Genomic DNA, 72,089 nt, shown 5'->3' with positions numbered 1-72,089 from the left:
ATGGATACTGTAACAAATAATGGCAAATCTGATGTCTTAAAACAATGGAAACTTATTTTCTCACAATTCTTAAGGTCAAAAGTCTGAAATCAAAGTGGGGCATTCTCTCTCCAGATGCTCTAAGGAAAAATCCCGCTTTGCTTTTTTCAGCTTCAGATGATTCTAGTTGGTCCTACATTTGTGGCTGCCTCACTCTGTGTTTATGTTACCTCCTTCTCTTCTCTGAATGTCTCTATTCCGTGTGTCTCTAATAAGGGCATTTGTCATTGCATTCAGAGTCCACCTAATAATATTGGATGACCTCCTCATCTTGAGACTCCTAACAATTATGTTTATAAAGTTACTGTTGTTTAGTCACCAAGTTGTTTTGTCCAACTCTTTTGTGATACCAAGTTCCTCTGTTCATGAGATTTCAAGCAAGAATATGGAAGTTGGTTGCCGTTTCCTTCTCCAGGGGATCTTCCTGACTTAAGGATTGAACCTGTGTTACTTGTATTGGCAGGTGGATTCTTTACCACTGAGCTACCAGGGAAGCCGATATTTATAAAGCCCCCCCCCTTTTTTTCCCCAATAAGATACTATTCACAGGTTCTGGGAATTAGAGTGTGGAATTTACTTTTTATGGAGCGGCTACAATTTTGTTTGTTATACCTTAATTGATTAGGAAGGCTAAAAATATATTGACTTAACCCCTTTATAAATTGAAAAGTTGTGATTCCAACTTTCTTTACAACTCACTTATGCACTAAGGTATCATACCATGTGATTCTCACTCCCTTATAGAGAAGATATTTTTCTACCATTACACAAATATCCCTAGATGAGAACTTCTACCTTCCAGAAATTTTCCAAAGAAACTTATATTTAAGGTCTTAAAGAATCAACATGCTGGATGAAATTAAGGAGGCAATTACAAAAATTAAGAAGGGAGTGATGAAGCCATTGTTGTTTCATTTTCATACAAAACATTTTATTCAACAGTCTTTGGACAGCACTTGGTGTCCATTCACAGTCAAACACGGACACTGCAAAAGTTCAGAAGTAGAAAGTATAGTTAAACACTCCCTTCTCTTTTTAAAAACACCTGACTATATAATAACAAAAAACAGCTAATCAGATATTTATCTGGAATTTCAAGTACACCCTAACATTTTCATCAATTCTGCTCTGAAAGTCAATTTCAGTTTTTTCCCTCATACTGGACAGTGTACCTGATGAAGCTTGAGACTAATGTTCTTTAAGCATTATGCATGAGTATGCATTGTAAATATCTCTTTGCCCACAAAAATAGAAAAAAAAAATTCCTATTATACCAAATGGCACTGTATCATATCAATTTCATCTCTTGATTGTGGAGTGGAGTTCATTAATTAAAATAATCATAGTTTATCACACATTCTTCCCTTCATTTCATTCAAATATATTTTGAAAGAATCCATCTCTGGACATTTTGTGCTCAGGAAGTAGACTCTAAGCTAAGAAACCCATTTCAATTATCAAATCAATATCTCATGGGCAACTCATTTGGGCTCTGTTTTTAGAGCTGAAGGAAGAGAAATTATATAGAATTAACACATTATCTGACAAAGACTGTACTAATCATTACACAAGACTGTACTAAGCATTACACATTGTACATTCATTACAATGAAACATTGTATCATTTCTTACTTGACATACTCCTAAAAGTTGGAGATAATGATGCCCATTTTACTGATGAGGAAATGGTAAAATGACCTTGCCTTAAAATAATCAGCTGTGAGTATAAATTCTACAATTGTAAAGCTAAAGCCATACAGAGTAGCTGAGAAATACTGAGAGTGAAGTGAAAGTGTCAGTTGCTCAAAGAGGAAGACTTAAAGTTGATTTGAAGAATAAGGAACAGGTAGACTTTCCCAGAAAAAAGGCAGGAAATGAAAGAACTAAGCTACCGAAGTGGCCAATGAGTGGAATATAGCATGAGTTAAGATTATACCAGATCATTTATGTCCAGCTGAGTGGTTTAGACTGAGTTGCACAAGACCGGAGCTCTGTATTGGTTCTTGTAGGTCAACCACTTTTACTGTGATTCTCAGTGGAACTTTGCTATCCTGCATTTGATAGAGTAACGTGTGCTTGGCATGGCTAAAGGACTCCTCTCACTCCAGGATTTTACTGCTGTTAATTTTCACTTTTATATTCTGGGTGATGTGGATAATTACATTCGGCTTCCTGCAACCATGTTGCTGCTGTTTTCCTGCAGACCTGTGACTCTTCATGTTTTCTTGCTAGTAGAGTTCCATCCTGAGCTGTGAAATGTATCCAGCTGTCCAGTCCCTGGCAGAAGGCTGTTCATCATCTACCTCTCTGCTCTGGATCTAGATGGTTTAATTACACTTCCTTTCCAGGGAGAGATTTATCTTCCAGTCACTTTACATAGCAATCATAGAAAATATGAAAACTCACTTGTGCTCTACAATGGACAAAACTAGTAAAATTGCCCTCGTTTGGAGCATGAAGAAAATGGAATATTGTGAAAAACAAAATATGAGAGTGAAGCTGAGGAACTCAGATCAAGAAAAAAGGTTTTACCAGCATTTGTTAACAGCCAACTCAATGCACAATAAAAAAAAGTGAGACAGGGACACTATGAGGTGGGCTCAAAAGCAAATAAGTCAGTATATTTGTTTTAAGCTTTGGAGCACAACAAAAGATAGTGGAAATGGTGGTAACATCCTGAAACATACCCTCTTAAACACACACATATGTCTTGGTTCAAAAAACTCAGTATAAAGAGACCAACTCCATGGTTCATGCTTATTCTTTTGGTCATTCAAGAATTTATATTTACGCTAGGTGTTTATAGGTTATTTTATTGAATACCTATTTTGGACAATATCATTAAGGAAGATGAACACCACAAGGTACAGAAAAAGATGTTATAGGCATTTGGAGGAAAGCAACGTCACTTCCAGATGAAAGGCTACAACCACAGGACTACATGGATAAAACAACTTCTAAGGCTGGGCATTCATTTTTCTCATGTTAAGGAGAGAGACTCTGAGTTATTTTGAAGGAGCTCTAGGAAACAGGGTATGAATAGAGACTGGTTATGGTGTCAAAGCACAGTAGGAGTCAGCCCAATTCAGCATCCTGACCATCTGACAGAATAAGCAGGGCACAGTCAGCTCATTTGTAGGAGGGCAAGGGTCAGGAATGATAGAAAATGCAGAGAGAAATAAATAGCATCAATTAAGATTTGACTATTTGCTCAGCCAGGTGCTATAATATACATTTTAATATAAGAGGTGTCTAATGGAAGTGTTTGGGGATGATGTCTTGGAGCATGACTGTTTCCACAGGGAGGCATTTGAATGATGTTACCTGCGCATAGAGACTGGAGAACAAGGTGGCAAGCAGAAGAATGAGAACAAATTGTTTCTGTAGGAGAGAAGATAAAATGCAAAGAGCACATGTGTTGGAGCCAGATAGTCCTGCATTTGAATCCTATTTCCATTACTTTTGAGTTCAGTCAACTGTGAACTATTTGCCTAAATAGCAGAATCCTAGTTTATTTTAAAAGGAGTGAAGAGGGGAAATTGATGAATTTTTGTAAGATTAAGAGATACATTATGAAGTTCATAAACTTTCTAGATGCTTAGCGAATTATAGTTATTATTAGGAGAATCTTCTTTGATGATTTTCTCTTATTGACCCCTGCTGACGCCCTGTCTCTTCATGCTTCATCCTCTTAGACAAGTGCATAAATAGCTTGTCAGGGATTGGGTGATGCTTTTATTCATAGTTCAAAACATCCTAGCCATATTGATGAACCATCAAGAAAATACACAGCTTATCTGGTTTGTTTTACCCTTTCAAGAAGATGAATGAGTAACCTCAACATCTGAAGGTGCTTTGCAGGTAAAAATCTAAAAGAAAGATGAACTGCTAACAAGCTGGGTAAATCCTACAACTGCTCAGCACTTGGATTCTGCTGTAGGCTGTGTAGGGAAGGGGAATGATGATAAAGGGATGTATTAGAGACAGGCAGTTGCAAACAAGTAGGTAATGATAGGAAATGATTACCTATTTGCTGAAGGACCAAAAATCCAAGTAAAGAACTGTCAAGTAATTTGAAGTCATTTGATCTGATAAATATTAGGCTGCTGAAAAAGCTGGGTACTGTTTCCCTTGGAAAACCGGAAACACTTAACCTTGAAAGTTACATGCAGCGTACCCTATTCCTCCATACAGTTATGAAATTGAGGGAATTTCTGAAGAAAACAATACATCTTGGTGGCACTTTTCCAATAATAAAGAATAAAAAGTGCTTGTAACACTACAGAGAAGGAAGACTGAGTAGATTGACTCAAATTTTCCATACTTGGGTGGCTTCAACATGCCTACCCCAGTTCCCACCATGTCCATGTTCATGAGAGATGTTAAGTGCTCTCTATTAGAGTTACCCAAACAAGTCAAATCAGTCAGTATTTACTGAGTGCCCAGACTTAACTATATTCCACGGAGATATTAAAACAAAAGCCAGGTGTTCCTCAAATAAAGCCTTGCTAAATGAGGTCCCAATGTGTGACTACAATAAGAGAGTTTTACCCACATTTTATTTTACCCACTTCCCAATCTCATTGTCTTAAGGCAAAGAATCAACAGATGATTGTTCTTTCCCAGGGATAGAATTAAATCGTGTATAAATACCATAATATTGCTTTGTAGGGAGAGAATTCTCACAGTATTAAAACAGCATATATGAGATGCTGTAATTACCCTTGCCAGATACTATTATCTAGATAATTTAAGGGAAAGATAATGAAAACAATTGCTTAAATTATTTAGATTGAAGCCCTGGGGTTAAAATTTTTGGAACACAGAGTTTGACTTGGTTTTCAGTGAAAAGTATTTACTATGCACCAACTGAGTTGATTAAGGAAGAAAAGAATGAAATAATACTTACCCTTGTCCTTGAGGAGTTTAAAATATATGAGGAGGGGAAATTGAAGAATTTTTGTAAGATTAAGAGATACGTTATGGAGTTCATAAACTTTCTAGCTGTTCAATGAATTTTAGTTATTATTAGGAGAATCTTCTTTGATGATTTAAAAGCACTGCTGCTAAAGGTTGTGATGGAGGTCACCATAAGGGGCAAAGAGAGTAAAAAGGAAGAGCACGTGACTCAGCCCTTTAGGGGAAAAGCTGTAGGGAAGAGTTCAAGAGGCCTGAATTGGGATGCTCAGTCACTTCAGTCATGTCTGACTCTTTGTGACCCCGTGGACTGTAACCTGCCAAGCTTCTCTATCTAGGGGATTTTCCCAGCAAGAATACTGAAGTGGGTTGCCTTTTCCTCCTCCAGGGGACCTTCCAGACCCAGAGATTGAACCCACATCTCCTGCATTTCAGGCAAATTCTTTACCACTGAGCTAGCTGGGAATTAAGAAAGAAGTATCCCAAAAACAAAACACAACAACACAGTAAATAGGGTTCCAGGAGATGAGAACAATAGAAGAAAATCAGAGAAGGGGCATGGTAGCACAGGTAGTTTCATACTACCTATAATTGTGAAATAGGAGATAATAGAAAATGGTAAGATGTTTGAAGAGGGAAGGAAAGCCAAGTTTTAGAGGTGTTTTGTTTTGTTTTGTTTTTTATGTCAATGTATGGAACAATCAGAAAATAGTCATGGAAAATGACTTGGCAACCCAATTTTGACATTGAAAATGAGGAAAAATATTTAAATGTTGACTTTTCAAGTAAAGTCCTGGTGCCTATGATAAATTCCTGGTCCATTAGCACTTGATACGGAGGTGGTAAGTACTCTAGAATTTCAAGTCTTTTGGAATAGAGAAGCCAAGAAAACAAAAGGAAGGTAAGTCAAGCACACTTGGAGAAAGAGAAAACATTATTGGGGAGTAGAGAACAGGCAATCCCCCCAAAAAGACCAATGAAGAACTTTTCTCATTATAATACTTTATAATACACTGTGCTTACCTTGGCCTCTGTCTCAATGTCTTTGCTATTTTGGGTAAAAGCTCTAACAGAATGTTGTCCGTGAAGTTAGGGAGTATGTTTTGATTAAATGGAAGAACTGAGAAAAAGCAGAGCTAAAGTGTAGGTAAAGAAGGCAGGTGTGAGTGATTTGGGAACACATCACCACTCTCCAATCTTCCCTCTGAGTATAAAGACAACAGAGTGAAATTTAAGAATCAATTGTATCACTACAATCGTCACTAAGGGTAAGATTTTCTCACTTATTCTCTGTTTAATGTGTCATTTTTTGGCATTCACAGTTCATGCTTAGATAATTTTAATGTCTATTTAGAGCTTAAGTAATAATCTCCCAAGATGGTGGAGCAGAACGACCTGCTCTCATCGTCTCCTGCAAGAACTCCAAAATTACAACACACTGCTGAACAACCATTGACAGGAGAATGTTGGATCCCACTAAAAAAAGATACCCCACGTCCAAGGGCAAAGGAGAAGCCCCAGCAAGACAGTAGGACGAGCAAAATCACATTTAGAATCAAATCCCATACCCACCAGACATGCTCAGAGGGCTCAAACAAAATCTTATGCACACCAGGAGACCCCACAGAGACTGAGCCAGACTTGCCTTTGAGTGTTTGAGTGTCTCCTGCAGAGGTGGCGGTCAGCAGTGGCCTGCCACAGGGGCAGGGGCTCTGGGTGCAGCAGACCTGGATGTGGCATAAGCTTTCTAGGAGGAGGTCCCCATTAACCCCACCATAGAGCTGCCAGAACTTACACAGGACTGGGAAATAGACTCTTGGAGGGCACAGACAAAACCTTGTGTGCACAGGGACCCAGGAGAAAGGAGCAGGATCTCACAAGAGACTGATTCAGATTTGACTGTGAGTGTCCAGAAGTCTCCGGTGGAGGCGTGGGTTGCAGTGGCCTGCTGCAGGGTCACAAGAAATGAGTAGGGACCTTTTGAAGGAGGTCACCATTATCTTTAGGGTGACCATAAAGATAACGCCTCCACCATAGTTTGGTCTCAGGTCAACAAAAGGAAGGGAACATAGCCCCACCCATCAACAGAAAATTGGATTGAAGATTTACTGAGCATGGCCCCACACATCAGAACAAGACCCAGTTTCCCCACCCAGTCAGTCTCTCTCATCAGGAAGATTTCATAAGCCAATTATCCTTACCTGGCAGAGGGCAGACAGAATGAAAACCACAGTCACAGAAAACTAATCAAACTGATTATACAGACCACAGCCTTGTCTAACTCAATGAAATTAGGAACCATGCTGTATAGGGCCACCCAAGACAGACAGGTCATGGTGGAGAGTTCTGTCCAAACGTGATCCACTGGAGAAGGGAATGGCAAATCACTTCAGTATGCTTGCTTGAGAACCCCATGAACAATATGAAAAGACAAAAAGATAGGATACTGAAAGATGAACTCCCCAGGTTGGCAGGTGCCCAATATGCTACTGGAGATCAGTGGAGAAATAACTCTGGAAATAATGAAGAAACAGAGCCAAAGCATAAACAAAGCCCAGTGGTGGATGAGACTGGTGATGGAAGCAGGGTCCGATTATTGCTCTGAAGAACAATACTGCATAGAAACCTGGAATGTTAAGTCCATGAATCAAGGCAAATTGGAAGTGGCCAAACAGGAGATGGCAAGAGTGAGCATCAACATTTTAGGAATCAGCGAACTAAAACGGACCGGAATGGGTGAATTTAGCTCAGATGACCATTATATCTATGACTGTGGGCAAGAATCCCTTAGAAGAAATGGAGTAGCCCTCATAATCAAAAAAAGAGTCTGAAATATAGTACTTGGATGGGATCTCAAAAACGACAGATGATCTCTGTTTGTTTCCAAGGCAAACCATTCAATATCATGGTAATCCAAGTTTATGCCCCAACCAGTAATGCTGAAGAAGCTGAAAGGTTCTATGAAGACATACAAGACCTTCTAGAACTAACACCCAAAATAGATATCCTTTTCATTATAGGGGACTGGAGCGCAAAAGTAAGAGATACCTGGAGTAACAGGCAAATTTGGCTTTGAAGTACAAAACGAAGCAGGGCAAAGGCTAATAGAATTTTGCCAAGAGAATGCACTGATCATAGCAAACATACTCGTCCAACAACACAAGAGAAGGCCCTACACATGGACATCACCAGACGACCAATACCGAAATCAGATTGATTGTATCCTTTGCAGCCAAAGGTGGAGAAGCTCACCTTTTCCAGTCAGCAAAAATAAGACTGGGAACTGACTGTGGCTCAGATCATGAACTCCTTATTTCCAAATTCAGACTTGAATGGAAGAAAGGGAAAACCACTAGACCATTTAGATATGACCTAAATCAAATCTCTTACGATTATACTGTGGAAGTGACAAATAGATTCAAGGGATTACATCTGAAAGACAGACTGCCTGAAGAACTAAGGACAGAGGTTCGTGATATTTTACAGGAGGCAGTGATCAAGACCACCCCCAAGAAATGAAATGCAAAAAGGCAAAATGGTTGTCTGAGGAGGCCCTACAAATAGCTGAGAAAGAAGAGAAGCTAAAGGCAAAGGAGAAAAGGAAAGATATACCCATTTGAATGTAGAGTTCCAAAGAATAGCAAGGAGAGATAAGAAAGCCTTTCTCAGTGATCAGTGCAAAGAAACAGAGGAAAACAACAGAATGGGAAAGTCTAGAGATCTCTTCAAGAAAATTAGAGATACCAAGGGAACATTTCATGCAAAGATGGGCACAATAAAGGACAGAAATAGTATGGACCTAATAGAAGTAGAAGATATTAAGAAGAGGTGGCAAGAATACACAGAAGAAGTATACAAAAAAGATCTTCATGACCTGGATAACCACAATGGTGTAATCACTCAGCTAGAGCCAGACATCCTGGAATGTGAAGTCAAGTGGGCCTTAGGAAGTATCACTACGGACAAAGCTAGTGGAGGTGATTGAATTCCAGTTGAGCTATTTCAAATCCTGAAAGATGATGCTGTGAAAGTGCTGCACTCAATATGCCAATATATTTGGAAAACTCAGCAGTGGCCACAGGATTGGAAAAGGTCAGTTTTCTCTCCAGTTCCAAAGAAAGGCAATGCCAAAGATGTTCAAACTACCACACAACTGCACTCATCTTACACGCTAGCAAAGTAATGCTAAAAATCCTTCAAGCCAGGCTTGAACAGTACGTGAACCATGAACTTCCAGACGTTCAAATTGGATTTAGAAAAGGCAGAGGAACCAGAGATCAAATTGCCAACATCTTATTACCAACATCTTATTTCATGGATCATTGAAAAAGCAGGAGAGCTCCAGAAGAACACCTATTTCTACTTTATTGACTATGCCAAAGCCTTTGACTGTGTGGGTGACAACAAATTGTAGAAAATTCTTCAAGAGATAGGAATACCATACCACCCTTCCTCCCTCTTGAGAAACCTGTATGCAGGCTAAGAAGCAACAGTTAGAACTGTACATGGAAGAAAAGACTGGTTCCAAATCAGGAAAGGAGTATGACAAGGCTATATATTGCCACCCTGGTTATTTAACTTATATGCAGAGTACATCACACAAAATGCTGGGCTGAATGAAGCACATTCTGGAATCAAGATTGCCGGGAGAAATATCAATACAGTTGACACCACACTTATGGTAGAAAGTGAACTAAAGAGCCTCTTGATGAAAGTGAAAGAGGAGAGTAAAAAAGCTAGCTTAAAACTCAACATTCATAAAACTAAGATCATGGCATCCAGTTCCATCACTTCAAGGCAAATAGATGGGGAACCAATGGAAACAGTGACAGACTTTTTTTTTCGGGGCTCCAAAATAACTGTAGATGGTGACAGCAGCCATGAAATTAAAAGACACTTGCTCCTTGGAGGAAAAGCTATGACCATCCTAGACAGCATATCGGAGAAGGCAATGGCACCCCACTCCAGTACTCTTGCCTGGAAAATCCCATGGACGGAGGAGCCTGGTAGGCTGCAGTCCATGGGGTCGCTGAGGGTCAGACACGACTGAGCGACTTGACTTTCACTTTTCACTTTCATGCATTGGAGAAAGAAATGGCAACCCACTCTAGTGTTCTTGCCTGGAGAATCCCAGGGACGGGGGAGCCTGGTGGGCTGCCGTCTCTGGAGTCACACAGAGTCGGACCCAACTGAAGTGACTTAGCAGTAGCAGACAGCATATTAAAAAGCAAAGACATTTATTTGCCAACCAAGGTCCATCTAGTCCAAGCTATGATTTTTTCCAGTAGTCATGTATGGGTGTGACAGTTGGACTATAAAGAAAGCTGAACACTGAAGAATTGACATTTTTGAACTGTGGTGTTGGAGAAGACTCTTGAGAGTCCCTTGGACTGCAAGGAGATCCAACCAGTCCATCCTAAAGGAAATCAGTCCTGAATATTCATTGGAAGGACTGATGCTGAAGCTGAAATTCCAATACTTTGGCCACCTGATGCAAAGAACTGACTCACTAGAAAAGACCCTGGTGCTGGGGAAGATTGAAGGCAGGAGGAGAAGGGGACGACAGAGGGTGAGATGGTTGAATAGCATCACCGACTCAATGGACATGAGTTTGAGCATACTCCAGGAGTTGGTGATGAACAGGGAAGCCGGGCGTGCTGCAGTCCATGGGGTCACAAAGCGTCAGACGCAACTGAGTGACTGAACTGAACTGAGAGCTTAAGTATGCCAAAAGTAAAGGTGAAACTCCTAGGTATCTCCACAACACTAAAAAAAAGTAGAGGGCTTATTATAACGTTTTTAATGACTTGCTATGAACTAGGAATTGCTAGTAATTTCCTTAATGTTCACAATAAGTCAATGCAATGGCAACACTATTTCACTAAAGCAGGCACTGAAGCAGGGAGAAGTTAAGTAATATACCTAAGATTGCAGGGTTCTGTGGTGTTGGAGAAGACTCTTGAGAGTCCCTTGGACTGCAAGGAGATCCAACCAGTCCATTCTGAAGGAGATCAGCCCTGGGATTTCTTTGGAAGGAATGATGCTAAAGCTGAAACTCCAGTACTTTGGCCACCTCATGCGAAGAGTTGACTCATTGGAAAAGACTCTGATGCTGGGAGGGATTGGGGGCAGGAGGAGAAGGGGACGACAGAGGATGAGATGGCTGGATGGCATCACTGACTCGATGGACGTGAGTCTGAGTGAACTCCGGGAGTTGGTGATGGACAGGGAGACCTGGCGTGCTGCGATTCATGGGGTCGCAAAGAGTCGGACATGACTAAGTGACTGATCTGATCTAATCTGATAAGAGGCAGAGCTGGGACTTAAATTTATTAGAGGAGTTAAAATTTCAACTGACCAACCCAGGGTGGTTATGATTTTCCTCCTCCAACACTAGAAAACATTTTTTCAAGTATGTTTATTCTCACCTCTATTATTTTTCCACTATGTTACTCAACCTCATTTCATCTGTTCTCCTCTAAATGTTTCAGTAGAGGTGTGGAAAGGAAAAGGAAAAAAAAAAAAAAAAAAAACGAACCAGTTTAGATATTTCAAGCAGAGAGAATTTAATACAGAGTATTAGTTACACATGTATTTAAGGAGTTCTGAAGCTAAACAGAGGAAATCAAATCAATTAGCAGCAGCTAGAAATATTGGGAGGGATAACAAGAGAAAGTGGTGTTAGCAAAGTACAAAAATCAGAACCAGGATCAACTATCAGAAACTAGAAAAAAAGCTGGGGCTACCCTGTTGAAATAGAGACCAGCCCTCCTACTGAGAGTTGGAATCACAGAAAACACAGGCACTGCTGCGGCATTGTCCAAGGTAGGGAGTTAAGAGAAATAGCCTTGATTCCCTCCTCTCTCCCCACTGCTGTTTGGTCTTCTGATTCCCCTCTTTAATCCAACCTACGTATAAGTCAGAGGGAAAAGGACATTCAGAAAATATAGTAAAACAGGAGAAGGACTGAAAAGGAATGGGAAACCAAACCAGTACATGGCTGGTTCCCCAAATTGCTAATTAACCAGCTTGCCCCAGTGGCCCATTTTCTCAATCAAACCATAGATATTGCCTACTCAGTAAAAATCGAGCGTCTATTTTTGAAAATATGGTTGGTGACAGAGTACGTATATGTACAAGAAAGAACCAAGTTCATCATTTCCTTCAATAGCCACTAGTAACATTTGGCATGGATATAAGTTAGGAAGATAAAGAGATGATATCTTTATTGGAACTTAATGACCTGAGAAAGTTAGGCCTTACTTTCAATGCCACAGCTTGAAATATTGTGTCATTAACTTTCTTATATATTCCCCCACAAACTTCTAAAGTAGGCTCCCAAAGGGCATTACTATTCACTGTAGAATTGATTTATATTTTGTCATATTGAAACAAAATGGCAACTCATGCACCGTTTCATATGGACAGCTCCAAGTGAAAAAAATATGGTTCATGAACAAGATTTAATAGTATGTGCTATTAAAGGATTGACAGTATACTGAAGCATTTAGACATAGATACCTTTTTGAAGAATTTCTGCAGTTACTAAAGAGACCCCTAAGATGTCTGAAATAAGACTCAGAAGAAGAGTCCATTTATTCTTCCCCTGAAAAATTTAGTATTTGGCTACCTTTACACTTTTGATTACAACTGTGGCTGCTGCTTTCACTAAACATTCTGATTCAAAAACAAGAAAGAAAGAAAGAAAGAAAAAAAAAATCCCCACAGAACAAACCACAAACACTTGATCAAAAAGGATAAAAGAGGTAGGAATAAAGTTACCTAAGGAGGCAAAAGACCTGTACTCTGAAAACGAAGTTGTTGAAATTGAAGATGACATAATTAGAGGAAAGGATATGCCACATTCTTGGATCAGAAGAATCAATATTTTTAAAACAACCATATTACCCAAGGCAGTCTACAAATACAACGCAATCTCTATCAAACTGCCAATGGCAATTTTTCACAGAACTAGAACAAAGTTTTTAAACGTTGTATGGAAACATGAAAGACCTCAAATAGCCAAAGCAATTCTGAGAAAGAAGAAGGAGCTAGAGGAATCAAGTTCCTTGACTTCAAACTGTACTACAAAGCTACAGTAATCTAAATAGCATGGTATGGCACAAAAACAGATACGTAGGTCAATGGAACAGGATAGTAAGCCCAGAAATAAATTATTAATTAATAATTAATCTACTACAAAGGAAGAAAGAAATACAATGCAGAAAAGACAGTCTCTTCAATAAGTGGTGCTGGGAAAACTAGACAGCTACATGTAAATGAATGAACTTAGAACACTAACACCATACACAAAAATAAACTCAAAATGTATGAAAGACCTAAATGTAAGACTGGATACCATTACATTCCCAGAAGAAAACATGGTTGATACCCTTTGGCATAAATTGCAGCACTATTTTTTTGGACCCATCTCCTAGGGTATTGGGCTTCCCTTGTAGCTCAGTCGGTAAAGAATCTGCCTGCTGTGCAGGAGACCCGGGTTCAATCCCTGGGTTGGGAAGATCTCCTGGAGGAGGAAATGGCAACCCACTCCAGTATCCTTGCCTGGAAAATCTCATGGACAGAAAAGCCTTGTGGGTTGCAGTCCATGGGGTCGCAAAGAGTCGGGCACAACTGAGCAACTAACACTTACTTACCTAGGGTATTGGAAATAAAAATTACATAAATTGGACCTAATTAAACTTAAAAACTTTTGCACAGTATGCAAAAAGACAACTTTTCATTGTCTTTGAAACAAAATATTTCCAACTATTATGACTAAGAAGGGATTAATTTCCAAAATAAACATCTCATACAGCTCAATATCAAAACAACCCAATCAAAAAATGGGCAGAAGATATAAATAAACATTTTTTTTTTAAAGAAGACACATAGATGGTCAACAAGCACATGAAAAGTTGTTCAACATCACTAATTATTAGAGAAATACAAGTCAAAACTGGAAGGAGGTATCACCTCGCATCGGCCAGAATGACCAGCATCAAAAAATCCACAAACAATAAATGCTGGAGAGGGTGTGGAGAAAAGGAACCCTTCTACATGGCTGATGTGATTGTAAATTGGTACAACCATTATAGAGAACAATATAAAGGTTCCTTAAACAACTACAAATAGAAATATCATATGACCCAACAGTCCTACTCCTGGGCAGTTGCCCAGAGTAAAACCATAATCCAAAAAGATACATTCACTAGAATGTTCACTGCAGCACTATTTATAATACCCAGGACATGGAAGCAACTTAAGTGTTCATAAACAGAGGAATATATAAATAAGATGTGGTACATATATGCAAGGGATTCCCTGGTGTCTCAGATGGTAAAGAATCCACCTGCAATGCGGGAGACCTGGGTTCGATCCCTGGGTTAGGAAGATCCCTAGAGGAGGGCATGGCAACACACTCCCTATTCTTGTTTGCAGAATGCCCATGGACAGAGGAGCCTGGCAGACTCCGAAGAGTTGGACACGACTGAGCAACTAACCACAGCACAGAATATATATGAAATAGAATATCATTCAGCTATAAAAAAGAATAAAATAATGCCATTTGCAGCAACATGGATGGACCTAGAGATCATACTAGGTGAAGCAGGTCAGAGGGTATACACACACAAACACACATATAACTGAATCACTTTGATATATACCTGAAACTAACACATTGTAAATCAACTGTATTTCAATGAAAATTAAAGTATGTATACACACACACATACACACATGAAGTAGCCCTCCTCCCACACTTCTTCATTAGCATTGCATTACCCAGGTCTATGACATGATGCTAGCCTTTCTAATTTTACTTCCAGGACCTTTTAAGTTGTGTTCATCCAAACTGTTATTGACCACCATGGCTTTAATAGCTCTGAGTTCATTAGAATTGCCTCCAGTCCAGTTGGTCAGAAGCCTCTATGAAGGATCCAACACTTAAGAAAATAGGTTATTTCTAAGGATAACCTGAATACAAACATGAACAGTGATTTGTTTGAGTAAATCCTTATCATATACTTAGTATGGCATTGTTATTTCCCTATTAGTCTAGATTTGTTGAGCAATTGTTGCCTCTCTATACTTCATTTTGCCTAGGCAAACAGCTTGAGTACATTTGAATATGATTGAATAACGGAATGAGAAAAAGCTTGCATAAAAAATGTGCTGAATTTCTGAAATCAGAACCTATTTTCCTGTCCTCCCTCAGTTTTCTCGGTCTGCTTTTGTTTTTATGGAAATCTATAATCTCTGTCACTGTGAAAGTCTTACTTGAAAGAGATACCTTAATACTAATAATACATAGTGAGAATATTTTATAGGTAGTCCTAATAAATGGACACACCCATTCTCAGCCTTACTTTAGAAGCAATCAAACAATAGGAAAGGAACACAATTTAAAAACAAAAGTTATATGATTATGAATAGAACTGTTTGGAGAATGTGATGCGTGCATAGTAATAGTGGACTTCATAAAATTGATTTCCAGAATTAGATAATAACAGAACTCCCAAAAAAGCTTGCTTGCCTCTGTGAAATTAAATACATGAAGGATTGGGTTAGACTAGTTCCAAAACTCAAGGAAGAAGGAAGGGGTTGAGCTTTGCATATGCTCAGCTTCTTTCCATAACTGACTAATCATATTAGTAATTCCTTCTCTCTTGGGAAGTAGCAAGTAGGTAGAAGAAGCCAAGCAATTCACCAAAAAAATAAAGGCAAGAGTAGAGACACATTTTGTCTATTAGTGTCATCCTTTGTTTAATTTACAACTAGATCTATTCTTTTCTCCTTCTTTCCTCTTTTCATTCTTTTTTATTTTCAATTCAATTTCATAAAGTAAATATTAATTGAGCACCTGCTTTGGGCTGGTCTAACACAAGATTGGTCCCATTATTTCATGGTAAATAGATGGGGAAACAATGGAAACAGTGACAGACTTTATTTTGGGGGGCTCCAAAATCCCTGAAGATTGTGACTGCAGCCATGAAATTAAAAGATGCTTGCTCCTTGGAAGAAAAGCTTTGACTAAGCTACACAGCATATTAAAAAACAGAGACATTTCTTTGCCAACCAAGGTCCATCTAGTCAAAGCTATGGTTTTTCCAGTAGTCATGTATGGGTGTGACATTTGGACTATAAAGAAAGCTAAGAACCAAAGAATTGATGCTTTTGAACAGTGGTGTTGGAGAAGACTCTTAAGAGTCCCTTGGACTGCAAGGAGATCCAACCAGTCCATCCTAAAGGAAATCAGTCCTAAATTTTCATTGGAAGGACTGAAGCTGAAGCTGAAACTCCAATACTTTGGCCACCTGATGTGAAGAACTGATTCATTAGAAAAGACCTTGATGCTGGGAAAGATTGAAGGTGAGAGGAGAAGGGGACAACAGAGGATGATAAGGTTGGATGGCATCACCGACTTGATGGACATGGGTTTGGGTGAACTCCAGGAGTTGGTGATGGACAGGGAAGCCTGCTGTGCTATAGTCCATGAGGTTGCAAAGAGTTGGACATGACTGAGCGATTGTACCATTTCTGTCCTTTATTGAGCCCATCTTTGCATGAAATGTTCCTTTGGTATCTCCGATTTTCTTGAAGAGATCTCTAGTCTTTCCCATTCTGTTGTTTTCCTCTATTTCTTTGCATTGATTGCTGAGGAAGGCTTTCTTATCTCTTCTTGCTATTCTTTGGAACTCTGCATTCAGGTGTTTATATCTTTCCTTTCTCCTTTGCTTTTCACTTCTCTCCTTTTCACAGCTATTTGTAAGGCCTCCCCAAACAGCCATTTTGCTTTTTTGCATTTCTTTTCCACAGGAATGGTCTTGATCCCTGTCTCCTGTACAATGTCACAAACCGCATTCCATAGTTCATCAGGCACTCTATCTATCAGATCTAGGCCCTTAAATCTATTTCTCACTTCCACTGTATAATCATAAGGAATTTGATTTAGGTCATACCTGAAAGGTCTAGTGGTTTTCCCTACTTTCTTCAATTTAAGTCTGAATCTGGCAATAAGGAGTTCATGGTCTGAGCCACAGTCAGCTCCTGGTCTTGTTTTTGCTGACTGTATAGAGCTTCTCCATCTTTGGCTGCAAAGAATATAATCAATCTGATTTCGGTGTTGACCATCTGGTGATGTCCTTGTGTAGAGTCTTCTCTTGTGTTGTTGGAAGAGGTTGCTTGTTATGACTAGTGCGTTTTCTTGGCAAAACTCTATTAGTCTTTGCCCTGCTTCATTCTGTATTCCAAGGCCAAATTTGCCTGTTGCTCCAGGTGTTTCTTGCCTTCCTACTTTTGCATTCCAGTCCCCTATAATGAAAAGGACATCTTTTTTGGGTGTTAGTTCTAAAAGGTCTTGTAGGTCTTTCTAGAACCGTTCAACTTCAGCTTCTTCAGCATTACTGGTTGGGGCATAGACTTGGATTACTGTGATATTGAATGGTTTGCCTTGGAAACGAACAGAGATCATTCTGTCATTTTTGAGATTGCATCCAAGTACTGCATTTCAGACTCTTTTGTTGACCATGATGGCTACTCCATTTCTTCTGAGAGATTCCTGCCCGCAGTAGTAGATTGTATGTACCAAAGGAATACTTCATGCAAAGACGGGCTCGATAAAGGACAGAAATGGTATGCACCTAACAGAAGCAGAAGATATTAAGAAGAGATGGCAAGAATACACAGAACTGTACAAAAAAGATCTTCATGACCCAGATAATCACGATGGTGTGGTCACTGGCCTAGAGCCAGACATCTTGGAATGTGAAGTCAAGTGGGCATTAGAGAGCATCACTACAAACAAAGCTAGTGGAGGTGATGGAATTCCAGTTGAGCTATTCCAAATCCTGAAAGATGATGCTGTGAAAGTGCTGCACTCAATATGCCAGCACATTTGGAAAACTCAGCAGTGGCCACGGGACTGGAAAAGGTCAGTTTTCATTCCAATCCCAAAGAAAGGCAATGCCAAAGAATGCTCAAACTACTGCACAATTGCACTCATCTCACACGCTAGTAAAGTAATGCTCAAAATTCTCCAAGCCAGGCTTCAACAATATGTGAACCGTGAATTCCTGATGTTCAAGCTGGTTTTAGAAAAGGCAGAGGAACCAGAGATCAAATTGCCAACATCCGCTGGATCATGGAAAAAGCAAGAGAGTTCCAGAAAAACATCCATTTCTGCTTTATTGACTATGCCAAACCCTTTGACTGTGTGGATCACAATAAACTGTGGAAAATTCTGAAAGAGATGGGAATACCAGACCACTTGATCTGCCTCTTGAGAAATTTGTATGCAGGTCAGGAAGCAACAGTTAGAACTGGACATGGAACAACAGACTGGTTCCAAATAGGAAAAGGAGTACATCAAGGCTGTATATTATCACCCTGCTTATTTAACTTATATGCAGAGTATATCATGAGAATCACTGGAATGGAAGAAGCACAAGCTGGAATCAAGATTGCCGGGAGAAATATCAATAACCTCAGATATGCAGATGACATCACCTTTATGGCAGAAAGTGAAGAGGAACTAAAAAGCCTCTTGATGAAAGTGAAAGTGGAGAGTGAAAAAGTTGGCTTATAGCTCAACATTCAGAAAATGAAGATCATGGCATCCGGTTCCATCACTTCATGGGAAATAGATGGGGAAACAGTGGAAACAGTGTCAGACTGTTTTTCTGGGCTCCAAGATCACTGCAGATGGTGACTGCAGCCATGAAATTAAAAGACGCTTACTCCTTGGAAGGAAAGTTATGACCAACGTAGATAGCATATTCAAAAGCAGAGACATTACTTTGCCAACAAAGGTCCGTCTAGTCAAGGCTATGGTTTTTCCTGTGGTCATGTATGGATGTGAGAGTTGGACTGTGAAGAAGGCTGAGTGCCGAAGAATTGATGCTTTTGAACTGTGGTGTTGGAGAAGACTTTGAGAGTCCCTTGGACTGCAAGGAGATCCAACCAGTCCATTCTGAAGGAGATCAGCCCTGGGATTTCTTTGGAGGGAATGATGCTGAAGCTGAAACTCCAGTACTTTGGCCACCTCATGCGAAGAGTTGACTCATTGGAAAAGACTCTGATGCTGGGAGGGATTGGGGGCAGGAGAAGGGGACGACAGAGGATGAGATGGCTGGATGGCATCACCGACTCGATGGACATGAGTCTGAGTGAACTCCGGGAGTTGGTGATGGACAGGGAGGCCTGGCATGCTGCGATTCATGGGGTCCCAAAGAGTTGGACACGACTGAGTGACTGATCTGATCTGATCTGATCTGAGCAATTGTACTGAACTGAAACTGAACTGATGACAGGATTGTTTTGTTCTCCATTTTTTCCTCCATGCTTACTTGTGTTTTAAGCTTACCTGTTACCTATATGGGCACTGCCAATTCTATTGAAGGGATACAGCAGAGTAAATGATACTTTTATATATGCTTGTCAAGGTCTCTGTTGAGTACTATTTTAAATCCATTCACTTAATCATGCAAAACATTTATTAAGCACTTAGTGTGTGACACTTTTCAAGTATTAGTGATAGAATGGTAAATGAGTCAGAAAGAATTCTTGCCTCAAGGTGTTTATATCATAGTTTGGGAGATAATAAGAAAACAAATAGATACATTATGTAATGTCAGGCAGAGATAAGTGCTTTAAGGAAAATAGCTCAGGATAAAAGAAGTGAGAAATGAAGCCTGTTTTGGAATAGGGTCAGAAGGGAAAGTCTAAGATGAGAATCTCTAAGAATAGGTCTGAAAGTAGTAAGCATAGTTTCTAGCATAGTGGGTGCACGCTCAATCATTTCTGACTCTGCAACCCCATGGACCGTAGCCCTCCAGGCTCCTCTCTCCATGGGATTCTCCAGGCAAGAATACTGGAGTGGGTTGCCATGCCCTCCTCCAGGGGATCTCACTGATCCAGGGATCGAACCTGTGTCTCTTGTGTCTCCTGCATTGGCATGCATATTCTTTACACTTATGCCACTTGGAAAGCCCCTAGTTGACAAAGAAAACATATAAGAAAGAGCCTTCAAAGTGAATGCAACAAGTATAAAACTTGTGGGACAGAAACAACTTGAAGTTTGTTTCAATAAAAGAAGTATATAGAACACTGGATACCTAAACCTCTAACACAAATTCTTTTCAAGCACACACAGTATTTATAAAAATTGGCCATATGCTGGTCCATAACTCAAAAGCTTTTTTTTTTTTTTTTTAATGATTGGCTTTAAGTTTAATTAGGTTCAATTTATTTTTTTTCTTTTAATTTCTTTTAATTGGTATACAAGTGCTTTGCAATTTAGTGTTGCTTTCTATCATACAACAACATGAATCAGTCATAATTGTATGTGTACCTCCCTTCCCTCCTGAGCCTCCCTCCCCTTCATGTTCCCTCCCATGCCACCCCTCTAGGTTATCACAGAGCATCAGAATGGGCTCTGTGTGTTATTTAGCAACTTCTCGATAACTTATTTTATACATGATAGTGTATATATGTCAATGCCACGTCCTCAATTCATCCTGCCCTCACCTTTCCCACTGTGTCCCCAAGGCATTCTCTACTAGGTTCATCAGTAGCATTTTTCTAGATTCCATGTATATGCATTAATAAACCATACTTGTTTTTCTCCTCCTGAATTACTTCACTCTGCATAAGAGACTCTAGGTCCATCCACCTCACCAAAACTGACTCAAACCCATTCCTTTTTATGGTTGAGTAATATTCCATTATATAAATGTACCACAGCTTCTTTATCCATTTAGTTGCTAATGAACATCTAGGTTGCTTCCATATCCTGGCTTTTGTAAATTGTGCTGCAATGAACATTGGGGTACACGTGACTTTTAGAATTGTGGTTTTCTCAAGGTATATGCCCAGTAGTGGGATTGCTGGGTCAAAACTAGATTGATCCCTAGTTTTTTAAAGGCATCTCCATACTGTTTTCCATAAAGGAAGTATCAGTTTACATCCCCACAAACAGTGCAGCAGGGTTCCTTTTCTCCACATCATCTCCAGCATTTATTGTTTGCAGATTTTTTTGATGATGGCCATTCTCACTGGTATATTAAAAAACAGAGACATTACATTGCCAACAAAGGTCCATCTAGTCAAAGCTATGGTTTTTCCAATAGTCATGTATGGATATGAGAGTAGGACTATAAAGGAAGCTCAGTGCCGAAGAATTGATGCTTTTGAATTGCAGTGTTGGAGAAGACTCTTGAGAATCTCTTGGACTGCAATGAGATCCAACCAGTCTATCCTAAAGGAAATCAGTTCTGAATATTCATTGGAAGGATTGATGCTGTAGCTGAAACTCCGATACTTTGGTCACCTGATGGGAAGAACTGATTCATTGGACAAGACCCTGATGCTGGGAAAGATTGAAGGTAGGAGGAGAAGGGGACGGCAGAGGATGAGATGGTTGGATGGCATCACTGAGTTGATGGACATGAGTTTGAGTAGGCTCTGGGAGTTGGTGATGGACAGGGAAGCCTGTTGTGCTGCAGTTGATGGGGTTGCAAGGAGTCGGACATGACTGAGCGACTGAACTGATGAGACCACTAGAAACATCTTTTCTTCTAATGAAGTGATTCTGGATGCACTCCTGTTTGGGAACTGGTCTCCAGAAAGTTTAAGACATGACAAACAGCTTGGAATTTTTAACCCACTCCCCCCTCCCCATATTCCAAGGAGAGGCTTAGAAATGGAGTTAATAATTGATCATGCCTATCTGAGGAAGCATCCACAACATCCCAATAGTATGGGGTTTCAATAGATTTCAGGCTAGTAAATACACCCATGCTGGGAGGTTGACACACCCCACCTCCACCAGGATGGAAGCTCCTGCACCCAGGACTCTCCAGACTTCACCCTATGTATGTTTTCATCTTTATCTGTATTCTTTATCATATCCTTTAATAAAGTGGCAAAAGTAAGTGTTTCCCTGAGTTCTGTGGGCCATCTAACAAATTAACTGAGCTAAGGTAGGGGTCATGGAGACCTCCAAATAGCCAACTGGACAGAAGTTGTGGGTAAACTGGGGACCTACTTGTGATTGGCATCTGAATTGAGTAATAGTCTTGTGGGACTGAGCCCCTAGCCTGTGTGATCTAACACTATCTCCAAGAAGCTAGTGTCAACATGGAGTTAAACTGTAGGACACCTAACTGGTGTCATGGAGAATCACTTGCTGTGGAGGGAAAACCTCCACACATTTGGCAACCAGAACTGTCAGAAGTGTTCTGTGTAAATAATAAAGGACACTTACAGGAGAAGGACTCACAGGAAGAAAAACTGATTTTTTTCCATTACAATCACTCATAACCAATTCCAAGCATGATATGAAAACTGAATTTTAAAATATATGAAAATAATACTTCTTATCCAAGATTAAATACCTCAAGAATGAAAACAGATTTAACTCCAGTGCATAAATTGGTATAATTCATCTTATTTACAGATTAAAGGAGAAAAAAATAATCTCAACAGAGGTAGAAATATTTTACCATATTCTATTCTATTCTAAGATCTATTCTTATTAAAAGATAGTATCAAACTAACAATAAAAGGGAATTTCATTGATCTGACAAAATGTATCTATAAACAAACTACAGCAAACAATATTAAATGATGAAGCACTGAAAGTTTCTTTCTGGAACTGGTCTCAAAGTGATGATGTTCACCATTACATCTACTTAGCTTTATATTTGAGTCTTACCCTCAAACTAGGATGTAAATGATACTAAAACTATAAGAATTAAAAAATTTATCATTTATCATAATTGATATAATTGTATTACTTGAAAATCCAAGCACAAGAATTATTAGAAGAGGCAAATTAAAGACACTGTGGTGAATTATAAATTATTAGACTACATAGTTTAAATTATTATGAGTTATGCAAAATTGTTTTTTACAAATTGATACAAATAAATTTAATACTACTTTCTAGTCACAAACAGGAAAAAACAAACTAAACAAAGTGTGACAGCACCTTCAAAATCTATACAGTATCTGTACTAAGCCTACCAAAAACTGTGGAATTCCTCTAGGTGGAATAATACATTTTACTGAAAAAAATAAACACAAAGTGAGAAAAATACTATTCAAGCATATGAAGAATCAATATTTTAAAGTTATCATTTTTGCCCAAATTTGTATAAGGAGGCAAAAGTATTCCAAAAAGAAAACCCCAAAAAATGTTTTAGTATGTTTGCAAAATGATTCTATGATTTTTTATAAGAAAGATACATCTGAAGAAAATAATAAAGTAAAAGAATTGTTCTGTCAAATGTCATAAATTACCATAAAGAAATAGCAGTTAAGATAGTGTGATACTGGCAAATAAACCAACAGATAAAAATAACAAGCCCAGAAACAGAGCCACCCATATATGGTTTCAAATTTTAACAAAAGTGATAATGCAGAACAATAGAAAAGAGATGACTTTTCAATAAATAGCACTGAAAGAATTGGGTATTAAATGAAAAAAAAATAAAGTTGATTCACTATATCATACACAAAAATTCCAGTTAGATCAAAAATTCGACTATGAACATATGTGACTCTTTTCATAATTTGTGGAGACAAGCTACAAAAAGCACTAACCATAGAGTAGAAATTAATACATTTTTCATTAAAAGTAAAATTATTCTTTATCATAAGATACTATAACAATGTGAAAAGATGAAAGGAGATATTTGCAGCACGTGTAATCACCAAAGGCTATGAATTCAAAATTTATTAAGGCATTTTATAATCCACTAAGAAAAAGATGAATACCCCAAAGAAAATTGAACTTACATAGGGATTTTACCACAGGCTAAAGTCAAGACCAATAGCATGTAAAGGAAAGCTCAGCCTCATTTGTAGCCTGGAAATTGCAAATTAGAGTCACAAGGAATGATAACTATACCCCTACCAAACTGACAAATCTAGACAAATAGCAAGAGATGTTTGCTGCTGTTGCTGCTGCTGCTAAGTCACTTCAGTCATGTCTGATTCTGTACGACCCCACAGACGGCAGCCCACCAGGCTCCCCCGTCCCTGGGATTCTCCAGTCAAGAACACTGGAGTGGGTTGCCATTTCCTTCTCCAGTGCATGAAAGTGAAAAAGTGAAAGGGGAAGTCATTCAGTCATGTCCAACTCTTCACGACCCCATGGACTGCAGCCTACCAGGCTTCTCTGTCCATGGGATTTTCCAGGCAAGAGTACTGGAGTGGGGTGCCATCGCCTTCTCCAAAGAGATGTTTAGGTTTGTGGAAATAATCATACACTCCTGTTCGAAAGCTAAATATTTATAATCATATAAAAATTCATTTGGCATTATTTCTAGAATTACCATCTATATATTCTATGACCCAGGAATTTCAGTCTCAGATGTTTAACCTGGAGAAACTTACATTTATGTGAACCAAGACCTGTGCATATAAGAATGGTCATAGAAGCACAGCTCAAAACACTCCCAAACTGGAAATGCACCATGGATCTAACATTAGTGCAGATTATAAAAAGGGTGGTATATTTGTATAAAGTACGCATACATAAAAATGAATGAGCATAACTGCACACTGAGTTCATCTTAGAAACATAAATTTGATTCCCTCTACATAAAGTTCAAAACTAGAATTATTACATATATCAGTATACTTAATTACATATAATTAAAAATCAAGGTAATATTTCTGTAAAGTGAAGGTGCTTGTAAGCAGGAAGGGTACAGTGGGGAAATGTTAGGAATTCTGATAGTGGTTTCATAGGTATTAATTCTATAATCATTGTCTAAGCTACATATTTATATATTATGATGTCTTTAGTATGCAAGGTTTATTTGAAAGATCATTTATTATCCCTTCAAAAAATGAAGGGATCATAAGCAGCCCTGGAAAAGAAAGCAGCCTTGTCCCTGAAGTAGTTACAGTCTGATAAGGACATAATATAAACACCAGTCACTTGGTTCTAGTTGAGTTTAATAGAGACTGTAAAATAGGACTTCCTTGTTCTGAGATGTCACACAGAAGTGACAAATTAAAACTTAACTCTGTCTGAAGCAGGGGTCTAAGTATTAAATAGCAATTCTTTCTTACGCTACCTAAATAACCAGGTGAAACTCCTTCATGCAACTAGATAGAAGGGCACCCATCATGTAAGAATTGTTAGGGTGGGAAACAGAATAAACATTTCAAATTACTGACTTCCACAATTAAAATCCTTGAACAGGTATAAATCAGGAAGTATTAGAAAGAATACATAATCATTAAAGTGAAAGTGTTGGTTGCTCAGTGGTGTCTGCCTCTTTGTGACCCCATATACTGCCACCCGCCAGGCTTCTCTGTCCATGGGATTCTCCAGGCCAGAATACTGGAGTGGGTTGCCATCCCCTTCTCCAGGGAATCTTCCCGAACCAGGGATCGAACCCTGGTCTCCTGCATTGCAGTAGATTCTTTACCATCTGAGCCACCAGGGAAGCCCTACCTATCAGTAAGACCAGTTTTTGCCCCCTTTCTGCTCCATACAATCTAACCCTGAGATAGATTCCATGAACTAGGGGTAAAGATGCAATTGGTAAGAGGGGAGTGCTGGCTAGTTGTTGGTCTGTCTCTATATTCCAAAGATAGCTCACGAATCAATGCAGTGAATCAGTGCAAAGAGGACCTGTGCCTCCCTGGTCCTGTCTGGCATTATGATAGTCAGAAGCTTTACCAAGGCCCTTTGTGCCACAGTAATGGGAAATGAATACAGCAGAGATGGCTGCTATGGATGGGAGGGGGAGTGTGAATGCTTGCTCTGCTCTGGATCCACCTGCGGTCCTGTCTTGCACTAGTCTCAGCCTATCAACAATCAGTGTTGTGCTTGAACTGGCCCTTGTGATTCTTACTATGATTACAACACGCCCTTCAGCAATCACCATCTGAGAACTTTGGAAAAAACCAAAGGTTTATTACTTACAAGACCTGGAAATTACAGGGCACACCTGGAGCCTCACAGGTTGTGGGGAGAGAAAGGCCTAGAGTTCTACTTTGATTGAGGCCAAGGGTGAGGGTCTAGGGTTTTGTGGGCTCTTTACTGAGTAAGAGTATTTAAAACACAAGAGTGGGAATTTAAATACAGGAAGAGGAAAAAATGGCCCAAATGGTCAGTTCTGAAAATCAACCAAGATCTCTAAAACAAAGGAGCCTCAGTGGGGAGAGGTAGCCTGGCTCTTCATCTAGTTGGAAGGCTGGAAACATGTTTGCTGGAGACCCCGTCTTGGAAGGGAATGCCTCATTGAAATGGAAGCCTTGACCAAGTCAGGCACTTGCATTAAAAACAAACACACAAAAACAAGCGTCAGGAGTCACACTCGAAGTCCCAAAGTGAACGCCAAAAAGCAAATGATTCTTTTCACACATGTGGAAAGAGGCACAGAAGATAGCTACCAGAGGGAGCCTGCAGACCAGAAGGAGAACCTGAAACAACACGGAACTTGACAAGAAGTCACGAACATTGCCCCATCTCTGCGCTTCTGTACCTCCAATTTTGTACACTGCGTGCCTGAGGGAGACATGCTTGAGGCATCTCAAAAGGTGTTCGCACACTGTAACAAGGTTAGAAAAGACGCCTTTCTCCAACATTGGTGTTAGCCTCTTCGGAACTTGTAGTGAGTCCCAGCAGGAGGAAGGGGGAAAAATGGGGCTTGGGAGGAGAGAGTGCCACAGAATTCAAAATGTGAATTGTCTAAGAAAACAGAATTTAGTGAATCTCCTTGACGTTCCTAGTTGACATTTTCTGTATCTAGCAGAATAGAGGCTTAGAATCAGTTAAACTGAGTTATAAAAAACAAAGAAATTATTTCATACACTTGGATCTGGGGCCATTAAATGTTTTACCTGAAATTCATCCAGTGATTCCCATCTCAGTTTCAGAATCATGTACTTGTTCCTTTTCCTTTGTGTACAGGTTCCTGTGTCCGAAGTGCAGCAAGTCAGTTGCCAAGGTGCTGAGGTTTAAAGTGGAGAAAAGGCGTGTTTGCAAGATAGCCAAGACAGGAGAACAAATCTCAGATCTGCTTCCTGGAAGGGGGAGGGCTTGAGATACGTATGGGATAAAGATGAGGTGTGGGGAGTGTGGTGAAAGGTGATTGGAGAGAAGAAAAAGGTGAAGTAATTGTTGTTCAGCCCAGATGCAACTAAGCTACAGGTTTCTTAATTGTATGCGTATTCAGAAAATCATAGTGTGGATATTATGTCAGAGGCTTGGGCCTTCTTTTTTTTTTAAATTTTATTTTATTTTTAAACTTCACAATATTGTATTGGTTTTTGCCAAATATTGAAATGAATCCACCACAGGTATACATGTGTTCCCCATCCTGAACCCTCCTTCCTCCTCCCTCCCCATACCATCCCTCTGGGTCGTCCCAGTGCACCAGCCCCAAGCATCCAGTATCGTGCATCGAACCTGGACTGGCAACTCGTTTCATACATGATATTTTACATGTTTCAATGCCATTCTTCCAAATCTTCCCACCCTCTACCTCTCCCACGAAGTCCATAAGACTGTTCTATACACCAGTGTCTCTTTTGCTGTCTCGTATACAGGGTTATTGTTACCATCTTTCTAAATTCCATATATATGTGTTAGTATACTGTATTGGTGTTTTTCTTTCTGGCTTACTTCACTCTGTATAATAGGTCCCACTGCTGGGTTTGGGTCTTCTGACATAAAAACCTTACAGAGTAGATCCTCATGTATGCCCATTGGGAGGGTTGGTGGTCTTAACCAGCTTGAGTTTGAACTAGACACAGCTGACTTCCTGGGAAAAATAAATAAATAACTTGGGCAAATATCTGATTGTTTAGGCTGTGTGATGCTCGGAGGACATGCAAGTTTTTATAAAAGCAGTTAAAGGGAGCTTGGTAAGTGAAAACAGGTTGTGGGCGTGGTGGAGCTAATTGATAATTATCCTCAGTTTCAACTCAATGGCTGCTCCAGAAGCAATGTCCTACAGGCTGTGATGCATCTCTAACTTCCCATGTAGAGGCTTCCTGTGTAGAGCCAATGCTTACTTGAGCAATCTTATTTGAGAAAAAGCTACGTGAGATGGACTAAGTCATTTGCCATTGTCGACAAAGCCCTTGTCTTCACTGATACATTTACAATGTCTTGTAATGTTCGTTTTTCCGATGGCAAAGGAATTCCCTAGCATTTAGCCATTTAAGTTTAAGAGAAAGGTAATTAAGAAATAATTTTCCTGTGGTGATGTCTGTGGTCTTATCAAATGAATCAGCTTCTAGCACAGCAGTAAAGTTTGCATCCAAACTGAACATGGTTTACAATAATGGAAGCAGATGGTTTACTGAGTTAGGGAATGAGAACTGATTATTGATTTGCTATCCTTGTAACAACATCAGTGAAGAGTGATAATGGACTGTACCACTTGGAACAGAGTAAATAGCCATTTTTATATTACTTGCTTTCTTGCAAATTGGCTACTAGCAGTGAGAGTAAAATATATGGCTGTCTAATATCTCAAAGCACTAAACAAATTGCACTAGAGGAATGCAATGAAGCACAGCGAAGAATTTGCTGATATTTATAACTTGAGCTCAGGCTGAAACGCCACATTAAAAAGTTCACAATTCTCCCTGTTTATTTTCCATAGTCATTTAGGTATTGCTTCGACAATTCTTAGTTCTGCAGATATTTCAGAATAATGCATAATTGTCTTTACCTCACAACACTGAAGTACTCAGGCTCTAATCAATTTGTCATTTCCATGACAAAATATAAGCTATTTTCTTGGCTTGTATTTCATGAAAAAGGAAAAGTATCCATAGCAAAATAATAAAGAAGAGGAATGTAGCTTTACAATGATTCTTGAATAAAGACTTTGCACTGATGTGAAGCGAAATTTGGATGTTTTGCTTTGTGTCTTTTATTTTATCAAGGCATTATTCCCACTGCTTCCTTGCATTCAACTGACATTTTGTCTGGGGAAGCTATCTAGATACAATTAACTTTGAATCACTTTTCCATCATTTGCTTTCTTCCCTTTGGAGGTGCTCTGAGTCTGCATACATTTTGCTATTGATTCTATTTTAAAATGGATGAGTTTGTGTGATACTTGACTATACAATCTATTAACACTTGCACTAAGACAAACAGATGTTTTCATGGTTGGCGTCTGCAGTGCACATATTTAGGAGAGTTATTTTTGAATTTGGGAAAATATTTTAGTCTTTAGCCAGAAGCTACTGCTGCTGCTGGTGCTAAGTCACTTCAGTCGTGTCCAACTCCATGCGACCCCATAGACGGCAGCCCACTAGGCTCCTCCATCTCTGGGATTCTCCAGGCAAGAATACTGGAGTGGGTTGCCATTTCCTTCTCCAATGCATGCATGCACGCTAAGTCGCCTCAGTCGTGTCTGACTCTGTGCGACCCTATGGACAGCAGCCGACCAGGCTCCTCCATCCACAGGATTCTCCAGGCAACAATATTGGAGTGGGCTGCCATTTCCCTCCCCATTAGCCAGAAGAGTGGATTCATATTCAAAAGTCAGTTTATCCCCAGGTGCAGTAGCTGTATCACTGTTCAGAAGAGGGTTCACAAATACCGTCATACCAGTGTGGCAGTCCACTTTGCATCCTCAAACAGAGAACCCTGTTGTTGGAGACAGTACCTGGATGCCCTTTCCCCTTTATTCCTCTTGAAGATCACTGAATTAATTAGTGGAAGTGGAATATGAAAAGTAGGATCTAAAGGCCATATCCCAGGGATAGCAAAGAACTTTTTCACTCTGATCTATTGGTGATAGCATTCTTGATTCTTCTGATGAAAAGGATTCTGAGGAAATATCTAGGCTTAGTGGGAAAGTATGGATGTGAGAGCTGGACCATAAAGAGGGCTGAATGCTGAAGAACTGATAATTTTGAATTGTGGTGCTGGAGAAGACTCTTGAGAGTCCCTTGGACTGTAAGGAGATCCAACCAGTCAAGCCTAAAGGAAATGAACCCTGAATATTCACTGGAAGAACTATAGCTGAAGCTGAAGCTCCAATACTTTGGCCACATGATTCAAAGAGAAGACTCACTGGAAAAGACCCTGATGCTGGGAAAGACTGTGAGCAGGAGGAGAAGGGGATGACGGAGGATGAGATGGCTGGATGGCATCACTCATGTCATATTTAATGGACATGAGTTTGAGCAAAGTCTGGGAGACAGTGAAGCACAAAGAAGCCTGGCGTGCTGCAGTCCACGGGGTCACAAAGAGTTGAACATGACTTAACCACTGAACAACGAAGTGAGAAAATAGTGTCCTATTGAATTGTGATATCTGCCTAGGCATAGAACATAGAGTAAAGTATATCACATGGTTCCCATGCTTATGACACATAAGTATTCCTTGCATTTGCTCTACGTTTCACAGCTTTTGGATCATTTTGATGTGTTACATTTTGAAGAGGAATCACATGTTCTCTTTTTATTCTTATTTATATTTTATTTGTTTTTAACATTTTAATTGATATATAGTTGATTTACAATGCTGTGTTAGTTTCTGGTGTACGGCAAAGTGATTCAGTTTTATAAATGCATATTCTTTTTAACATTCTTTTCCCTTATGATTTATTACAGGATATTGAATGTAGTTCCCTGTACTATATATAATAGGACTTTATTGTTTATCTAATTTATATATAATAGCTTGTATCTACTAATCCCAAACTCCTAACTTATTCTTCACTCATCCCCTTTCCACTTTGGTAACCATAAATTTGTTTTCTATATCTGTGAGTCTCTGTTTTGTAAATAAATTTATTTTTATCATAATTTAGATTTCACATATAAGTGATGTCATATGCTATTTCAACCATACATAGTAACTATTATTGAATTTGCAGCTATATTTTTATAGTAAAATCCAGAATTTTTTATAATAAAAATGTATCTACATAGGTACACTGATTTTATAAAAATTGTTTCTTTATATATTCAGTGATTTTCAACTGGAGGTGATTTTTCCCCTCAGTGAACATTTGGCAATATCTAGAGGCAATTTTTCAGAGAAGGCAATGGCACCCCACTCCAGTACTCTCGCCTGGAAAATCCCATGTGCAGAGGAGCCTGGTAGGCTACAGTCCATGGGGTCACAAAGAGTCGGACACAACTCAACGACTTCACTTTCACTTTTCACTTTCATGCATTGGAGAAGGAAATAGCAACCCACTCCAGTGTTCTTGCCTGTAGAATTCCAGGGACGGGGGAGCCTGATGGGCTGCCGTCTATGGGGTCCTCCAGTGTCGGACACGGCTGAAATGACTTAGCAGCAGCAGAGGCAATTTTGATTATCACAATCGGGACCAGAAAACTGCTTCCAGACACAATGAGTAGAGACAAGGATACTGCTAAATGCACAGGACAGCCACCCAAACAAAGAATTATCTTAGACTGAGAGACATTCTCTAGCTCATAGTATAAAGCACTTATCTCATACGTCACACATAAATATTTTACTGGTCTTCTACTTAACATAATTGAAGAGCACAATATTCTAAAATCATAGTCTAAATTATAAAATATATCCTTATATTCTTAAGGTATTAATAATCTTTATCACTAATATTTACCAAAATAGGCTAAATGCTGTGACATAAATGAAGGTTCAAAAAATGTTAAGGATGAAGTCATAGAATATTCTCTGACAACAGTCGAATTAAACAGTAAATCAGTAATAGATTAAAAAAAAGAAAATCTCCAAATGTTTAATATTAAAGCAAAATACTCTAAATTACCAAAGGATAAAAGAGAAAATCAAAAGGACTATTATAAAATATTTTGAAATGACTATAAAATAATGAAAATGTGACATATCATTATAAAGCAGTTCCTAGTGGGACATTTATAGATTTAAATATCTATTAGAAAAGAAGAGCAAATGAAAAATCAATAAGCATTTATCTCAAGAAGCGAAAACACAGGCACAAAATTCCCTGAATATTACAAATAAAATCCCAGCACATATAAAAAGGCAAACATATTATCACTAAGTGGGGTTTATTCCAAGAATGCAAGATTAGTTTAACATTTCATTATTTTAACAGTAAAAAATAGGGGTAAAAAGCATATGGCCATCTTAATATATGCAAAAATAAACCCTTTGAAAATAAAATTCAATACCCGTTTGTGAGCTTAAAAAATTGTTTTCTCAGTAAATTTGAGCCAGATGGGAAGTTCTTTCGGAGAAGGCAATGGCACCCCACTCCAGTACTCTTGCTGGGAAAATCTCATGAACGGAGGAGCCTGGTAGGCTGCAGTCCATGGGGTCGCTAGGAGTTGGACATGACTAAGCGACTTCACTTTCACTTTTCACTTTCACGCATTGGAGAAGGAAATGGCAACCCACTCCAGTGTTCTTGCCTGGAGAATCCCAGGGACAGGGGAGCCTGGTGGGCTGCCGTCTATGGGGTCGTACAGAGTCGGACACAACTGAAGCCACTTAGCAGCAGCAGCAGCAGGGAAGTTCTTTAATCTGACAAAGAATGTCTATGGAAAAAACCTACAGCTAATATCACACAATTAAAAAAAAAATTAGTGTGTCTTTCAACTTGAATTTGTGAACAAGTCAACAATGTTCCATCATTAAAATATCAAATCAAACTTGTCCTGAAGTTCTTGGTACCTAGCTTGCTGTTTTGTTCTTTGTTTTTTGGAGTGACGCTGTCTTGTTACTTCTCTCTCTTTTTACAAATGCTTTTTAGCTCTTAAAATAGGCTATATGGAGTACGTAAAAGAATGACTTACTTCATATAAGACAGTTAACACTGAAAACTATGACAATGATGAATGAAATTGAAGAAGACACAAATGGAAAGAACTCCACATTCATGAATTAGAATTAATATTATTAAAATATCCATACTATTCAAAGCCATCTATATATTTAAGTAAATACCTGTCAAAATTCCAATGGCATTTTTTTAACACAAATAAAAAAATTTATAAAATTTGTATGGAACCACAAAAGACTCTGAATGGCTAAAGCAATTCAGTGAAAGAAGCCCAAAGCTTGATACATCACACCTAATTTAAAGTGATATTACAAAAATGTAGTAATCAAAAGAATATATAACTGGTAAAAAAATAGACACATAGACCCATGGAACACAATTGAGAGCCCAGAAATAAATCTTTATGTATTTAATCAACTAATATTTGTCAGGGGAGCCAAGTCTGCTCAATCGTGAAAGGATATTCTCCTCATTAAGTGGTGTTAGAAAAACCAAATCATATGCAGAAAACTAAAACTGGATCTCTATTTTATACCACTCACAAAAATTAACTTGAAATTGATTAAACACTTCAATAAGAGACCTGAAACCATAAAAGTACTAGAAGAAAACACAGAGGCAAAACTTCTTGACATTGGTCTTGGCAATATATATATATATTTTGAATATAGCACACCAAGCACAATCAATAATAGCAAAAATAAATAAGTGGGTCAACTGCTACTTCATCAAACTAAAAATCTTCTTCATAGCAAAAGAAGCAATCAGAATTACCAAGCAACCTATGGAATTAAAAAAAAAAAATTGTAAACCATATATCTGAGAAGGGGTTGAGAATAGCCAAAATAGATAAGAAATTCATACAGCTCAATGGCAAGAAACAAAAGCATAAAACAATCTGACTGAAAAATGGCCAGAGAATCTAAACGGATACTTTTGCTGTTGTGGTCCACAAGATATCCAGTCTCAGGGGCTGTGAGCCACTGAAGGTCTTGTACTAGTTTCCTGTTGGTGTTGATTAGTTGCTAAGTCATATCTGACTGTTTTGTGTCTCTGTGGACTGTAGCCCATCAGGCTCCTCTGTCCATGGGATTTCCCGGATAATAGTGGAGTGGGTTGCCATTTCCTTCTCCACTGAACAGATACTTTTTGAGAGGAAGAAATACACATGATCCACAGGAACAAGAAAAGTCGTCCAATGTCACTAATCATACCATTTCTGTCCTTTATTGTGCCCATCTTTGCATGAAATGTTCCCTTGGTATCTCTAATTTTCCTGAAGAGATCTCTAGTCTTTCCCATTCTGTTGTTTTCCTCTATTTCTTTGCATTGATCACTGAGGAAGGCTTTCTTATCTCTTCTTGCTATTCTTTGGAACTCTGCATTCAGATGCTTATATCTTTCCTTTTCTCCTTTGATTTTTGCTTCTTTTCTTTTCACAGCTATTTGTAAGGCCTCCCCAGACAGCCATTTTGCCTTTTTGCATTTCTTTTCCATGGGGATGGTCTTGATCCCTGTCTCCTGTACAATGTCACGAACCTCATTCCATAGTTCATCAGGCACTCTATCTATCACATCTAAGCTCTTAAATCTATTTCTCACTTCCACTGTATAATCATAAGGGATTTGATTTAGGTCATACCTGAATGGTCTAGTGGTTTTCCCTACTTTCTTCAATTTAAGTCTGAATTTGGCAATAAGGAGTTCATGATCTGAGCCACAGTCAGATCCTGGTCTTGTTTTTGTTGACTTGGAAGGAAAGTTATGACCAACCTAGATAGCATAATCAAAAGCAGAGACATTACTTTGCCAACAAAGGTCCATCTAGTCAAGGCTATGGTTTTTCCTGTGGTCATGTATGGATGTGAGAGTTGGACTGTGAAGAAGGCTGAGCACTGAAGAATTGATGCTTTTGAACTGTGGTGTTGGAGAAGACTCTTGAGAGTCCCTTGGACTGCAAGGAGATCCAACCAGTCCATTCTGAAGGAGATCAGCCCTGGGATTTCTTTGGAAGGAATGATGCTAAAGCTGAAAGTCCAGTACTTTGGCCACCTCATGTGAAGAGTTGACTCATTGGAAAAGACTCTGATGCTGGGAGGGATTGGGGGCAGGAGGAGAAGGGGTTGACAGAGGATGAGATGGCTGGATGGCATCACTGACTCGATGGACGTGAGTCTGAGTGAACTCCGGGAGTTGGTGATGGACAGGGAGGCCTGGCATGCTGCAATTCATGGAGTCACAAAGAGTTGGACACGACTGAGCAATTGAACTGACTGTCACTAATCATCATGGAATTGCAAATCAAAACCTCAATGAGCTATCCTCTCATGCCTGTTAGTTAGAATGGCCTTTATCAAAAAGACAAAAGATAAAAAGTGTGGCAAAGATACACTTTGTGGAGAAAAGGGAATACTTGGGCACTGTTGGTGACAATATAAATTGGTGCAGCCACTATGGCAAACAGTATGGAGGTTTCTCAAAAAATTTGAAATAGAACTAACATGTTAATGATCCAGCAATCCCACTTCTGGGTATATGAAAGTGAAAGTCACTTAGTCGTGTCCAACAATTTTCGACCCCATAGCCTATACAGTCAAAGGAATTCTCCAGGCCAGAATACTGGAGTGAGTAGCCTAACTCCTCTAGGGGACCTTCTCAACCCAGGGATCGAACCCAGGTCTCCTGCACTGCAGGCAGATTCTTTACCAGCTGAGCCACCAGGGAAGCCCAAGGATTCTAGAGTGGGTAGCCTATCCCTTCTTCAGGAGATCTTCCCAACCCAGGAATCGAGCTGGAGTCTTCTGCATTTCAGGTGGATTCTTCACCAGCTGAGATACTACTGATAGCTAAATAAAATGAAAATGGTATCAGAGATATTTACCTTCATGTTTATTGCAGTTTATTTACAGTAGTCAAGATATGGAAACAACCCAAATGTCTATCTATAGACAATAGATAAAGAAGATGTGAGATATATACTTAAATATCTACATATAAAGTTGACCCTCGAACAACATGGGTTTGAACTGCATGGGTCCACTTATAAGCAGATTTTTTTTTCAATAAATACATACTACAGTACCACACAATACACACTTGGTTGAGTCTGTAGATGTACAATAGAACTGCAGATAAGGAAGCTGACTATAAACTTACACTGAGATTTTTGACTGCTAGAGGGCTTGGTGGTGGTGGTTTAGTCACTAAGTCATGCCCAACTCTTGTGACCCCATGGACAGAGGAGCCTGACAGGCTACAGTCCATGGGATTCTCTAGGCAAGAATACTGGAGTGGGTTGTCATGCTTGGTACCCCAAAACAATAATATTTCTAATTGTTCAAAGGTCAACTGTATATACTGAGCACAACTGAATATTATCAAGTCATGAGAAAGAAGGAAATTCTGCATTTTGCAACAACACAGATGAACCTTGAGGTCATTGTGCTAAATGAAATGTCAAATATAAAAAGACAGATATTGTATGATCTCACTTATATATGGAATCAAAGAAGACAAACTCACAGAAAGAGTGAGTAAAATGGTAGTTTCCAGGGGCTGGAAGGTGAGGGAAATGAGGAAACATTCATCAATGGGTATATACACTTGAAGGTATAAGATGAAATGACACTGAAACATGTATAATATCATATAAGAAACAAATCACCAGTCCAGGTTTGATGCAGGATACAGAACGCTTGGGGCCGGTGCACTGGGATGACCCAGAGGGATGGTATGGGGAGGGAGGTGGGAGGGGGGTTCAGAATTGGGAACACATGTACACACACCCGTGGCAGATTCATGTTGATGTATGGCAAAACCAATACAATATTGTATAGTAATTAGCCTCTAATTAAAATAAATAAATTTAAATTAAAAAAGAGATGAAAAATTCTGAAGAGCTCATGTGCAGTATAGTGATCATAGTTAACCATACTGTACTACATAGTTGGAATTACTAAGAGAATGGATCTTAATTATTCTTACTACAAAAAATAAATGGCAACCATGTGAGGCAATAGAAATGTTAACCAACACTACCATGGGAATAATTTCTCAATATCAATAATAAGTGTATCAAATAACACATTGTACACCTTACACACTATTACATGTCAATTAAATCTCAATAAAACTGGGGGGAAACTTATTTCCAATTTTAATTTTTTCATGGAAATAAAACATGTTTAATAAAATGTATCTCCATGAATAAATTCCTGAGAAGTCCCCTTATTTGAAACAACTCAAGATGCTTGGTGCTATGTGCCAACTCAGAAAAGAGAGAAATAGTAACAAAGAAACACCTTGCAAATGCATTTAGGAGAAATAGCAAAAGGCTTTGACAGTGATCAGATTGCAAGCTTGTCCTATATTTTCCCATCAATTGTTGATCCTGGAATGCAAAAATTAAGAAAAGCCAATCTTTTAATTAAGAACCATTGAAAAATTCATTCCTTGTATTAAGGTCTTTATCCTGTTTCATCTAATCTCTGTGGGATCTGTAAGACACAATAATAATATTACCTTACAGGAATTGAAACTAAGAGCCTGGAAGATTAAAGTAGTAGTTGGAATTTCACAGATAACTAGGGCTTGAGAAGAGCCATACAGTCTAGGCTTTAGGGATACAGACTTTGGGAACTATTCATATCTGGGCTTAAATCTATTTTCAATACTTCATCTGACTGATTATGAATAGTTATTAACCTTTCTGAGCCAGTTTCCTTTTCTTCTCCAGAAAGCTTTGTAGAGAGGCTAATTACTGTCCTAGTCACGTTTCTTTCAGTGTAACTCAAAACTCAGAAACAGTGTCTCTGTCCTAAGTATTTGTATCAGTGTACTGTGATCATGGTCATAGCTGACATGATTGTATGAGAATCATTTCCAAAAGTTCATGCTTAAAGAAGGCACTAGAGGGCACCTGGCAGTTGTGGCAAATCCAGGGAGGCAGAACTGATAAAAGAGGATGCTATGTCTGTAGATCATTTACAAATGATGTTAAAAATGACAAAAATTTACTTTTTATTATGTCTATTTACCAGGCATCCTAAAGAAAGTCAAAGTCAGTGAAAAAAAAAAAAATATTCCTTTTTGTTGCAACAAACTGCTCCCACCAAATCCTTGACACCTAACTTTGGTACATCACTACCCAACAGGCAGATACACACATATTCATTGTGGGTATTCTCTGGATTGTGCATATTGACAATACACAGGCAACATCTCAAACATGTTGAAATGGACATAATCTTCACTGGCATTGTCACTTACCCTTGCTGTCTCTTCTCAAAATTCACTGGAGATGAGGACTCTCAGCTCACTAGGGGTAAGTCCTGGGACAGGTGATGAGGTATGCAGAAACTGTGGTGAATTTTTCATCTGGAAAAATCAGAATTCTGAATTAGAGAAGAAATGTTACTGTTATCAGAAAAAATGGTAGTGGGATCAAATTCTCATTGATGAAAAAGAAACACATTATATTCATTGGTAAAATAGTAAGAATGATAGCTGACTATTCATCAGAAATAACATAAAAGAGAAAAAAAAAACTATGAAATGACATCTTCATCCTTAAAGTGCTAACAAAATAGCAAAAAAACTCTGTAAACCTGAAATCCTATATTTAGCTACTTACACTGCAAATTGTTCAGGGAAATAAAATATTCATTGGTACAGTATTTGCAACTACTCTGTAGAGTAGAGCTGTGTAATTGTGTTATGTGTGAGTGTATTCTTTAGGTTAAAGGTAAATAAAACTATATGGAAACACTACATATAGGAATTCATATAAAGGTAAATATAAAATGTAAATAATGTATAAATTTGTGTAAACATAAAAATTTATATGGAATACATTTGTATATAAAGTAAATATATATTTTCATGTCACTGAAATAATTGACCACTTAAAGTAAAAATAGGAACAATATAAAATAGGGTTCATAGCTTGTGCAGCTATGAACATCAACAACCTCAGATATGTGGATGACACCACTCTAATGGCAGGTAGCTAAGAGGAACTAAAGAGCCTCTTGATGAGGGTGAAGGAGGAGAGTGAAAGAGCCAGCTTAAGACTAAATATTAGAAAATACTAAGATCATGGCATCCAGTCCCATTAATGCATGGCGAATAGAAGGGGAAAAGTGGAAGTAGCGACAGATTTCCTCTTCTTGGGCTCCGAAATCACTGTGGATGGCGACTGCAGCCATGAAATCAGAAGACAATTGCTTCTTGGCAGGAAAGCGATGACAAAACTAGACTGTGTTGAAAAGCAGAGACGTTGCTCTGCCAACAAAGGTCCGCATAGTCAAGGCTATGGTCTTCCCAGTGGTCACGTATGGTGTTGAGAGCTGGATCGTAAAGAAGGCAGAATGCCAAAGAATTAATGCCTTTGAACTGTGGTACTGAAGACTCTTGAGAGTCTTCAAGTCTCTCAAGACTGTACCAAGTCTCCAAGAGTCCCTTGGACAGCAAGGAGATCAAGTCAGTCAATCTTAAGGCAGATCAAGCCTGAATATTCACTGGAAGGACTAATGCTGAAGCTGAAGCCCCAGTATTTTGGTCATGTGATGTGAACAGACGACTCATTGGAAAAGTCCCTGATGTTGGGAAATATTGAGGGCAGAAGGAGAAGAGGGCGTCAGAGGGTGAGATGGCTGAAGGGCATCACCAGTGCAATGAACATGAACTTGGGCAAACTCTGGGTGATGGTAAGGGACAAGGAGGTCTGGCATGCTGCAGTCCATGGGGTTGCAGAGTCAGACACAGCTGGGTGACTGAACAACAAGTTTGTATAGATGTATGGCAACACAAGCACAAAAGACTAAAGTGACGAAATGGAAGGGTGCTGTTTTAAGCATCTCATATTACATGCAAAATGGTATAATCTTTTCTGAAATTAGATTGTAGTCAATAAATATACATATTTTAAGCTCTGGAGCAACTTAAAATAAAGCAAGTATGACCAATAACCCAATAGAGAAGATAACATAGGATATCAAAATAGGCTTTAATGAAAAAAAAGCCAAGAGTGAACAAAGTCAAAAGAGATGCAAAGATATAACAATATAACATAAATCCAACAATATCAATAATTACATTAAGTGTAAATGAACAATTGAAAGGCAGAGACAGACTTAATATAATTCTTTGAAGATGGGATGAAAGCAAATCAGCCTACTCTCACTACTTCCATTCAACATTATGCTGAATAGAAGTTAACTGGAGGGTCTAGTCAGCACAGTAATGTGGATTGGGAAGGAACAAATAAAGTTATAATTTTTTACAGGCAAAGGATCATTTATGTAGAAAATCTCAGTTATCTACCAAATATCTCTACTTAAGCTAACGAATGAATTTAGCAATATTGTAGGAGACAGGGTGGGCTTCATTGTCATATAATCTATGCAATTGCACTAGGTCCCATGCTCCGAGATGCCCTATATTTGGTTTAATGCGCTGGTGTCACTATCCTCAACTTTTAACAAAGAACTCCATAATTTTATTTTGCACATAGCCCTACAAATTATGTACCAAGTCCTGGCAGGAGACAAGGCTGAATATAGGCAATCTATTGAGCTCCTCAATACCACACCACCACCACCAACAACAACAAATGGAAAACAAAATAAAGTTGCAACAAATTAAAAATAAACTAACTACAAAATACATGTGAGGCAGTGAAATATTAATGTATAAAGCAGTATAAATTAAATAGGACCTAAACAAATGGAGTGGTATATAATTTTGATGGATTGTGAGTCTCAGTATTTTATTTTTTAATTTATTTTAATTGGAGGCTAATTGCAATATTGTAGTGGTTTTGCCATACACTGACATGAATCAGCCATGGGTGTACATGTGTTCCCCATCCTGAACCCCTCTTCCACCTCCCTCCCCATCCCATCCCTCAGGGCCATCCCAGTGCACCACCCCTGAGTGCCCTGTCTCATGCACCAAACTCGGACTGGCGATCTGTTTCACATATGATAATATACATGTTTCAATGCTATTCTCTCAAAGCATCCCACCCTCACCTTCTCCCACAGAGTCCAAAAGTCTGTTCTTTACATCTGTGTCTGTTTTGCTGTCTCGCACATAGGGTCATCATTACCATCTTTCTAAATTCCATGTATATGCATTAATATACTGTATTGGTGTTTTTCTTTCTGGCTTACTTCACTCTGTATAATAGGCTCCAGTTTCATCCACCTCATTAGAACTGATTCAAATGCATTCTTTTTATTTATTTTTTATTTTTTTAAAATTTTATTTTATTTTTAAACTTTACATAATTGTATTAGTTTTTCCAAATATCAAAATGAATCCGCCACAGGTATACATGTGTTCCCCATCCTGAACCTTCCTCCCTCTTCCCTCCCCATTCCATCCCTCTGGGTCGTCCCAGTGCACCAGCCCCAAGCATCTAGTATCGTGCATCAAACCTGGACTGGCAACTCGTTTCATACATGATGTTTTACATGTTTCAATGCCATTCTCCCAAATCTTCCCACCCTCTCCCTCTCTCTCAGAGTCCATAAGACTGTTCTATACATCAGTGTCTCTTTTGCTGTCTCGTACACAGGGTTATTGTTACCATCTTTTTAAATTCCGTATATATGCGTTAGTATACTGTATTGGTGTTTTTCTTTCTGGCTTACTTCACTCTGTATAATAGGCTCCAGTTTCATCCACCTCATTAGAACTGATTCAAATGTATTCTTTTTAATGGCTGAGTAATACTCCATTGTGTATATGTACCACAGCTTTCTTATCCATTCATCTGCTGATGGACATCTAGGTTGCTTCCATGTCCTGGCTATTATAAACAGTGCTGCGATGAACATTGGGGTACTCGTGTCTCTTTCCCTTCTGGTTTCCTCAGTGTGTATGCCCAGCAGTGAGATTGCTGGATCATAAGGCAGTTCTATTTCCAGTTTTTTAAGGCATCTCCACACTGTTCTCCATAGTGGCTGTACTAGTTTGCATTCCCACCAACAGTGTAAGAGGGTTCCCTTTTCTCCACACCCTCTCCAGCACTTATTACTTGTAGACTTTTGGATCGCAGCCATTCTGACTGGTGTGAAATGGTACCTCATAGTAGTTTTGATTTGCATTTCTCTGATAATGAGTGATGTTGAGCATCTTTTCATGTGTTTGTAAGCCATCTGTATGTCTTCTTTGGAGAAATGTCTATTTAGTTCTTTGGCCCATTTTTTGATTGGGTCATTTATTTTTCTGGAGTTGAGCTGTAGGAGTTGCTTGTATATTCTCGAGATTAGTTGTTTGTCAGTTGCTTCATTTGCTATTATCTTCTCCCATTCTGAAGGCTGTCTTTTCACCTTGCCAATAGTTTCCTTTGATGTGCAGAAGCTTTTAAGGTTAATTAGGTCCCATTTGTTTATTTTTGCTTTTATTTCCAATATTCTGGGAGGTGGGTCATAGAGGATCCTGCTGTGATGTATGTCAAAGAGTGTTTTGCCTATGTTCTCCTCTAGGAGTTTTATAGTTTCTGGTCTTACATTCAGATCTTTAATCCATTTTGAGTTTATTTTTGTGTATGGTGTTAGAAAGTGTTCTAGTTTCATTCTTTTACAAGTGGTTGACCAGTTTTCCCAGCACCACTTGTTAAAGAGATTGTCTTTAATCCATTGTATATTCTTGCCTCCTTTGTCAAAGATAAGGTGTCCATATGTGCGTGGATTTATCTCTGGGCTTTCTATTTTGTTCCATTGATCTATATTTCTGTCTTTGTGCCAGTACCATACTGTCTTGATGACTGTGGCTTTGTAGTAGAGCCTGAAGTCAGGTAGGTTGATTCCTCCAGTTCCATTCTTCTTTCTCAAGTTCGCTTTGGCTATTCGAGGTTTTTTGTATTTCCATACAAATTGTGAAATTATTTGTTCTAGCTCTGTGAAGAATACTGTTGGTAGCTTGATAGGGATTGCATTGAATCTATAGATTGCTTTGGGTAGTATACTCATTTTCACTATATTGATTCTTCCAATCCATGAACATGGTATATTTTTCTATCTGTTAGTGTCCTCTTTGATTTCTTTCACCAGTGTTTTATAGTTTTCTATATATAGGTCTTTAGTTTCTTTAGGTAGATATATTCCTAAGTATTTTATTCTTTCCGTTGCAATGGTTAATGGAATTGTTTCCTTAATTTCTCTTTCTGTTTTCTCATTATTAGTGTATAGGAATGCAAGGGATTTCTGTGTGTTGATTTTATATCCTGCAACTTTACTATAGTCATTGATTAGTTCTAGTAATTTTCTGCTGGAGTCTTTAGGGTTTTCTATGTAGAGGATCATGTCATCTGCAAACAGTGAGAGCTTTACTTCTTCTTTTCCAATTTGGATTCCTTTTATTTCTTTTTCTGCTCTGATTGCTGTGGCCAAAACTTCCAAAACTATGTTGAATAGTAGTGGTGAAAGTGGGCACCCTTGTCTTGTTCCTGACTTTAGAGGAAATGCTTTCAATTTTTCACCATTGAGGATAATGTTTGCTGTGGGTTTGTCATATATAGCTTTTATTATGTTGAGGTATGTTCCTTCTATTCCTGCTTTCTGGAGAGTTTTTATCAGAAATGGATGTTGAATTTTGTCAAAGGTTTTCTCTGCATCTATTGAGATAATCATATGGTTTTTATTTTTCAATTTGTTAATGTGGTGTATTACATTGATTGATTTGCGGATATTGAAGAATCCTTGCATCCCTGGGATAAAGCCCACTTGGTCATGGTGTATGATCTTTTTAATGTGTTGTTGGATTCTGATTGCTAGAATTTTGTTAAGGATTTTTGCATCTATGTTCATCAGTGATATTGGCCTGTAGTTTTCTTTTTTTGTGGGATCTTTGTCAGGTTTTGGTATTAGGGTGATGGTGGCCTCATAGAATGAGTTTGGAAGTTTACCATCCTCTGCAATTTTCTGGAAGAGTTTGAGCAGGATAGGTGTTAGCTCTTCTCTCAATTTTTGGTAGAATTCAGCTGTGAAGCCATCTGGACCTGGGCTTTTGTTTGCTGGAAGATTTTTGATTACAGTTTCAATTTCCATGCTTGTGATGGGTCTGTTAAGATTTTCTATTTCTTCCTGATCGAGTTTTGGAAAGTTGTACTTTTCTAAGAATTTGTCCATTTCTTCCACGTTGTCCATTTTATTGGCATATAATTGTTGATAGTACTCTCTTATGATCCTTTGTATTTCTGTGTTGTCTGTTGTGATCTCTCCATTTTCATTTCTAATTTTATTGATTTGATTTTTCTCCCTTTGTTTCTTGATGAGTCTGGCTAATGGTTTGTCAATTTTATTTATCCTTTCAAAGAACCAGCTTTTGGTTTTGTTGATTTTTGCTATGATCTCTTTTGTTTCTTTTGCATTTATTTCTGCTCTAACTTTTAAGATTTCTTTCCTTCTACTAACCCTGGGGTTCTTCATTTCTTCCTTTTCTAGTTGCTTTAGGTGTAGAGTTAGGTTATTTATTTGACTTTTTTCTTGTTTCTTGAGGTGTGCCTGTATTGCTATGAACTTTCCCCTTAGGACTGCTTTTACCGTGTCCCACAGGTTTTGGGTTGTTGTGTTTTCATTTTCATTCGTTTCTATGCAAATTTTGATTTCTTTTTTGATTTCTTCTGTGATTTGTTGGTTATTCAGCAGCGTGTTGTTCAGCCTCCATATGTTGGAATTTTTAATAGTTTTTCTCCTGTAATTGTGATCTAATCTTACTGCATTGTGGTCAGAAAAGATGCTTGGAATGATTTCTATTTTTTTGAATTTACCAAGGCTAGCTTTATGGCCCAGGATGTGATCTATCCTGGAGAAGGTTCCATGTGCGCTTGAGAAAAAGGTGAAATTCATTGTTTTGGGGTGAAATGTCCTATAAATATCAATTAGGTCTAACTGGTCTATTGTATCATTTAAAGTTTGTGTTTCCATGTTAATTTTCTGTTTAGTTGATCTATCCATAGGTGTGAGTGGGGTATTAAAGTCTCCCACTATTATTGTGTTATTGTTAATTTCTCCTTTCATACTTGTTAGCATTTGTCTTACATACTGCGGTGCTCCTGTGTTGGGTGCATATATATTTATAATTGTTATATCTTCTTCTTGGATTGATCCTTTGATCATAATGTAGTGACCATCTTTGTCTCTTTTCACAGTCTTTGTTTTAAAGTCTATTTTATCTGATATGAGTATTGCTACTCCTGGTTTCTTTTGGTCCCTATTTGCATGGAAAATCTTTTTCCAGCCCTTCACTTTCAGTCTGTATGTGTCCCCTGTTTTGAGGTAGGTCTCTTGTAGACAACATATGTAGGGGTCTTGTTTTTGTATCCATTCAGCCAGTCTTTGTCTTTTGGTTGGGGCATGCAACCCATTTACGTTCAAGGTAATTACTGATAAGTATGATCCCGTTGCCATTTACTTTAGTGTGTTGGGTTTGAATTTATACACTGTTTTTGTGTTTCCTGTCTAGCGAATATCCTTTAGTATTTGTTGGAGAGCTGGTTTGGTGGTGCAGAATTCTCTCAGCTTTTGCTTGTCTGAAAAGCTTTTGATTTCTCCTTCATACTTGAATGAGATCCTTGCTGGGTACAATAATCTGGGCTGTAGGTTATTTTCTTTCATCATTTTAAGTATGTCTTGCCATTCCCTCCTGGCTTGAAGAGTTTCTATTGAAAGATCAGCTGTTATCCTTATGGGTATTCCCTTGTGTGTTATTTGTTGTTTTTCCCTTGCTGCTTTTAATATTTGTTCTTTGTGTTTTATCTTTGTTAATTTGATTAATATATGTCTTGGGGTGTTTTGCCTTGGGTTTATCCTGTTTGGGACTCTCTGGGTTTCTTGGACTTGGGTGATTATTTCCTTCCCCATTTTAGGGAAGTTTTCAACCATTATCTCCTCAAGTATTTTCTCATGGTCTTTCTTTCTGTCTTCTTCTTCTGGGACCCCTATGATTAGAATGTTGTAGCATTTAATATTGTCCTGGAGGTCTCTGAGATTGTCCTCATTTCTTTTAATTCGTTTTTCTTTTATCCTCTCTGATTCATTTATTTCTACCATTCTATCTTCTAATTCACTAATCCTGTCTTCTGTTTCTGTTATTCTACTATTTGTTGCCTCCAGAGTGTTTTTAATTTCACTTATTGCATTATTCATTATATATTGACTCTTTTTTATTTCTTCTAAGTCCTTGTTAAACCTTTCTTGCATCTTCTCAATCCTTGCCTCCAGGCTATTTATCTGTGATTCCATTTTAATTTCAAGATTTTGGATCAATTTCACTATCATTCGGAATTCTTTATCAGGTAGATTCCCTATCTCTTCCTCTTTTGTTTGGTTTGGTGGGCACTTATCCTGTTCCTTTATCTGCTGGCTATTCCTCTGTCTCTTCATCTTGTTTAAATTGCTGTGTTTAGGGTGTCCTTTCTGTATTCTGGCAGTTTGTGGAGTTCTCTTTATTGTGGCATTTCCTCACTGTGTGTGGGTTTGTACAGGTGGCTTGTTAAGGTTTCCTGGTTAGGGAAGCTTGTGTCGATGTTCTGGTGGATGGAGCTGTATTTCTTCTCTGGAGTGTAATGAAATGTCCAGTAATGAGTTATGAGATGTCTATGGTTTTGGGGTGACTTTGGGCAGCCTGTATCTTGAAGCTCAGGGCTGTGTTCGTTTGTTGCTGGAGAATTTGCTTGGTATGTCTTGTCCTGGAACTTGTTGGCCCTTGTGTGGTGCTTGGTTTCAGTGTCGGTATGGAGGCGTTTGATGAGCTCCTGTCAATTAATGTTCCTTGGAGTCAGGAGTTCCCTGGAGTCAGGGTTTGGACTTAAGCCTCCTACTTCCAGTTATCGGTCTTATTTTTACAGTAGTTTCGAAACTTCTCCTTCTATACAGCACCATTGATAAAACATCTACGTTAAAGATGAAAAGTTTCTCTACTGTGAGGGTCACTCAGAGAGGTTCACAGTGTTACATGGAAAAGAGAAGAGAAGAGGGAGGAGGGAGTTAGAGGTGACCCAAATGAGATGAGGTGGAATCAATAGTGGAGAGAGTGGGCTAGCCAGTAGTCACTTCCTTATGTGCACTCCACAACTGGACCGCTCAGAGATGTTCACGGAGTTATACAGAGAAGAGAAGAAGGAGGCAGGAGACAGAGGTGGCCAGAAGGATAAAAGGGGGAAATGAAAAGGAGGGAGGCAGATCCAGCCAGTAATCAGTTCCCTAAGTGTTCTCCACCGTCTGGAACACACAGAAATTCACAGAGTTGGGTAGAGTAGAGAGGGGTTAGGGAGGAGATACAGGCGACCTGGTGGAGAAAACGGCGAGTCCAAAGGGAGAGAGAGCAGTCAAGCCAGTAATCTCGTTCCCTAGTGAAAAATGGGTCCTGAAGATTGGGTTCTTAAAGGTACAAAATTGGTAACAAATACATAAAAGCAAAAATTAAAAATCTAGAGTAGAGTTTGGAATTTCAAAAATACGATGTTAAAGAAAAGAAGAATGAAAAGAAAGAGAGAAAAAATGAACAAAGAAAAACCAACAAGGTCGCGAAAATTATAAAGAAACTACAGGTACAAAATTGATAACTAATATCAAAAAGCAAAAGTTAAAAATCTAGAGTAGAGTTTGGAATTTCAAAAATACAATGTTAAAAAAAAGAAGAAGAAAAATAAAGAGAGAAAACAAACAAATCAACAAAAACAATGTCACAAAAATCATAAAGAAAATACAGGTACAAAATTGATATCAAATACCAAAAAGCATAAATTAAAAATCTTGAGTAGAGTTTGGAATTGCAGATATACAATGTTATACAAAAGAAGACGAGAAAGAAACAGAGGGAAAAAAAAGTCACAGAAATTATGAAAAAAGCTATAGGTACAAAATTGATAACATATACCAAAAGGCTAAAATTAAAAATCTAGAGTAGAGTTTGGAATTTCAAAAATACAATGTTAAAGAAAAGAAGAAAAAGAAAAAAGAAAACAAAACAAAACAAAACACGGTCAAAAAATTATAAAATATATATATGAAGTTTGCTGAAGAAGAAAAAAATAGGGTCTTTTTTTTTTTTTTTTTTGCAAAGTAATAGTTATAAAAGTGAAAATTAAAGGACAATAGAGGACTTAAAAAATTTTTTTTAAAAAATTAAAAAAAAGATAAAAAAAGAAAGAAAGATTGATCGCAAAAATAGTAAAAATATATCTAGGTCTTTCTCTGGTTTTGTTGTGAGTATTGTGGGTTCAGTTCATTTTTGGCTAGTTCCTTGGTCTGACTTATATTTCTCAAGATCTATAGGCCCCTTCCTATGTAGTCCGTAGTAACCACAGGGTTTTAATCTATGGCCTGTAGCTTCCAAGGCGTTTCCCTCTGTTATAGCTTCTTCTGTTTGCTGGTCTCTTCAGTGTCTGGTTTCCGCCCTGACACAAAGGGGACGGTGGAGGACACTATTTTTTTTTTTTTTTTTTAGGCTCACTTGTTCAGCCGCGCTGTGGGGAGGGAGGGAGGGATGCTGCAAACAGATAACACTGGCATGCGCTCGCAGTGCCTCACCCACACTGGGTCTGTCCCCGCTCACGGCGCGTGTAGCCTCCCTGCCCACACTGCTCGGGCTCTAGGTTGTTCCGCAGGGAACAATCAGAGGCCGGCCCTGGGCTGAGCTCCCAGGTCCAAGCCGCTCAGGTTCAGGCACTCGGGTAGTCCCTGGGCTGAGCTCCCAGGTCCAAGCCGCTCAGGTTCAGGCACTCGGGTAGTCCTCAGAGGCGCAGACTCGGTTGGGCCTGCGTTTTGTGCTCTTTCCAGATCCGAGCAGCTCAGGTGATGTGTTTGGCGGGCGCCAATGCTGCGACTTATCGCCTCCCCGCCACTCGGTTATCTGGGTGTAAAACCGGCGTACCTTCTCAGGCAGATGTTGACCGCCCAGACCCCCAAGAAGTTTTAGTTAGCAAAGAAGCCTGCTTACAGTTTTATAGATAGTGTCTCTCTGGGGCTGCGATTGCCCCCTTACGGCTCTGGCTGCCTGTCACCGGAGGGGGAAGGTCTGCAGCCGGCTATCTCTGTTCAGTCCTTTGTTCTGTGCGCGGGCCTGGCGGTGTCTTAGGTTAGGGCTGGCTTTTCGCATGGTAGATATCCCACAGTCTGGTTTGCTAGCCCAAATTATTTTGCTCAGATAGCGCTCAGGACATTCGGGCCGATTCTTACTCTAAGGGACACAGCCCGCGCCGCGCTTCCCTGCCCAGCCCCCGCTTGCTAATGCCGTGTGCAGGCGTCTGTGCTGCTTCTCCGCTAATGGCGTGTGCAGGCGTCTGCATTGCTTCTCCGCTGGGGGAGTTACCGTAGGGCTCACAATCTGCGATTTTTAATTGTTTATTTATTTTTTTTTCTCCCTTTTATGTTGCCCTCTGTGCTTCCAAAGCTCGGCACAGATTCGGCAGTGAGAAGGTTTCCTGGTGTTTGGAAACTTCTCTCTTTTTAAGACTCCCTTCCCTGGATGGAACTCCGTCCCTCCCTCTTTTGTCTCTTTTTTTGTCTTTTATATTTTTTCCTTCCTCCTTTCGAAGAGTTGGGTTGCTTTTCTGGGTGCCTGATGTCCTCTGCCGGCATTCAGAAGTTGTTTTGTGGAATTTACTCGACGTTTAAATGCTCTTTTGATGAATTTGTGGGGGAGAAAGTGTTCTCCCCGTCCTACTCCTCCGCCATCTTGGCTCCTCCTCTCCAAATGCATTCTTTTTAATAGCTGAGTGATATTCCATTGTGTACCACAGCTTTCTTATCTATTCATCTGCTGATGGCCATCTAGGTTGCTTCCATGTCCTGGCTATTGTAAACAGTGTTCTGGTTTCCTTGGTGTGCATGCCCATCAGTGGGATTGCTGGGTCGTATGGCAGTTCTATTTCCAGTTTTTTAAGGAATCACCACACTGTTCTCCACAGTGGCTGTACTAGTTTGCATGAAATGACCTGTGTGTGAATGCATGCATGCATTCATGCTCAGTCATGTATGACTGTCTGCAACCCCATGAACCATAGCCAGCCAGGCTCCTCTGACCATGGAATTTTCCAGGCAGGACTACTAGAGTATGTTACCATTTCCAACTCCAGGCAAATGACCTGTAGATTTACTATAATCCCAATCAAAATAGCTTCAGGTTTTACTTATTGTAAAAGTTAGCAAATTTATTCTAAAATATCATATGATATCAATTATAATACAATCTAATGAAATATAAATAAACTTATATGCAAAACAGAAATAGACCCAAAGACATAGAAAACAAAATACTGTTACCAAAGGGGAAAGGGACAAAGGATACATTAGGACTTTGGTTTTAACATATACACGCTATGCTTTGCCATGCTGTGCTTAGTTGCCCAGTTGTGTTCGACTCTTTGCAACCCCATGGACTGTAGCCTGCCAGCCCCTCTGTCCATGGGGATTCTTCAGGCAAGAATACTGGAGTGGGTTGCCATGCCCTTCTCCAGAGGATCTTCCCAACCCAGGTATTGAACCCAGGTCTCCTGCGTTGCAGACAGATTCTCCACCATCTGGGCCACCAGGGAAACCCATACACACTCAGTTCAGTTCAGTCACTCAGTCGTGTCTGACTCTTTGTGACCCCATGGACTGAAACATGCCAGGCCTCCCTGTCTATCACCAACTCCCAGAGCTTGCTCAAACTCATGTCCATCGAGGTAGTGATGTCATCCACCATCTCATCCTCTGTTGTCCCCTTCTGCTTCTACCTTCAATCTTTCTGAGCATCAGGGTCTTTTCCAATGAGTCACTTCTTCCCATCAGGTGGCCAAAGTATTGGAGTTTCAGCTTCAGCATCAGTCCTTCCAATGAATATTCAGGGTTGGTTTCCTTTAAAATGGACTGGGTGGATCTCCTTGCAGTCCAATGAACTCTCAAGAATCTTCTCCAACACTACAGTTGAAAAGCATCAATTCTTCAGTGCTCAGCTTTCTTAATAGACCAACTCTTGCATCCATACGTGACTACTGGAAAAACCAAAGCTTTGACTAGACGGACCTTTGTTAGCAAAGTAATGTCCCTGCTTTTCAATATGCTAAGTTGGTCAAAACTTTTCTTCCAAGGGACAAGCATCTTTTAATTTCATGGCTGCAGTCACCATCTGCAGTGATTTTGGAGCCCCCCAAAATAAAGTCTCTCACTGTTTCCATTGTTTCCCCATCTGTTTCCCCATCTGAAGTGATGGGACTGGATGCTATGTTCTTAGTTTTTTGAATGTTGAGTTTTAAGCCAACTTTTTCACTCTCCTCTTTCACTTTCATCAAGAGGCTCTTTAGTTCTTCTTCATTTTCTGCCATAAGGGTTATGTCATCTGCATATCTGAGGTTATTGATATTTCTCCCAGCTATCTTGATTTCAGCTTGTGCTTCATCCAGCCCAGCATTTCACATGCTGTACTCTGCATATAAATTAAATAAGCAGGGTGAAAATATACAGCCTTGATGTACTCCTTTCCTGATTTGGAACCAGTCTGTTGTTCCGTGTCCATTTCTAACTGTTGCTTCTTGACCTGCATACAGATTTCTCAGGAGGCAGGTCAGGTGGTCTGGTATTCCCATCTCTGTAAGAATTTTCAACAGTTTGTTGTGATCCACACAGTCAAAGGAATTTGTATAGTTAATAAAGCCGAAGTAGATGCTTTTCTGGAACTCGCTTGCTTTTTTGATGATCCAAAGGATGTTGGCAATTCGATCTCTGGTTTTTCTGCCTTTTCTAAATCCAGCTTGAACATCTGGAAGTTCACGGTTCACATACTGTTGAAGCCTGGCTTGGAGAATTTTGAGCATGAATTTGCTAGCGTGTGAGATGAGTGCAATTGTGTGGCAGTTTGAACATTATTTGGCATTGCCTTTCTTTGGGATTGGAAATGAAAACTGACCTATTCCAGTATTGTGACCACTGCTGAGTTTTCCAAATCTTCTGGCATATTGAGTGTGGCACTTTCACAGCATCATCTTTTAGGATTTGAAATAGCTCAACTGGAATTCCATCACCTCCTCTAGTTTTGTTCATAGTAATACAGTTGGAGGACTGAAATCACATTTAGAATAAAACCCCATACCCACCAGAAATGCTCAGAAGCCTCAAACAAAATCTTGTGCACACCAGGAGACCCACAGAGACTCAGTCAGACCTGTCTTTGAGTGAGTGTCTCCTACGGAGGTACGGGTCAGCAGTGGCCTGCTTCAGGGGCAGGGGCTCTGGGTGCAGCAGACCTGGGTGTGGAATAAGCCCTCTTGAGGAGATAGCCTTTAACCCCACCATAGAGCCACCAGAACTTACACATGACTGGGGAAATAGACTCATGGAAGGCACAAACAAAACCTTGCGTGTACCAGAACCCAGGAGAAGGAGCAGTGACCCCACTAGAGACTGACCCAGACTAGCCTCTGAGTACCCAGGAGTCTCCATCGGAGGCATGGATCAGTGGTGGCATGATCACAGAGAACGAATCAAAATAATCACATGGACCATAGCCTTGTCTAATTCAATGAAACTATGAGCCATGCCATGTAGGGCCACCCAGGACGGATGGGTCATGGTGTAGAGTTCTGACAAAATGTGGTTCACTGGAGAAGGCAATGGCAAACCACTTCAGTATTCTTGCCTGGAGAACCCCATGAACAGTATGAAAAGGCAAAAAGATACACACTACTATATATATAATAAATAACCAACAAGGACCCATTATATAGCATAGGGAACTATATTCCATGTTTTATAATAACCTATAAGGGAAAAGAATCTTAAAAAGAATATATATCTATATCTATATCTGCATCACTTTGCTATATACCTGAAACTAATACAACATTGTAAAACAATTATACTTCTATAAAAAGTTTTTTAAAAAATTATGTGGAAATACAGAGATCCTAGCCTAGCCAAAATAATCTTGAGCAAAATGATGAAAGTTGAAGGACAACTCTAGAGTAATTAAGATAAGGTGCTAGTTGCATACAAATGGACAATTAGAGACATGGCAGAGAATAGACAGCCCAAAGTACACCCACACTTACACGGTCCGTTGCTTTTTGATCAAGGCCACAGAGCATTTCAATGGGGAAAGGAAGGTCTTTTCACAAAGTGGTGCTAGAACAATTCGCTATATTTTTTAAAAAAGGAAACTTGACTTATACCTCATAGACCATAAATAAAAATTAACTGAAAAAGAGTATAGACACAAACATAAAAGTTAAAAATATTAAGCTTCACAAAGAAAACAAATAATAGGAAAAGCCATTGTGAATTTAGGGATAGGCAAAGATTTTATAAACAGGACCCAGGTGTATAGGTAGGATTTTTCATAAAAGAAAAGTGTGATTAAAATATATTTTATCAAAGTCAAACCTGTGGGCTCAATAAATACATTAATAAAGTAAATGACTGAGTCATAGACTAGGAGAAAATACTTAGCAATACATATGTCTAAGGAATTACATGTATTCAGAATATATATACTGCAAAAAGATCCAACCAGTCCATCCTAAAGGAGATCAGTCCTGGGTGTTCATTGCAAGGACTGATGCTGAAGCTGAAACTCCAATACTTTGGCCACCTCATGTGAAGAGTTGACTCATTGGAAGAGACCCTGATGCTGGGAGGGATTGGGGGCAAGAGGAGAAGGGGACGACAGAGGATGAGATGGCTGGATGGCATCACCGACTCAATGGACATGGGTTTGGGTAGACTCCGGGAGTTGGTGATGGACGGGGAGGCAATGGCACCCCACTCCAGTACTCTTGCCTGGAAAATCCCATGGACGGAGGAGCCTGGTACGCTACAGTCCACGGGGTCACTAAGGGTCGGACACGACTGAGCGACTTCACTTTCACTTTTCACTTTCATGCATGGGAGAAGGAAATGGCAACCCACTCCAGTGTTCTTGCCTGGAGAATCCCAGGGACGGGAGAGCCTGGTGGGCTGCTGTCTATGGGGTCACACAGAGTCGGACATGACTGAAGTGACTTAGCAGCAGCTGTAGCAGGGAGGCCTGGTGTGCTGTGGTTCACGGGGTCGCAAAGAGTTGGACACAACTGAGAGACTTAACTGAACTGAGAATACATAAACTCCTGTAATTCAATAATAAAAAGACAAACAACCCAATAAAAATAGGCAGAATACTTAAACAGTTACTTTACAAAGAAATGTATATGAATGGCCATTGAGAAAATGAAACAGTGCTCAGCATTATTAGTCATAGGAGAAATGAAAATTAAAACCACAATGAAATGCCATTACATACCAAGCAGAATAGCTAAAGTTAAAAACACAGGAGACTATAAACACTGGCTGAGATGAAAGCACCCAGAACTTTTATATTTTACAAGCAGGAGTGCAAAATTATCCAACCTCTTTGGCAGTGGGTGTGGTAATTTTTCATAAAGATAAGGATATTCCTGCCCTATGAGCCAGTGGTTCATCTTCTAGATAGGTTCCCATGAGAAACAAAAATATTATGTCCACAAAATGAGTTGTACAAGAATGTTAATAGGAGCTTTACTAATAGTAGCCCAAAGCTGGAAGAAGCCCAAGTGTCTAGCAATGTGATATGGATTAAAAAATTTGCCATAGTTATAAAAATTAAGTCACATAGCAACAGAAATAAAGAAAGATATTACTGTTTCTTGGAATAGCACAGATAAATCTCAAAAACCTTATATTGAGCTAAATAATCCAAACACAAAATGGTAGAAACTATATTATTACATTTATGTGAAGTTCTGAAGAGGTAAAATTAATGTGAGAGAACAAAGTCAGTGCTCTGGTTGAAACTAGAGGGTTGAAATAAGAGCAGAGGAGCAAGAGAATCCTTCTGGCATGAAAGTTTTATTTGATATCTTGATAAGATCTAGATTTTATAGTGGTGTGCTGGCTGCCAAACTGACTCAGCAACAAAGAGCCCCAGTTTTTAGCATTTGTAGATTTTTCTTTTGGTATTAATACTCCTAGAAATGGTTGAATAGCTGACTTGCAAAAATTTTATATAGATCAGTCCTTGTAATGTGGTTCTAGCATGCTGCTGAATATTGGTGTGTGCAGTCAGCCAAGGTCATCAAACCATACCGGAAATATCCATACATTTCACTGCATGCAAACTACACCTTAATAAAAAAATATGAGAAAATAAGAATTTATCAGCTCTACAAGAGAGTCTAGCTAAGCACAATTTTCCCAACAAGCCACACTTTCAGTTTAGCTTCTCTTTTCTTGTTGTTTTGATAGAACCTCCTAGAATATAGTTACTTTATATTGTTTGCCTGCTCTCTAAGAACACTGAATGATTATTAAATATTAGACTTTATATCCAAGTGAAAGTCATTCAGTCATGTCCAACTCTTTGCGACCCCAGGGACTATGCAGTCCATGGAATTCTCCAGGCCAGATTACTGCAGTGGGTAGCCTTTCCCTTCCCCAGGGGATTTTCCCAACCCAGGGATCGAACCCAAGTCTCCTACATTCCAGGCATGTTCTTTATCAGCTGAGCCATAAGGGAAGCCCAATAATGTATTATGTAAGAATGCTATTCACCCCATTAAATTTTAATAAAGTAGAATTAACCCACTGAAATAATGTTCTAACGTCACAGTAAGTTGGGAATTGCAGCGGCAAGCCACAAATGTCAGGATGCAAACCAAAGACAGGTGGGCATGAAAGAATTCTGATGGTCATAAGGCAACAAAGTATGTTAAGTAAGTCTGCTGCTGTTGCTAAGTCGCTTCAGTCATGTCCGACTCTGTGCGACCCCATAAATGGCAGCCCATCAGGCTCCCCCGTCCCTGGGATTCTCCAGGCAAGAACACTGGAGTGGGTTTCCATTTCCTTCTCGAATGCATGAAAGTGAAAAGTGAAAGGGAAGTCGCTCAGTCATGTCCAACTCCTAGCGACCCCATGGACTGCAGCCTACCAGGCTCCTCCGCCCATGGGATTTTCCAGGCAAGAGTACTAGAGTCAGGTGCCATTGCCTTCTCTGTAAGTAAGTCTATGCACATGCTAAATATAAAAGTTAATATTTGGGAACTCTGGGGTTTTCATGTTATTGTTTATTTGCTAAGTCATGTCTGACTCTTTTGTGACCCCTTGGACTGTAGTCCGCTAGGCTTCTCTGTCCCTGAGATTTCCCAGGCAAGCCTATTGGAGTGGGTTGCCATTTCCTTCTCCACATGTCCAAGTGGATATGTCCAAATACCAGGCTCTGCCTATCTTCATGCTAGTTCAGAGGACCAACACTACCAGGTAATCCGTGATTTTTGTTGACTGAGTCTAATCATATGGGCACTTAGGTGGTTCTCTTAGGAATTTCAATGGTTATAATCAGGCTCCAAACACCATTTGTTTACTGGAGTTAACTTTTCCTGAAGTACCTTTTGCTCAAGGTATTCGGGAAAGACCATGTGCAAATTGAAAGTACAAAGGAAACCACTGACAGAGTGAACGTAACAGAGCAGAAGCACAAAGAGGACAAGAAACACTATGCGTCGAGGTTCAGACAACATTTGGATGATAATAATCACGGGTACCATCTATTGTGCCATTACTTTATACCAAGTTTTGTTATATGTAAACTTTTTCAATCATTTGGGCCTCCTCGATGGCTCAGTGGGTAAAAAGAATCTGCCTGCAATGCAAGAGACACAGGAGACAAGGGTTCGATCCCTGGGCCTGGAAGATTCCCTAGAAGAGGAAAATGGCAACCCACTCCAATATTCTTACCTAAAAAATCCCATGGACAGAGGAATCTGGTGGGGCTGCAGTCCAAAGGCTTGCAAAGAGTTGGACACAACTGAGCATCATTACAAGATTACAGAGATATTTCAGTTAGTCAAGACCAAGGAAAGCAGAGTCATTGTAAGTATTAAAGAATGCAGATTTGTTATATGAATTATATCTGGCACAAACATGGGAGGAGGCAGGAAAGTGAAAACCTGGAAGACAAGGGTGGGAAGGAATAAGAGAAACCACTGCTAACCAGCCAGCCTGATGCCTGGCACAGGCAGAGACAAAGTAGAGCTTGCAGATAAGCGCAAGAAGCCAAACATATCTGCCACTAAAGCAGAGTTGCAGAAAGTGAAAGTGAAATTGTTTGTCGCTCAGTTGTGTCTGACTCTTTGCGACCCCATGGACTGTAGCTTGCCAGGCTCCTCTGTCCATGGGATTCTCCAGGCAAGAATACTGGAGTGGGTTGCCATGCCCTCCTCCAGGGGATCTTCCTGATCCAGAAATCAAACCTCCTGCACTGCAGGCAGATTCTTTACTGTCTGAGCTACCAGGGGATTTGCTTTCTGGGAAACAGTTGCCTCTCTGTAGTTCCTGCTTTTGTGAGTCCACAGCCAAGCACTTGGTTGCTGGCCTGCTACCACTGTTGGTTGTCAAAGCCGGCCTCTAGTAAGAGGAGTTAGCTGTGGAATGGAGGATTGAGAGGGCACGCTGACACTGCCAGGCATTCCCACACTCGTTCACTACGATGTCAGATCGTGGTGATCTTCTGAAAGGAATGACTTCTGCTTCACTTCACCTTCCTAATTCCAAGCATATTCCTCTTATGACCAACTCTATCCATATTGTGAAGAGGATCTTAGGAAATATAGATCTTAGCTTTAGCCAAGTATATAGAGAACAAAGCCACACAATATAATTTCCCAATTTACAGATAAGAAAAAGATCAAGCTGGTGATAACTATTTGCCCAGGTTGTTATACATTTCATACTGTATACCCAGGTGCATCTGATGCAAGCTGTTTCTTAGCAGCATTCTATGGCTATCTTCATGGATATTTCCTTCAAGGGCTTTGTGGTTCCAGGTCTACGTTGCAGCATTCGACCTGTTTTCTTGAGGGGTTTATGTACTTTTGTAACCAAGCAACCTCATGTATAGTTTTAGTGAAGATTAAATGAGGCTGTATAGAGAGTGTATTTAATAATACTTTGCCTATGAGCTCTTGGTAGCTCGTGGCGATTGGTATAATGATATCTCTGATAATGATGAATCGTCTTTACCTTCAGGCAGCTTAATAAAGGAAAAGGCATGAGCCAGAGATTCTGGACACAAGTTTAGCTTTGCTATTTAATCTCTGCTCTAGTCAAGACCTGTGAATTTCACTTTAAAAAAAAAATCCCTAAATGAGGATAATACTCTCTTCTCTGACAAGTTCCCAGGATTTTTGTGAAGATAATACATATATACATATCTGTGTATATCTGCATATTTTATATATATATATATGTTATTTGTTGCAACAGTGTCTCCTGAGCCTGTTCTCCTCTACCTTTGAGAGTGGTTTGGCCCCTTCTTTTTTAGAGTTAAGCCTCTAACTGTAACAATCTCTATTATCCAGGGAGGTTTTGAAGAAAACACAAGGAAAATGTGTGCAAAATATAATCTACAAACCAAAATGAAGCAATATGATCCCTGGATCACCTCCCTTTTGATGACTTCCTTTAGAAAATATTAAAAAGGTAAGCTTGTTGCTGTGCCCGACTCAGTCTACTCCCACCCCACCCTGACAAAAGCTTTGAGCTGGGCTGTCTCTGCAAATTCTCTGAGCCATTGCCGCTGTCTCCACATTCTGCCCCCTCACCTGGGCAGAGGGAGATTTCAGGGTGGTTATCTCTGAGTTTCCCGTTCCTTGAAGGAAGCTGTATTTCTAATCTGCAGCGTGACGACCTTTTGCTTACCCTGTTAGATAAAAATCACAGGCCCCCTTATCAGCACAGAGCTGAGAGGAGGCTTGCAAATTGAATATAGACTTTACCTGTGAGCGGCATGAAAAGTCAGCTAAAACTAGGGCATCCTTGCATGTAACATTCATCGCCAGTATGGTGTTTCTCTAACCATAGCTCGCACCAGCATTTGGAATGCAATTATGCCTCCTTCAAATTAAGAATTTAGCAACATCTCCACTCTAGAGGATTTACAGAAGAAAGTAATTTACACTGCAATCTTTGTTGTGGTTTAAAAAAAAAAAATAAGGAAAGGAAATGCATGGGATATTGCCTCATCACAGACAGCCAAGCATTTTTACCTGGGCTGTTTTTCCTCTAAAGAACTGAAATAACATTAGCATCCAGTGTGTCTCAAGTCTCTTAACAACGTGTGCGGCCATACTCACCACATTTTGCAGGGCAGCAGGTGTCATGATATGGTAGAAAGTATGTGGATTATTTTTTGGCCAGTTCGACTTGAATTCCCGGATCCAATCTTCTTTTCTGTATAATTTTGTGTTTTTTCTTACTTATGCTTTTCCTTCAGAGAACACTGCCAACTTCAGAGTTTCCATCTTTTTGAAATACATATATATAGACATAGATATTCTGATAAAGAGTAAGAGCTGAATATGTCTTTGCTTCCTCCTTTTCCTGCTCTCCTTCTAGAGCTGTAAATGGAGAAACCAGCTTTGTGAACTGGTAATTGGCTTGCACTCAATAACACCCCAGGAACCTCTGAGAAGTTTCTTAAGAACTCTTTTGAACCCGAGTCTCTGGACTCAAGACAAAGGCAAAAAAAAAAAAAAAAAAAGACAAAGGCTCAGAACAGCAAGGACTCTGTAGCTACATCTCTGTGTGATGATATTGAATGCAGACTAAAGACAGAGCAGGCTGTGCTGATCATTAAATATGCACCTATAAGCACGAAAATTAGCTTGGGTCATAACTGAAATTCCCAGCAGTCCCCAGGCCTTCTGAAAGAATAAATGGATTATCAAATCTTCTCCAAATAGAAAGAGGAGTCAGGTGTTAGGTACCCGAGCTAATTACCTAAGAAGATCACCTGAGGCTAAATCAAGTGTTTTCTGATTAGCAGACAGTGCAACAGCTCTAATCTAATAAATCGATCAGGGATGATCCTCAGAATGAGAGCTGTGAGAGGGAGAAAGGTCCTTTTTCTGTCTGAGACCATGCTGAGGACTGCCATCATCCAGGCCTCCTTTGTCTGGATTTGTAGCACCTGGAGGAAAGCTAAGAATACACACATTTGCCTTTGAGAATCACATGAATTGAAGGGGTTAGTTAATCTGGAGCTCTGAAGCCTCTTCAGGAGGCTTCAAAAGGAGAGTAGTTAATTAGTTTGCAGTGAGATGTCTAGGTGCTCAGAAAAGGGAGTGGAGGACTCTTACTGCATGGCTCTCACCTGCTGCACTGATTTGTCCTGCATTACCTTCCTGCTGCTGCTGCTGCTGCTAAGTCGCTTCAGTTGTGTCCAACTCTGTGCAATCCCATGGACTGTAGCCTACCAGGCTCCTCTGTCCATGGGATTTTCCAGGCAAGAGTACTGGAGTGGGGTGCCATTGCCTTCTCCGCATTACCTTCCTGGGGCAGGCAATCCATTTCCATCTTTCAGCATCACTGGGCTCTGCTTTATGATTGTAGGACTGTGACTGTACAGATCACCTTTTTGCAGGAAGAAGGATAGACTTGCTCCTTCTTTTCATTCTCCTGTTCTTGTGATTGTCACGCCATCACCCTGGAGGCAGCAGTTTCTTTCATAGAAGCAGCTGCATCTGCTTTTATGGTCTCTCCAGGACTCACAGAAATAGCCTCATTGAGCCCTCTCAAAGATATCCATAGCAGCATCACCCCACAGGACCCTCCTAGTATCCTGAGCTACCAGCACATGCCAAGCAATAGTTCTGAGTTTCAACTCCAAGTAGCCCCTCCTTCAGGCTTTAATAAGTCCCACATCTTGCCTTTGCTGCAGTCCAGAGTGGCTGCTTCCTGCAGTTATTTCCTTAGAATTCTCTCTTTTTTTACCCTTTTTTGTCACCTAGCTGGATGAATTCTAGTTAACCGTCTTGTATAGTAAATTACTTCCATTAAAATTGCTATGCGATTTCTATATCCTCTCACATTTATAGAATTTGGTACCCAAAAAACCCAAGACCACCCAGGACAAGGTTGTGAATTGGTTTGGAAGTGTCCTTGAATTTGAAAGCAGAGTTAGGCACCTTGCCAGTAGGAAATGAGATGCTAGTAATGCATGGCATGCAGTGGCATCACAATTAATCAAGCTGTCACTTGCACTAAATGGTAATAATTGTGCCTACTGAATAGTTCTGCCTCCTGATGGGACCCTCAATGATATACTTTATTTTGGGAGTCTCTTCAATAGGAATTTTACCTGCCTATGGCTTTCCTTGGCTTTCAGAATAAAATCCAAACTTCATCTCATGGCTTTTACTTCTCCATGTCCATTTCCAACATTGGGTCCTGCCCATTTCCCCCTTCCTTACAAATCTTCAGTCTTCCTTCTTACCCTAAGGAGAGGAAGTTTTACCTCACCGATGGGCCTATGCCATAGTGGGTCCCTCCAGCTGCAATGCTCTCTAGCTGATCTTTGTATGACTGGCGTACACTCATTATTCAGAATGTAACTCTAAGGTCACTTTATTGGAAAGTCCTTCCCTGAGCAGACAACTGCTGGAAAACCTGGTCAACACTTTTTCACTTGAATATCACTCAAATTAACTGAGAAAAAATAGAAAAATATCATTGTATTTCAAACAAATTACAAATAAGTAATGCAGACAAGAATATACAGCTGTTAATCATTGTTTAAATAATTGAAATGCCTATTTAGTTTCAGATAAATGAAACTAAATGAGCTTCCCTGGTAGCTCAGCTGGTAGAGAATCCACCTGCAATGCAGGAGACCCCAGTTAGATTGCTAGGTTGGGAAGATCCCCTGGACGAGGGCATGGCAACCCACTCCAGTATTCTTGCCTGGAGAATCCCCATGGACAAAGGAGCCTGGAGGGCTACAGTACACAGTGTTGCAAAGAGTTGAACATGACTGAATTACTAAGCACAGGAAATGTTCTTTTGGAGCTTCCCAGGTGGCACTCGTAGTAAAGATCAGATCAGATCAGATCAGTCGCTCAGTCAACCCACCTGCAAATGCAGGAGAGAAAGAGAAGTAGGTTCGATCCCTTTTACTTTATGTATTGTCTTTTTGTAAGTAAAAACTTCCCTTTTTTTTTTTTGAAGAGGACAGGGGGTCAATAAACAAATAGCACTGAGAAATCAACAATGCCTATCAGATCTTTATCAACTTACCATGTCTTCCAACATTTGCTCCTGTCATTCTTCCAGAACAAAACTGAGCCCATTAGGAATGCTTGTTGAACTTGTAAGTATGTAGAATTAGTGTTGGTTAGAATTCTATAAGAATTGTGCAATTTCAAAAGTTGGGGACTTCCCTGGTGGACCAGTGGTTAAGAATCTGCCTGCCAACACAGGGACACTGATTTATCCCTGGTTCCAGAAGATTCCACATGCCGCAGAGCAACTAAGCCCATGTGCCACAATTAGTGAAGCCCATGTGCCCAGAGCCCATGCTCTGCAACAAGAGAAGCCACTGGAATCAGAGGCCTGTACACCACAAGGAAGAGGACCACCCCACTGCAACTAAGACAAAGTCTGCACAGCGGAGATGACCCACTACAGTCAAAAAATAAAAATGAAATAAAATTTTTAAAAAGTTGAAAAGTTAGAAGTAAAAAATAACACTAAGAAAATATGGCAAAGTTAGGTATTTGCATAGACAAACTTGAAAGAGGTCTTTAAAATGAGCAAAAACACTTGGAATTAACTATCCCTTTCATAGCAGGACAGGTACATATTTAAAAAGTAGGTGAATTTGAAGATGCTTTTTTAACATTAATATGAAAAGAACCTACTGGATTAGTATTAACAAGAGAAGGGATGGGAGTTTACATTAGAGAATTTTGTTGGTTCCAACAGCTCCTGACGCCCTCTGGAAGCCCCAGCACTACCCAGAGTCCCTGGCAGCCCTTCCAGACGTTCATCCCACTCCAAACATCACAGTGGTAGAAAGCACTTGGAATCCTGCAATTGACACAGCTGGGGGAAGCTGGAAGCAACAAAAAACAGAAACACAGGGAGGTTGGCAATTAAAAAAGGAAAGCTCAGATTTCTTGGCAGGTGTTGGTCAGATAATACATGGTAAGAGATTCCTTATTCATTCACAAAGCCCAAATGCTCAGCCAGGCGGCCTTCTATTCTGCCAAAAAGGCAGAATGACATTTAGGGAAAGATTTTCTTTTCTTAATTCTGGAAGATTTCTAAAGACATACGGCTGTGAGTTGCTCTTCCCACAACTCCTAGATTCAACTTAGCATATCTTAGAGCTGTTACATAAACTTCATGTATTGCATCACTTTGTAAACATTAGAAGCATAGGTCATTTAACAGACATGTGTAAAAATGATAAGATGCTGAAAATGCTGACTTAATTCTCCACCAAGTACTCGCCACCACCATACATATACACACTTGCTATGCTTTATAATTAAATTATCTAAAAACAACTTCCATATTGGCTACTTTGCCTGGTAATCTGGTGATAGGCCAGTTATATCTCCATATTAATATGGAACAGATTTAACCCAAGGTCTTCCTTCCATATAGTCTGATTGAATTGAGTTAGGATTAGACTTTAAAATTCACTTCTGAGAAAAAACTCCCATGAGCAAAAACAAAGAAAGAGACTCCAGCTATATTAAAAAAAAAAATAGTTATAAAATAGGAGAAGGCTCTTGAGAGTCCCTTGGACAGCAAGGAGATTAAACCAGTCAATCCTAAAGGAAATCAATCCTGAATACTCATTGGAAAGACTGATGCTGAAGCTCCAATAATTTGGCCAGCTGATGCTAAGAGCTGACTCGTTGGAAAAGACCCTGATGCAGGGAAAGATTGAGGGCAGGAGGAGAAGGGGGCGACAGAGGATGAGGTGGTTGAATGACATCACCATCTCAATGGACATGAGTCTGAGCAAACTCCGGAAGACAATGAAGGACAGAAAGGCCTGGCGTGCACAATCCATGGAGTCACAAAGAGTCAGAAACAATGAAGAGAGTGACTGAACAATAACAAAAATAAAATAGGAGAGATCTATATCTCTATTAGGCTTATTTCTAGCTGACAATATTCCATCCTATTTAACATGTAAGACCTATTTTCAAAAGAGAAAACTTCCATGGGAAAGGCAAGGGTAAGGAAGAGTTTGGTTGTCTCTAGCAGATTATCTTTGAGTCACATGTTTTCTCTTTGTTCTGCAAAACCAGAGTATTTGTGTTTTCAAAGTTAATAGAGACAAGAATTTAGAGGCACTTAAACCATCCAAATTTCCTTCTGAAATTGGAGGATAGATCTTTTGGTTTATATGAAAAACAGTGTTATAAAATAGGAGAAGGCTCTTGAGAGTCCTTTTATTTATAAAATAAAATCAGATATTTTACCTTATAACCCAAACAGTTTGTTGTTGTTTTGTCACTAAGTTGTGTCTGACTCTTTTGCGACCCCATGGACTGTAGCCTGCCAGGCTCCTCTGTCCATGTAGGATTCCCCAGGCAAGAATACTGGAGTGGGTTGCCATTTCCTTCTCCAGGGAATCTTCCCCACTCAGAAATGAAACCTATGTCTCCTGCATTGGCAGGCAGATTCTTTACCACTGAGCCACCTGGTGAGCCCACAACCCAAACAATAGAAACTTCTATTTATTTTTAGTTTGTTTATAGGTTGGATTGAACACAGCCCCTTTTGTTCTCAAAAGGATTTAAGATAGTTGAAATATGCAAACATCTTAAATGCAGGAACTTTAAATAGAGAAGACAACAGAGGCAAAAGGAAGGGGAGATATCAAGGTAGGATCAAAACGGAGTTTAAGTTTGCTTCTTAACTTTCATTAGAGAATACAACTGTGTTCAATCTCTTTAGCAACCAATGGACATAAAGAAACATAACCATCTATGTGGTTCAAAATGGCCACAAGATGGAAAATGAACTCAATGACTTTAGAAAAGAGTATTACCTGGGGGAAAATGACACATTTTCTCCCATATTTTTTAAAGAAAGGATACCCTTCAACATAATGAATGAAGTCTTTATTTTAAATATAAGTTTCAAAGTACTGTTTCACTTAAGGCTTCTCAATGTAGGCTAGCAGCCATCATTCCAATTATAAACCCATTAAACCACTTACAATTTACCAAAGAGAATTTGAGGTTGAATGATATGATGCAGCAAAAGAATGAGATTCTAAGGACCCTGCTCAGGAAAGAGGTAGATAATACATAATTTAGACCAGTGGTTCTTGCCCTGACTGCACATTAGAAATGTGAGTCGATTAAAAAAACTGCTGACGAATATGTGCCATCCCTGATAAATTAAATTATAACCTCTGTAGGTGAATTCCACAGAAAGGTATGTTTTTCAAAGTTTCCCAGATGAGTCTAATGTTGTTTCCAGAAATTATTGAGAAAAATGAATGAGCTGCAAAGCCTTTGGTCAATGCCCATACAGAGTAAATTTTAGCCACATTTTAGAAATTGGGTATGGTGGATCTGAAATTTTATTCTGTGAAAAGTACTAGGAGCACACTTAGTTATACTGCGAGATGAGCAAAGAGCCCTGTGCTACAACTGTTTTCATCTACAACTGGATGATCAAAACACAGATTTTCTGTGCAGAGGGAGTTCAGTTCAGTCACTCAGTCGTGTCTGACTCTTTGTGACCCCGTGAATCGCAGCACGCCAGGCCTCCCTGTCCATCACCAACTCCCAGAGTTTACCCAAACCCATGTGCATCGAGTCGGTGATGCCATCCAGCCATCTCATCCTCTGTCATCCCCTTCTCCTCCTGCCCCCAATCCCTCCCAGCATCAGAGTCTTTTCCAATGAGTCAACTCTTCGCATGAGGTGGCCAAAGTACTGGAGTTTCAGCTTCAGCATCAGTCCTTCCAATGAACACCCAGGACTGATCTCCTTTAGGATGGGCTGGCAGAGGGAGTACCTATGGACAAAGCCAAATCCCTCCTAGGGAAATGAGTACTGGTAAAAATATGGGGATGAATAGCTGCTGCCTTCCCTCACAGGAGGGGAGCTCACTCCTGTTCACAGAGCACTTTCACACCCATAGTATCAATTGAGCCATATAATAGGATTTGAAGAGGATGCAGTATCATTAACATTTTATCAATTATTTAACAGCATTCCAAGAAGCCAAGTCATTTGCCTAAGATCAGTTAGCTGGTACAGACCAAGAACTAGAAGTCACCTCTGCTGACAACTAACTCAGTTATTCTTGAAACAGGTATTTCATCCCTCTGACTTCAAGCCTCCAAAACTTGCTCTGCTGGATCAATCCTAGGGAAGATGCTGAACAAAGAGGAAAACAAATGAATGTCTTTTGATTCCAGGTCTTCCTTCAGCTACTGTCTCATGACTCTGCTCCCCTCCTCTGTAGAGCGTCATGAGAGCCTTATCCACACTGTTTGTCTCTCCTTCGTCATCTCTTGGTCTCTATTAATTGTAACCTAGTTAAAGCTTTAGTTAGCACTGCACTGAACAGGTCTGGAAAATTCACTGTGGTAGCCAGCCTCCAAAACAGTCTCCCATATTCCCCAAATTCTGCTGTTTAGTCTCTGTGTCCCGTTTCTAGTTGTGCCAAGGTTGGTCTGTATGACTAACACACAGGGGAATTATGGTATATCACTTCTGAGATTAGGTTGTAAAGACTGTGGCTTTCATGTTGGGCATGAGTGTTCTCTCTTTCTCTCTTGGATCATTCACTCTGGGAGAAGCCAGCTGCTACGTTGTGAGAACACTCAGTCCATATGGAAACTTCCCACATGGTGAGGAGCAGGTAGCAAGGAGCTAAGCCTGCCAGTGGCCTGGTGAGTGAGCAGCATGTCGGATCATCCACAGAGAACCCTCAGATGACTGCAGCCCCAGCCAATTATCAATCAAAACTACAACCTTATGAGAGACCTTGAGCCAGAGCCACCCCGCTGAACAGATCTCAGATTCCTGACTCTCAAAAAAAATGTGTAAAAATAACAAATGCTTGTTGTTTTTAGTTACTAGGTTTTAGTACCCCATCCTCCTTCTCACATAGCCCATCTGGGCACCTTCTCTGTACCTCTTTTCCTCTTGAGCTTCGGTGGTTGATCCTGATACTTCATATTTAATTGGAATAAAATATTAATGAGTCAAGAGCCTCACCAAGTTTGTTTTTTTCCTTAACTACACCCTTGTCTATGGATGGCTGTATAAGTCAATAATAAATTTTTGAATGACTCTTTGTTGCAAAATGTCTCCTCATTTGTTTTCACTTGGTTATTCATGATTATTCAAGATTTAACTCCAGCATGCTCTCTTCAAGGAAGCCTATTTTGAATTCCAATCCTGGGATTCTGTTCTGTTTGCGTAGCATAGCATCCTGTGTATTCTGATTACATTCACTTATCACATTAAATTGAAATTCTCTGTATACGTCTTTATGTTTCTTTCACTCGTCCTTCTTCTCACAAAAGCAGAGGTCCTCATGTATCGCCACTGTAGCAACATCCTCTGGTTTACTTCCTACCTCATACTCAACATTCAGTTTGATGATCTCAGCTGAATGACATTTATGTAAGCTAGAATAATAAATTCCTTTTGCATGCCTATAGGTGAATAGTGCAGATTTGAGAAGCACAACTTCAGGTTTAATAAATCTCAGAGCAGTTATCAAGGGTGAACAGGGATATACTAGATAATAATGTAAGGTCCTTTTCTTAGTATATGATGCATGATACATGTCCTCAGTCATGTCTGACTCCTTGCGATCCCATGGACTGTGGCCCTCCAGGCTCCTCTGTCCGTGGAATTTTCCAGGCAAGAATACTAGAGTGGGTTGTCATTTCCTTCTCCAGGGAATCTTCCCAACCCACGGATCAAACCCACATCTCGTGTATCTCTTGCATTGGCAGGCAGGTTCTTTACCAGCTGAGCTATAGCCAAAATATTTGAAGGTATTGCCCTCAACTGCTCCGTCATCTAAATCCTATTGAATTTGCAAATAATCAATGACCCTCTAATAATATGTTACTAAATTTGACTCTACTCTTGTGGGCACAGAGAGATTAAGTAATTCTACTCCAGCAACCCAGCTATTGGAGGAGAAGAGAAGAGAGCAGAAATCTGGAGTAATCAGGAATAATTGATGTGTCTCTCATTTCTAATAGTCCAACAGGCACTATTAGAATAAGAGAAGACCCACAGAGAATATAGCCACAAGTGGTGGCAGAAATGAGGTGGAACAATAGAGACTTTGCCGGTCTTCCCTATCCTCACCAGAAACTCCAAATTTTAAAATAGAGTTGTAGAGTTGTTTTTTTAGTGACATACAAGGAATCTAGAAAAATTGCCCCTTTCACGCTCTAGAAGTCAGAGGGATCTCTTCAAACCTGTATCAGATTAGGGAAAGCAATGTAACATGGGACAATGAATTAATACTGGTTTAGAAATACGGAGACTTGGGCTGGATTCCCAGCTTCACCATTTATTAGCTTTGTGACTGCGTGGCGGTCATGCAGGTCACATATTTGCACACATTTTATTGGATATCTAACTTTTTCTTTCTATAACAATGTGTTATAGTAGTGTGTACATGACCATCCCAAACTCCCTAAATATCCCTTCCCCCTACACATTGTTATATTTAAAATGAATAACCAAAAAGGACCTACTGTATAACACAGTGAACTCTGCTCAATAATATGCGGCAGCCTGGATGGGAGGGGAATTAGGGGGAGAACGGATATGTGTATATGTATGGCTGAATTCCTTTGCTGTTCACCTGATATTATCACAACATTGTTAATCAGGTACACTCCAATACAAAATAAAAAGGTTTTAAAAAAGAGAAGGAACGTATTATAGTATTTCCTATACTATCATTCTGAAAGGGAGTTTGTGAGGATCAAGTGAGTTGGTATATTAAAAAATTTTAATATCTATAATTTGAGGCATTTTTTGTAACATTATGGATTGAAATGTCACACTGAAATCTTCACCACAGTATAAAGTTTCCTGATATCAACTCATCTATCTCTTTATATTCAGCTCACTGCTTTCTCCCTTGAACTCTGCATCCCAGCTATATACCTATATATGAAAGGAAGCATGACATTTTATACAACATAGATAGCAACAAATACACAAAACAGTTTTGTAAAATGTTATGGTCTCTTTTATGTCTCATTCCCACACTCAATTTTCCCTATGCCCAGAACAATTTTCCAACCTCACTTTCTTTCCATGGCATTCTAACCTTATCTGGGAAGCATTTTTATCTCCCCAATTCATTTATGTATCCCATCACTGAGTCTCTGTATTTCCCTTGCTCTATGTTATTAAATTCATTTCCGGTTATACTTGATTCTTTCCTTGTTTGTACTAGTCTGGTAATGTCTAATTTGTTACTGACAAATTATCACTATATTTTTTTTAACATCTAGATCATAATCCTGGAGAAGGGCATGGCAACCCACTCCAGTACTCTTGCCTGGAGAATCCCTATGGACAGAGGAGCCTGGTGGGCTACAGTCCATGGGGTTGCAGAATCAGACACAACTGAGTGACTAAGCACAGAGCATAATAGTTGCTCAATAAAACCACATTGATTCAAAATATTATTATTATATCCATATTATCAAATAAATTATGATCATATCTTGAGTGATGGGAACTATTATACAGGAACAAATTTCTGGGAAATCAGACATGAAGATGGTAAATAAAGACAGCAAGCCAAACTGAAAGTAACAAGCTCCTGTTATAGCGATAGTGCAGGCAAGCGGCAAAAGGAAACAGGCACTGATTACTCAGACGTCCATGTCCCCCCACAGAACAGCACTGCATCAGGGCGGGGGTGGGGGGAGCGGAGCGGTTCTGATGACGCTTAGCACAGACAGGTCAGGGGAGATGTGGAAGGTGTATATCTTACTGCTGAAGAACATCTGTTAAGGCTGCTGCCTTTTCATGAATTAGGGGTTAGGGAGAGGAGAGAGGGGAAGGGCTAGGAGTGGAAGAGTATTGAGTCTATTGCAGGAAAGATAGTGGGGCTGGAAGAGGGTGTTCCTATCCCAGGTCTCAGGTGAGTCCCAGGGGCAGCTGCCAAGTGTGGGTTCTTGGCTTTGGATAGCAAAGAATTCAGGAGTGAGGCATAATAAAGAAAAAGAAGGTTTATTCAGGAAGATACACACTCCATAGGCAGAGTGTGGGCCATCTAGGAAGGTGAGAGGCAAGAGGCCCCAGGGCATGGCGTTGTCAGTTCTTGTAAGGATGGGTAATTTCATAGGCTATTGGGAGGTCTCTAACTATTTGGGGGAAGCAGTTGGGATTTCTGGGAATAGGGTCCCACCCATTTTTGGCCTTTTATTGTCTGCCTCAGAACTGTCATTTAGCATATGCTGATGAATTATGATGAGCATGTGTGTACCGAGGCTCAAGACCTAGGGGAAGTTGTTTTGCCACCTTGGACCTAGATGGTGCTGACCAGTTTATGTTGTGTCCTTGGGCTATATCATTCTCTTAAAGTTGTTCTCTGCTCCCTTCCTATCTCAAGCCTAAGTAGAGAAATTACCTCAACCATAGCCCCTGATAAGGAGGCTTCTGAACAGAGGTGCCTGGGCTAGGAATGCAGCAATGCATATAAGCAAATTGGTCTGAGGCTGTGTCCTTGACCACAACTCCCAAGAAATGCATGACTCAGTCCATGACTGTGTACCAAGCCTGGCACCTGGTGAGAGTTTCTTCCCACGAAGTGTGCTGGGCAAAGCCTTATACTGTTTGTAGTCAGGCCTGAGGATCACACATAGGATTTTGGCTTCAAGCTGGACCCTCAGTTCCACACCTTGATAATTTAGGGACATTCCAAATGAGAAGCTTAAGCTGCCTAATCATAGCCTCAGACTCATTGAACATTGAGAGTATTGGTCGACTGGCTCAAGGATCTGTCCTTGAGACAGAATTTTTAGCCTATGCCAGGGTCTGGCAGATGGGACAGCTTTGCATGCTGTTTTGATAACTTCTGATGACAATGATAGTCCATGCATACAAACCCAGTCTTAGAACAACATCAAATTTCCCTGGGTCATCCTCTCATGGATCCAGAAGGCAACTGACTGTTCATCTGCTTGCCCTGGGGTGGAATATAATTAGGTTTCTAGATGTAACTGGCCCAAGAAGTCTGCTTGGTTAACATAAGGGCTTTTCTGATAAGTATCCACATGGGCAACAGAAACTATATAAGGGGCAAAGCTGATTTTTGTCCAAATGTCTCATCCCCACAAGGGGCTGGTTTAATATGCCAAGATGTTTTATTAGCCCAACCAAAGGACCAATTCATTGGCCTCAGAGCAGAGTCAGGTAGGGCCACAGTCTTCTACATTCCCCACTATGATGACCCTAACTGCAAACTTTTTCTATCAGGCTTTAGTGATGAAGGTGAGCAAAAATGTAGATAATATACCTACAACAAAAAAGTAGTGATAATATACCTACAACAAAAAAGGCCATAACAATGGAGACTGTGGTCCCTGAAGGAACCCACTACCTACAGCTGGTCCTGGGCAAGGGTTCCAGTGGTGATGCCCTCAGTTCTAAACCTGGAGAGCATAATCTTTTCTCCCCTCATCCTGGTGCCAGAGGATGCAGGGATTATAGTCACCTACACAACAATGTGCCCAAGGCCCAAGAAGGTCAGCCTAGTCTTGTTTATTTGTGAAGGCTGAAAGGTCTAAATAAAGGTTGGCAGGGCTGGCTTAACTTCAGGCTCATTGGGTGATGCAGAGGGAATAGTATTTGTGTCAATAATAGAGGCCCTTCACATAAAGACCCTAACGTAGCTGCCTGTTGGGCCTCAATGGCCTGGTCTCTGGCCATACATTACCCGGGGGAGGGCATGAGTTGAGAATTGGATGGACCAGGCTCAGGGCAGGCAATCAGGCAGCTCTTTCCTAGATGGAACTCCTGGAGGTGGGGCAGGGTGGGCCAGTTTGGGTGCAGCCCCAGCTTCCATGGGGTGGGGAGGTTGTCAATACTCAAAAGCCCAGTTAGATGGTACATATTTCCTACCTACACTAGACCTGCACAGCTTTGGGTGGGGAAAGCCCAGTTACTACCCTTACATTGCCTCTGTCTGCTGATGATCTTGGAGGTGAATGTGAGGAGCTTCCGCCTTGTGGCACAATGGAGCCTCAGTGAAGCCAATGGGCCTGTCCACCTGCTAGACCAAGTGGAGACTGCGCCACCCTGGTTGCCACTGCTGCTGCTGTGGGAGAGTTGTGCCATCTCGGTGGTGGTGGCCATTCTCAGGGTACTCTGAAGGAAGACCTGTGTAACAACACCACCCACAAGAGGCTGCACTACTTCACTGAGCTTAACAAGATGACTTCCTTTATCATGTAGGCATGATATGATGTGGTGGTGGTTTAGTCACCAAGTTGTATCCAACTCTGCGATCCTATGGACTGTAGCTCTCTAGGCTCCTCTGTCCATGGGATTCTCCA

At 39.9% G+C, this 72,089-nt stretch overlaps 1 long non-coding RNA gene across 1 annotated transcript; it reads right to left on the bottom strand.

Annotated features, from left to right (window-relative positions):
• Positions 1–26,126: 26,126 nt before the first annotated feature.
• Positions 26,127–60,948, bottom strand: LOC123333779. The gene is made up of 5 exons (XR_006551331.2): positions 58,849–60,948; positions 37,986–38,093; positions 37,019–37,107; positions 26,824–26,933; positions 26,127–26,251 (listed from the first exon to the last, which is right to left on the bottom strand). It is a non-coding gene; the product is annotated as an uncharacterized LOC123333779 (long non-coding RNA).
• Between the last annotated feature and the right edge of the window lie 11,141 nt (positions 60,949–72,089).

Source organism: Bubalus bubalis, chromosome 5, assembly GCF_019923935.1.
Source record: "Bubalus bubalis isolate 160015118507 breed Murrah chromosome 5, NDDB_SH_1, whole genome shotgun sequence".
Taxonomy (NCBI): domain Eukaryota; kingdom Metazoa; phylum Chordata; class Mammalia; order Artiodactyla; family Bovidae; genus Bubalus; species Bubalus bubalis.
The sequence above is the reverse complement of the archived record's forward strand: the minus strand, read 5'-3'. Positions and strand labels throughout refer to the sequence as shown.